Source organism: Thermobia domestica, chromosome 14 (assembly GCF_964235325.1).
Source record: "Thermobia domestica chromosome 14, izTheDome1.hap1.1, whole genome shotgun sequence".
Taxonomy (NCBI): domain Eukaryota; kingdom Metazoa; phylum Arthropoda; class Insecta; order Zygentoma; family Lepismatidae; genus Thermobia; species Thermobia domestica.
The window spans coordinates 137164523-137236611 of record NC_137467.1 but is presented as its reverse complement, the minus strand read 5'-3'; the positions used below and the strand labels follow the sequence as shown (position 1 = coordinate 137236611).

Sequence of the window (72089 nt, the reverse complement as noted above, 5' to 3'; positions counted from 1 at the left end):
CATTGACTTGCTGTAATTATTGGGCGCGGTGGTTCAGTGGCAGAGCGCTTCCTCTGGTGCGTGGAGTCTTTATTGTTTCGTTCTCCAGCTAAGTAAGTTTGCGGGGACAAGATCGTATCCGTAGGTTCTCTCAGGGTACTCCAGCTTCTTGCCCCTTTTCATTCCATCAATTTTTCTATTATCATTGACTTGCTGTAATCATTGGGCGCGGTGGTTCAGTGACAGAGCACTTGCTCTGGTGCGTGGGGTCCTTATTGTTTCGATCTCCGGCCAAGTAAGTTTGTGGTGAACAAGATCCTATCCGTGGGTTTTCGCAGGGTACTCCCGCTTGTTCCATCATTTCATTCCACCAATTCCTCCTTTATCATTGACTTGCTTTAATCATTTGGCGCGGCGGCTCAGTGGTAGAGCGCTTCCTTTCGTGTGTGGGGTCCTTATTGTTTCTATCCCCACCCAAGGAAATTTGTAGTGGACAAGATCGTATCCGTGGAGTTTTTCACGGTACTCCCGCTTCTTCCCCTTGTCGCTCCATCAATTTCTCTTTTATCATTGACTTGATTGAATCATTGGGCACGGTGGTTCAGTGGTAGAACGCTTCCTCTGGTGCGTGGGGTCCCTACTGTTTTGATCCCCTGCCTGATAAATTTGTGGTGGACAAGATCGTATCCGTGGCTTTTCTGAGGGTACTCCCGTTTCTTCCCACTTTTCATTCCACCATTTCTTCTATTATCATTGACTTGCTTTAATCATTGGACGCTGTGGCTCAGTGGTAAGCGCTTCGTCTGGTGTGCCAAGTAAGTTTGTAATGGACAAGATCATATCCGTGAGTTTTGTCAGGGTACTCCCGATTCTTCCCACTTTTCATTCCACGAATTCCTCTATTATCATTGACCTACCTTAATCATTGGGCGCGGTGGCTCAGTGGTAGAGCGTTTCCTTTGGTGGGCCAAGTAAGTCTGTAGTGTACAAGATCGTATCCGTAGGTTTTCTACGGTACTCCCGCTTCTTCCCACTTTTCATTCCACCAATTCCTCTATTATCATTGACTTGCTTCAATCATTGGGCACTGTGGCTCATTGGTAGAACGCTTCATCTGGTGCGTGGGGTCCTAACTGTTTCGATCCCTGGGCTAGTAAGTTTGTGGTGGACAAGGTCGTATCCGTGGGTTTTGTCAGAGTTCTCCCACTTCCTTTCACATTTCATTCCACATATTCTTCTATTATCATTAACTTGGTTCAATCATTGGGCCCAGTGGCTCAGTAATAGAGCGCTTCCTCTGTTGGGCCATAAACTCAGTAGGTAACGTAGGTCATATCTTGCATTGCAGACTACTAATGCAAACTGAACAAAAAAAGAAAGAAAAGAAAAGAATAAATTAAAAAATTAAATGAGCGCTATTTGCTGCTAAATTTCTATCAGAAACACTCTATATTAGAAGTCCAAACTGTATGATAGTAAAAAGTTACAAATGTTCAAAAGGAAAATTAGATGTTCCTTATACATGTAGAAGACCTTGCAGAGCTCCTTCGTGGCTAAGCGGTTAGCGTACACTCTTTTGGCGTGGGAGGTCTTTGTTCGATTCCCGGCGGGAGCTCATGTGGTTCGGATTTCACGTTAATCAGTAGGTCCCGTCTCATATAGCCTTGCTGCTGAAAGAGATTAAACTCAAAATAACTCAACTCAATAGATGTAGATGTTTTAAATTTCAAATCTGAATAAAACACATTGAATTATAGGATGGAACCAAATTTTGTGACAAACTAATATAAATAAAATACTGTTTTGAAATAACCAGAGAGAGGCCATTTTCTAGTCATCTCCGAAGATATATCTGTTCCGAACATCCAGTGTCGATTTCATCTATTGCGGATATAACGTTGTAATTCGCACAGATAGAATGAACACACTAGATCTCACACAGGTCATCGCGTCAGTCGGGTGATGTAGGTTAGCTTATGGACCACCTCTGGGTCAAGGATTCGAACTCGTAGGGACCCGGTGGTTCGATTGAGACTACGTAACACAGAGCATAAAAAGAGATTGTACTTATTCTCTTGTGTTTAAACAGTATTTCTTTGAGGTGACAAGGACTGGAGATGTTATACCCGGAGCACGAACAACACGGCATAGAAGTTTCCAGTTAATTAAATTTTTCCTGTGAAATGAAATTGAATGTTTGACCAATATTGTTTTTTCCTTGGTATGTCTAAGGTTAAATAAGTTCTCTTCGAGACTTTCTCGTGATATCAATTGCTCTGTAGATATAAACGGTGTCTTCTACCGGAACTTTTTTATTCGTTGCAGAGGTATGGATATTTTTAAATATTTGCCGTTTGCTACACTGACATCTTTCGAACAAACCAGAAGACTTTTAGAACGCCTTACTTAGTTGTCTAACGTTGAAGGATGTAAACAATTGGAAGTGTGAATGCACTTTTCCTTGTGTGATACAAACGACAATTCAAACTGTAGTAACGAATTCCCATCTTATCTCTCACCTTGGCCAATATCTACAATAGAAACATCTATTGTTTTTCTTAAATCTCTCCATAGCAGCAGTTTCAAGACAATCAGACGTGTATATTTATAGCTCAGGAATTCATAGTACTTCACACATTGCATGTAAATGATTACACAATTTTCGTAATTGATTCGCTATTTGCCAGACGTATCGACTATTATTACAATGTTTTGCTCTTGTTTCTTCCTCTACAAATTTTAAAAGCGTCTAGCGAATCGACAGAGTGCGTTGCTCGTTATATCCTTTCTACAAGGTATCATACTGCACGATGTCCGCAGTTTAGAATGGATGGGCGCAAGTCGAACTAAAATTCGACGTCTTGGCTCGAGTTTCGAGTCGAGTCAAAGGTAATTTTCTCGAGTCCAGTTAAGAGTCGAGTCGCTGTTTTCAGGTCAAGTTTCGAGTCGAGACAAGTTTGATGAATTGGTCGCTCGTTCAGCTCGTTTTAACTCGTTTTGAAATCATGGCCTGATTAGACTGGAAAGCGAAAGCCATTTGAAATGTAAGTAGTAATGTAGAATACTTTTAGTGTTGCTCACGACAGGGGCGCATCTCGTCTCATACTTGTAGTGCATCTTGTGAGGTACTTTTAATGTGTCTCGTCTCGTCCCGATAACGAGATGACAATAGATTTTTATAACGAGACAGCCTCAAATTCGAGAGCACCAATATAAGTAGAGACCTTATACCAATGTATGTAGTTCTTATCATCAAGGCTGAAACCTGCACGGTCGAATTTTTGAGCCCAAGCAGAAGCCCAACTTGGGTAGTGATGTTAACCGGCTCGGCTCTGTTCAACTGAGGTAACTGCTCGTGCCGGTTCGATTGGGATGATCCATCGGCTCGGTTGGTATAAGCCATCGACTCGGCTCAATTGAACCGATGGCTCGATACTGCTCGGTTGGGATGAGCCATCAGTTCGGCTCATGTGAGCCATCGGTTCGAGCCAGCTCCATTCAAACGAGTCCATCGGCTTGGTTCGACTCAGTTCAACTGAGTAGATGGGTCGAACTGGCTCGGCTGGGTGAACAATCAGCTGGGTTCGGTTCGGCTCGGATGAGCCACCGGTTCAAGCCAGCTCGGTCGGGTGAGCTATTGGTTCGAGTCACTTCTCGGTTGGGCGCGATAGTGAATGAGCTGTGAGCTGACCCGTTGACAACCCTAAACCCGGGCCGAGCAGTTTTGAACATGTTTGTCCGGCGCCCTATAGCTTTTAACAATTTTTGACTCGAACCCGAATACTTGCTCCTCCGAATCTCAAACCCAGAACCTCGTGACCGATGTCCTTGCCTCCTGAAGACTTCTCGACGACTGAAATCGACAGTCAACTAGTTTTCAGTATTTACATGCAACCCGTCTACCTTTCATGGTTATACACCATGTTATAATAATAATAATAATAATAATAATAATAATAATAATAATAATAATAATAATAATAATAATAATAATAATAATAAGTTGTAGTAGTAGTATCATTGGTAATTATATTGTCCATGTAGGATACTTGAAGATAGTACTTGGAACTACACACAGGGTTTAGCTCGAATTGGCTCGACTCGACTAGAAACTCGACCAGAATTCGAGTCGAGTTGGAGGAAATTTTTCGAGCCGAGTTCTCGAGTCGAGCTCAAAGATGTATGTTTCAAATCGAGTCGAGTTTCAAAGAACACCCGCTCAAACTCGCTTGTGGCCATTCCTACAGTTTTAGGGGGTGTTTATCCCCTTCATCCCCCACGTTGGCCAATATAAAAAGCACGTATGTCTTACTTTTGATTCCTTTATGCACTCCAGGAATTTGAAGAAAATTGGAGTGTGACAGTTGGAAAACCATGCTTGTTAGATACCAGGTAAGTAAATAGAAACAAATGAACAAGGAAGAAAAAACGAGGCCTTGAAAGTAAAATGTAGACAAAATGACCAATGTTCAGAAGATGCTGTCTACAATGTACTAAGTAGAGTGGGTCGGTGGGTCAGAGTGGGTCACGGTGGGTGGTGGGTCGCAGTGGATCACATCCTTTTGACCCACGACCCACTGACACACTCATCTCTGATTATCAACTACCTCAAACTGAGTGTTTATCATGTTACTTTGGAATATTAGGAAGATGACACTCAATATATAAACTACTCATTAGCGGACACGTTTCAAAGTTTTTGAAAATTTTCGTTTCAAGAGGGAAGGGAGGGGGCTATTTCAATATAAATAAAAATGAAATGTAAGAATGTTATATAGCCAACTCCTTGTAAACCGCTGCACCGAATTTGATGGTTTCTTGTACGTGATGACCTAACTTATGTTTTTATTACATTATCGAGAAGAGGTGAGAGGTAGAGGTAGGAAAGAATTGTCCATTAAAAATAATTGAAAACGACCGATACACTGTATTAGTGTGTAGACCATAGTTCTTGGGCTCGATGAAGTGAATAATGACATTTCCTATGCCTTTAAGGTCCAAATTCGTCCCTCATCAGTATAGGGGGTGAGGAATGGGCAAAAGGGCTGACGTAAAAATAATCGAAAACGACTAATATTAGTGTCCATTCAATAGTTTCTGGGGTCGCTGATACGACTAGTGACACTCTCGATGCCGTTTTTTAAGTCCAAATTCTCCCTCATCGGTATGAGGATAGGCTGGTAGGGGATGACACGTACAAATAATTGAAAGTGACCGAAATTAGAGTGCAATCAATAGTTTTTGGGGTCGCTAAGATGAATAGTGGCACTACCGATGCAGTTCAAGTACAAGCTCGGACTTACACATGCATGGAAGTGGAAAGGTATGAGAGATGAGGTGAGAAAGGATTACATTATAGATTTTTATCATTACACTTCCATTAAAATACGACCTTAAGGAGAAAACAGAGTCCTAATACTTTCCAAAAAAATCATCTTCCCTTTGCGAAGAACGGGTGGTTCAGCTAGTGAAAATATAAAATTGAAAAATACCTCAAATAATGTAAAGTGCGTGTTGGTCAACCAATTATAGTGCATAATTTACCAAACAGTTTTGACTTCGCACTCCCAATCGCCTTTCGTACGGGTTACGTCGAGAATTAAGTGATTGGCAAATGCTTGGCAATCAGGCCAGTTACAATGTAGGGCCAACCTTGACAGTTGGATAGCCTACCGTCTCCCACTGTTGGATATACGAGGGTGATTCAGAAAATAATGCCCCCAAGCCGACTACTTGGCCAATAGTACTGCAAACATTCTGAACGGTTTATCATTAATGCATTGATGTTTAAGCTATACAATGTCACTTGTTTCACCTTCCTATCTCTTCTCGTTCCAGAGTAATGAAGCAATCCATGGCATCCGGTTGAAACAGCGAGCTGTCATTGAATTTCTGACTGCGGAAGGTTGTGCGCCCAGGAACATTAATATCCAGCGACGAGTTGTGGATACAGCATTACGACTCAGAAGCGATGCGTAAGTCGACGGGGTACCGCCACACGTCCTCTCCTCCGCCAAAAAATTCAAAATTGTCCCACCTGCTCGCAAAGTGTTGTTGACATTCTGCCTTATCTGCCTATAGTCCAGATCTTGCGCCCTGCGACTTTTGACTCTTCCCCAAACTTTTGTATCACTACGCTAACTTAAGGGTCAGCGCTACAGTTGTGACGCGGAGGTTCGACAACGGAGGAAGAAGCGGCAGTTCGGCAATGGTGTTGCCAGCAGCTACCACAATTCTTCGCCAACGGGATGAAAAACCTTGTTTCGCGTTGGCGCAAATGTGTTGCCCGTAATGGGGACTATGTTGAAAAATAATGCCACCATTTGTAGCTGACATTCCAAGCTTTCCACTGATACCTGTATCGGTGCTATCTGTCAAACACAAATAAAGGTATCACCTTGGAGGCATTACTTTCTGAATCACCCTCGTACTATCTGTCCAGCAAATATTGAATACGGTTTGAAAGGGTCCGTGGTTCGATTCAGTGACGATATTAACGGGGTGCAAGTGGGTGGGTGTTCCCTTGGAGGTTAACCCTATCCCATAGTTACGTATTTATTTTAATGATGATCAAGTAATACCCGTATTAAACTGTTCTTTTTGGTGTACAAAAATATCTCCCTCACCCTAGAGACCTGCACGGGCCGACTCTGTTATTTCTTTAGGCCGGGCCGGGCTTGGGCTGACCGACACTGATTTCTCTTCAGGTCGGGCCGGGCTGGGGCCGATCAATTGCAATGCTTTAATAATTATTGACTTTCGTTAAACGATAATTGGAATAAAGCCAAACGTTGAAGTGTGTCCGTGAAAAATGTTACAAAGAATGCAATAGTTATTTAGAGTTTGTGTTGCTTAGCGGTTCCACTTTCACTATAGAGGATTGCAGGCATTATGCGGTAAATTAAGCTCTGACCTTGACCTTCACTGAACTCAAAATATAAAAAGAAGGGGTGGGAATGTTTTGCCTGTCGCTAAACAATATTGCCATCTTCACTTTATGCTAAAAATCAATTATTTAAGGGGGCCGCCCCCGCCAAGTGAACTTTGTGGTGGACAAACACCGTGTGCGTGGCTTTTCTCGGGTTCTCCCGTTTCCTCCCTCTTTCTTCATTCCACCATTTCATTCCTTACTCTTCACCGTCTCCTGTAGCCTAACCGGCGTAACCGTGGGACGTAAAACTCAAAGATTTCATTTATTTTCAATTAAGTTAGATTTTTGTTACAGGGAATGGAGTTTTTGTTCTCTCGGTGACAGACAAAGTTCTAGGAGGCAATGGTACAATTCGGGAGGCAAACGTCAGGTTGTGAACCAGAGTTTAGAAAATGTTTCTGAGGGTTAGGTCAAATTTAGTACTAAATTTTGAAAAAGATTCGGGCTCAAACTATTTTTTTAAAAAAAATTATCGGGCCGGGGTCGGGCCAAAAACTTTTAAAATTTATGGGGCCGGGCCGGGCTCGGGCCGAAAATCTCCAAAACTTTTCGGGCCCGGGCTGGGCCGGGCCTAGGTACGTTCGGGCTGGATTGGGCTCGGGCCGAAAAATTCGGCCCGTGCAGGTCTCTACCTCACCCCCAAAGAACTTAAAGGTGGAGTCGTCACTGGTTCGGTCACAGTAGATGTGAATTTATCGTGCACAACGTCGAGGTTTTCCTCCGACGTATTTATTTCACCAGTTGTTTTCATTATCAATGGTCTCTAACTATGGGATGTTAAAAAAAATAGGATGCAAGTTATTTAGAAAGTGATCAGTTCCTTTTTTGCATGGGATGGTAGATTTTTTTAGAAGAGTAAAAAAGCCTCTGTGCGATACATAAAAAAAAACAAACCATATTATCATATTGCATAACAGGATATATTTAGAGATACTCATCACAGCATAAATAAAATAACCTGATTATATTATACAGGAGATTAAAGTAGAAAATTTGTGGCTTGCATGATTCATTAAGAACCATATTTTAAATAAATTGATACTATTAGCCCAGTTGACATTATTTTCTTTATTTCTTTCTCCCCCCTTTCCGAACGATTGTGCAAGTAACTTTGTAAGCGCATAAGGCCCTGTTCCACGCACATTACATACACAAGACTGAAGGTCAAATCGATTCCGCCTGCCGTCGTAAAACGACAAAAAATTCTCTGTTTCTCATCTTGTGCTGTAGCTGTTGTGTGCAGAACTTCCGGAAACTAAACAAGCGACAGACAATAGCGTAATCGAGTTGCTGTCCGCAGGATTTAATAGCTTCGTCCCCGAGGCCGAGATTCCATGAGCACAGAACTCTTCATACAAATCCAAATTATTTCTTTCTTTCCCACTTCTCTTTCTCGTCTTTTTTTTAAGGTTTATTTATTTACGAAGCTTTAGTTCTCAAGAAGACAAATGTGAAGGAATTAGAAAGAACCACATCGTAATATCAAAAGTGGTTTGATCAAATATTTTGAGAAAGTCAAATTACTGGTAATAGTAATCTTCTTCAGTAACATAAGGTTGTGTTACCATAAAGTCAGTCTAGACCTAATACATACCAATAAATAAGTTGAAAAACAGAAAGAAAATAAAGATTATTTGTCTGTAAATATTAGGCATTCGTTACAGAGAGTTATATAAATTTAAATTACTCATAGCCCAAGCAGTAATTGTACGAGTATGCACTATACACTTAAATATATTAAGTGTAAATGCAAATATAGGCTGATATCGATGTAGACTGAATGACGTGTTGCAGGGGCGTAAATAAGGGCCCCGCAGACCCCGCAGACCCCGCATTGCGGGGGGGGGGGCTCGAGCCATCAAGGGGGCTGGGGGCTCCAAAGCGTGAAGTGGGATGTAGAGAAGGGGCCCTACTCCACGCTGTCTGCAGGGGGCCCCCAAGCCTTTAGTTACGCCACTGACGTGTTGGTACTGTAAAGAAACAAAGAACTACATGAAATCTTTCAGTTTAACGCCATGATTATGCCTTTTAGGCTCAGAGAGACTGATAATTAAGGCAAGCGAACCAAGAATCGGTAGAATGATAATGTGAGAGTAAACGATAGTACGCTGAGATAACCCACGGACATGATGTTGTCCAACACAAATTTACTTGCTCGGGGATAGAACCAGGGACTCCACGCACCAGAGGTGAGCACTCTACTACTGAGGCACCATGGCCACCAGTATATATATATATATATATATATATATATATATATATATATATATATATATATATATATTACTAATAAAACTCCAACTGACCAAAGCAGTATATATATTTTAAGATTATATATATATTATATAGATTAGATTTTCGGCTATGTAACATAGCCTTCCTCAGACACATTATGAAAGAAATATCCAATTTTGGCAGCTTATATACAATATCTTATAATGTTGCATAGCATAGTTGAAAAGACTTCTCTAAACTACAAGCAAGAAGTAATGAAAAGAGAGATAAACCTGAAGACTGTCCAAAGAAATATGGTTGCGTATGCCACTTAGTGTGACCTAATTCAAATATGTGCGATATGTCATGCGCTTCACAAATCAAACATATTTATATTGATATGAGAACGAATCTATATATTAAAATGCAGTTTGTCTTCAATCCTTTCGACAATGAGATCTCGAAAATCACAAGTGCTAGAAACGTACCGTTTTCGCTGTTCGATTAAAAATTTTGTGTAGATTGTCCAGTTTTAATTAAATATTGAAAAAAAAATGCGGCTGTTATTTCTTTATTACATTTTCAGGGGTACACTGGAAATGTTGAAATTTTAAAAGTAAAGCATCATATCGTATGAGTTATACATTCCAGCACAACATAGTTGTATACAGGGGTTGTATATCTCTCAGGCGTTTGTTTTATTGCCAAATGACAATGAAAAACGAAGGATAGCCATTTCTCCAGGCTAACAGTAAGATGAATCTTTATTGTTTAGAGTGTTTTGCCCAAAGAACACCATATATCACTGACATTATAATTAATTATGTATGTAATGTATTTGCTCATTACATACTGCATGCAAGAAGAAAGAAAACACTGATCATACATGAATTAGAAACTCCAATCGGAAGTAGGCTCAATCTTGCAAACGGCGCGAGTTATTGAAAAAATCTCCAGGGACATTTACAGATATTGTAAGGAATGACAGGGCGATTCATGCTCATATGTGTATGATGTGCTGTTTAGAGAGCGCAGGTTCAGCTAGTAATAGATAAAAATAATAAGGAAATGCAATAAAATTACTAATAGTGTAGATTCAATGAAACAGCATGCTTGGTGACGTTCTTAAACTTGAAGATATCATAGCATTTTTTTTTTCAAGTCTTCCGATTTCATATCTTTTATCAACTTCGTAAACGTTCAAGTGCACCTCGTCAAGCTATAGTTGTATAAATAAGTTGTTTCATGTTAGTTCACGCAAGAGCACCATTTAAACATTAAATAACATGTTATCTGAAATCAGGAGTCTCCCTCCTTAGATTTTAACTTGTCAATGTTCAGTTGTTGCAACAAGTTAAGAAACACTGTTGATTATGTTTTGTTTATACATTTATGATATTTAGTTGTAGTAACAAGCAAGAAACAACTTTGATTTGGGCTTATCTTAAAATTTAAAATAAGCTTACATGACTCTGCCAATTAACAACTAGTTTCCTTGAATCTATCTTGATACAAGATTATAGACTTGGCTAGACAGTCTTATGTCTTTATCGTGACAAGCACACATCACGCTTTTCATAAATATTTTCTGCTATCAGGGAACTAACATCTTTACAGAATTTAATTCTTGCCTTACAAGTTGAAATTATCTTAGTCCAGTAACTTGTGGAAAGTAAGCTGTTTTTTTCAACGCATCGGTGGTTCAGTGGTAGAATGCTCGCCTGCCACGCGGGCGGCCCGGGTTCGATTCCCGGCCGATGCAGTTGCTCTTTTCGCCCTGCATTTGAGTTAACAAGTTCATTTTATAATTTTTAAAATCATTTTAATGTTTTAAATTTAGAATTGAGTTGATTTTAAGTTTAATGGCTCTTTGAGCAGCGAGGCTATATGAGACGGAACCTACTGATTAACATGGAATCCAAACCACAAGAACTCCTGTCGATAATCGAACCCAGGTTTTCCTGATTTAAATTGAGAATGCCGAGAACGAAATTGCTGTTTAACTTCTGAGAGCGTTAGGAGAGCAGATTGCAGAGACAACGTTAGACGGTGGCAAATTGCGCGATCCTTTCCGATTAGTGTTGTAAAAAAAACGGTTTTTTTTTCTGTGAAGTTTTTTTTCAATAAAAAACATCGTTCTTTTTCATGTTTTTTTTTCAAATGTCTGTTTTTTTTCTGGGAGCTATTATTTATTGATGTAAATTGAAGATTATTGAAATAATCAATAGAACTTGAGTCGAAGCCTTCGTAACTTACAAATCGTTTGTTTCCTTGTACATATACGAGCAAAATCGTGTGATTATTCCTTTCGGACCCAGATCATTTTTGGCGTTTTCATACTTTGTCAGTTAGTGACGTATTCCTCAAAAACCATTTACCCTATTGATATGGTTAAGACCTTGTTTTTTAGAAAAGGAATGTGGCTATTTTTTGGTGTACGTTACATTGCAGTGTTGCGAGCGGGTGGGAAATTACTGAGGGAAATGTAGGGGTGAAAATTTACAAAAAATCCCTAACCGAAATTCAAGATTTTTTGTATCTAGCACCACTGTTGTCATATGGGTCTAACTCACCTAAAAAGATTCTTTGGTGCGTTGACAAGGTACAGTGAAAACCTGAAGTCGCTGGCTTCCATTCAAAGAGAGAAAGAAAAAAATCTGTTTCCATACACATGAAATTTTGACACTTTTTACGCCTCAAAAGCAAAAATCAACAGATATGCCGACGCTACAGCTTCTCTAATTATCCTATTTGAAACCTTTTATGGTGTGTTCTGTAGGCTAAAGAGAAGGCTTTCAGGTAGTGGTACATTTGTTCCAACGTAGCGAGCAAGAGGGAAATAATAGAGGGGAAAGGGAAATTTGCCGAATTTTTCACTTAAAATCGGGAATTAATTGTTTTGGCTGAAAACATTGCCATAAAACATACGTAAACTATCTGATTGTAAACCTTGGTACTCTAAGAATGTATCCTACAAGTATCATTGCGATATCTAACAAAGTAAACATGAAATTTAAAAAAAAAATCTCATTCTAATTCAGAAATGCACAATTTTCTTACCATTTACAGAACATGGTTTATTATAAGCCACAACTGTACTTCCCCTAATTATTCTACCGAAACTTTTTATGGTGCGCTGTGTCAGCTAAGAACGAGGCTTTCAGACAGTGGTACGTTTGTTCGAATGTAGCCAACAAGAGGGAAATAATAGAGACAAAAAGGGAATTTTTCCAAATTTCCTCCTAAAATCGGAAATTAAAATTTTCTGTAGCTGGCAACAGTGCTAGCAGACACACACAAACTATCTTAAAAGAAGCTTTGGTATCCCTATTATATACCCTACAAGTATTGTGACGATATCCAATAAAGTAAGCAGATCATTAAAAAATATTTCAGTCTACGTAAAAAAATCAATTATCTTTCCACTTAGAGAACAAGGTCTACTGTAAACCTCAACTGTACTTCCCCTAACTATCCTATTGAAACTTTCTATAGTGTGTTGTGAAGGGCAAAGACAAGACTTTCAGATACTGGTACTTTTGTTCCTATGTAGTCAACAAGAGGGATATAGTAGACAAAACAGTAATTTTCCCCTAACATCTTGAATTAAAATTTTCCGTAGCTGGCAACACTGCTACCAGACAGACGAAAACTATCTTAAAATAATCACTGGTACATTACTAATATATCCTACAAGTATCATGGCGATATTTAAGAAACAATGCTTTTAATTACCAAAAATATATTTCGATAAACAGAAAAGTAGGGAAAACCAAAAGTTAGAACCTAAATCCGAATTTTTCGTGCGTCCCCTAATTACTCCACTGTAACGATATGTACCCGAGTTTGTTCAGTAAGAACAAATGTTTGACTGGCGTAAGTTGACTTGCATTGGGACGTATAGGTAGGTTTATAACAAAAATTTCGAATTTTTTGCCCAAATTTAAGGAGATTTTAATTTCCGTAGTTGGCAACACTGCGCGCAAGCCCATCCAATTGATGTCAACAATTAGATATCCATCCGACGTATCTACCTGACAAGTCTTAAGGATTTCTCTATACAACGAATGAAGCTACAGGGGAAAAGTAATAAAGAAAATTCGAAAATTCTTGAATTTTTGACGAGTGAAATTTGAGAAGGAAATTCGACACACAGAAGAAGAAGAAACTAAAATGATAAACTATGGACCAACCATATTTGGCAAAACAATATATACCGATATCTTAATTAGTGACCACACAGGAGCGGATTAAAAAAGTGACACACGCGTATGTGCCACTTTGGCCATGTGTGTCCGAAAGGGTTACGAGTGTACATTTAATTACATTTTTTTGACTACTAACTTGTGTTGTTGTAGTAATTATAGTCTTGACTAATAATAATATCGTTGTTGTAAACAATCATAATCTCTCCTTTTTACATCTTAGTTCCAATACTGATGCTGAGAAATTCAGGGTGTTTCAAAATGAATATCGGGGAATTAAGTCTTCGCAGTACTTATTACATTTTACGCACAATTATAAATACATCAAATAAAAGAACACCTCAAACAGTTTTTGCTTCAAGTGTTCGATGTGAGCTTTATTCGTCACATGGCACACATTGAGTCAATAGGTGAGAAAGGCCCATAAACTTTCCGCCATATGGCACAAAACATTCAATTCATACAGACGGCTGCACTGTAACTACAGATTCAGTCTTTGCAAGGTTAAAACACACAAAGCTGTCTGGTCTCTAGTCTCCATCTTTGCTACTTGCTCTTTCTAATGGCAGACAGAGGAAACAATGCATGGCATGCGTGTGTACAAAACTGTTTGAGTTGCTCTTTTATTTGATAATACTTATAATTGTAAGTTAATTGTAATAGATACTATAAAGTTTCAAATTCCTAATATTCATTTTGAAACACCCTGCATTACTTCAAATTATGTTATCCTATATTCATGTCTTGTATGTACACTCATGTCCAAAATTATTGTTCCATGTCTATAAATATGTTCTAGGAATATAATTTGATAACGAATCCGCCTGGTATTTCTTATAATGTTAGTATGTGTATAATCGGAAAAGACATGTATGTGGAAAATTTCATGTCAAAACAGCAGTAAATAAGAACAATAAAACGAAAATGAAACTTTCTTGTCCATTTAGCAACATTTTCTTTTAGTCTTTCTCATTTTCGTATTTATAATTCTTTTCCTTTGAAATTTATCATAAATATACATTTTCAGATTATACACACAGCATCAGTATTAAAAGTACCCTGCAAAATCATTATCAAATTATATTCTTACAAGAAGACAGTTATAGATATGCGACAATCATTTTGGACATGATTGTACATATCATCGGGCCTGCCCTAGGCAATTTGTCGCCCGCGCAATGATGTGATTTGCCGCCTCCCTGTTTCTCCAGAAAGAACAAATCTTAAAAGTCACGATTTTAAGTATGCTACTCCAGCATGAACAACGAAAGGGAGGGAAACTACACCCGCACTCAGAAAGACTTATATACTTACTACAAATACAATATTGTTGTGTCTGTTTTTTTTTCTTTAAATATTAATCTATTATGTTAGTGAAAGATAAAGCAAATACATCTGAAAGATGGTAATCCATTTTATAGAATTCAATATCGAGTTTCAATCTCAACATATCAGTTTGCAATTATAGTGCAACTAGCTCTTTTACCTTTATTTCTTGATTTTCCTTCTACATCTGTTATTTTTTTTAAAAAAGTGTTTCCACCTTCAATGATAACGATCCTATTTGCGACAAAGACAAGACAAGCTCTGCTAACTAACCAAAGGGGGCAGGCATTCGAAAATTGAGTTCCTGTATTTGACAACAATCAAGCAGTTTATTCTGGGATTTATTTTACCATTTGCTTTAGCACTGATCATGAGACTTAAACTAATGAGACCTAAACATAATTTATGAATGTAGTATTCAAATAGAAGGTCATCTTAGTAAATTTAGCTACCATGATCATGAAGTCTGTCTCCAACAAGAAATATTTATTTTAAATAAAATACTTATGACAGATATTGCAGCCCCGTGGAAATGCACGTGTTGCACATATGATAGAGCCAGCAATGCATATCATATATCAAGTCGACAAATTATTTATATATGATATTCAGAAAAATATTAGCAGGCAAATTAGTTTTTGTTTTTACCTTTAGACAAGTTATTTGCGTTTTATACTGTTCGTTATATTATTTTCGTACTTATTAAAGGCCTACTTTCACGAAAAAAAAAAAAAAATGTTCATTTTTACTTTTATTTCTTCGTTGATATTGGTGAAACAGTACAGAAACCCGGATTCTTAGTAGGTACACTACTCATATAAATTGTAAAATATTTGTACCGTATCAGTTTCTAGTGTTTAATTTATGTTGCATTTTATGGTAATTACACCTACATAAAAAAACTTCAGACTTAAATGACGTAAGATACATTACAAATGACTATTTAAAAAAAACGAAATTTAGAAAGAAAACGAGAGGCAATGATTTTTCCGAAAAAAAAAAACGAACGTTTTTTTTTTCTATTTACAACACTATTTCCGATGGCTACCCCTTCCTCCCAGACTTGTTATCTTGTAATGTTGGTCAAGCAATATAATATTTTTGGTATTAAAAATAAATAAATAAATAAAAACTGCCCTATCAACAATTTGCCCCCTCCCAAAGACAAAGGAACTCCGTTCGTCACTGGTGGTTTGGCGTACAGAAAAGGGGGTTTCCAGGTTTTCACCTCTCCCTTGAACAAAATATAAAAGTAATATTTACCATATTAAAAAATTGATATACAAAATTTCTGAAACAATATGAACTTGGAAGCTTGAATGCTACTCTCCCTCCTTTCATGGAATCCTGCGTGTCTACTGCGCATGACACTGAATCAACTGTGTAACTGTTAAAAACAGCTGAGTAAGGGGTTGTAATGATATCAAATTAATAAGACAAATCTTCCTTGATATCAGCAGGGATACGTAACAAGTAAAAATAATAAGAAGAAAATACAATAGAATGAGTAAGAGGGCTGATTCAATGAATCATCATGCTTTATGACGTGTTGAATTTCAGAAAATAGTCACAGTTGGCTAATTTTTTCTACCGATTTTCGTTTCTTTTTCAACTCAGTGTACACTGTCCAACTCGCCTTTGACCCGACCGTAAAGTGATGAGTCAATATGTTTTTTTTTTCTTTTTTCATCAGTTCACTTTAAATATATAGCTAAACGTAAGCTATGCTGTAAAGTGAGAATCTTCAGAGAATTTTATTCTTGCAAGATTAAACTGAATTAGTCACGGAAATATTATTCAAACAAGACTTCATATCTAGCTCATCGGTGGTTCAGTGGTAGAATGCTCGCCTGCCACGCGGGCGGCCCGGGTTCGATTCCCGGCCGATGCACGTCTTTAGTTTTTATCGTTTTATTCCTGCGCACTTGTCAAATTTCCCAAGAATAGAAAGTTCATGAAAATGCGTTCTCGATAACAATTTAATTATTGAAAAATTACCAAACAAAGTAAGTACTTTGTTTGAGGTATTCGGTTGCCCCCTTTTCTTGCGAGAGATATATACGTGCCTCGAATACAAATTAGGAATAGTATATTTTTAAAAATAGATTTGAATGTCTGATTGATTTGCAAAATCTATATTTGGTTTCAAACTTAATGTTCTTTTGCGAAATATGTATTGCAAACCGTCCTTTTTTTTTACGAGTCAAGTAATATATAACTATTAATTTAAGTATGCAAAATAGTAAAAATGTTGATCGTCTGTTTCTGTTTGACTTACCCTCCCCTCCCCCATTCAAGAAATTAAAGCTAATGTCGCCACTAAGCACATAATCTTATACAAAAAAAAAAAAACTAATTACACTAAAATAAAGCACGAATAAAAGGAAATAAAACACGCTTAAAAATAAGCATAAACATACATATTAACGTGTAACATACTATCTTGCAATGTTATTTTCAGAATTTAAGCTTGTACGAAGGTACACATATCTTATAGCTAAGCCCAATAAAAATACAGAATCTTTCGAGTGTATACTGTGTGGTCATTCAATCTACGAGAAAGTTATCGTCTCGTCTCGATTCTCACCTAGAAAACGAGTTTGAGAACTGTATTGTTTTCCGACTCGCCTCGAATTTGAAATGTCACATCTCTTCTCATTTTCTAGGCAAGCCTAAAAATTCCTCTAGCCACGTGGGCAACTCTAGTTCACCCAAGTATTAGCCAAGGGTGCCGATCCTGGGGGCGGGGGGCCCGGGCCCCCACAAAGCTCATGTGGATCCCTAGTGTATTTATGAATATACAATATTTGGCATAATTTGAATGCAATTTGTCTTAACATCCTCATGTATACTGCGTCTGAGTTCCCCCCTCCCACATTTACAGAGAAATCGGGGCCCTTGGTCTTAGCTCTCAAACACTGTTTTAGTGTTACGTGATTCGTAGTATAAAAAAAGATATGAACTGATAAAGTAATTGTACGAACATAATAAAGAGCATGTATCAACGTTTAAACGCAAATCATTACACAGTATGCTTTAATAATAAATATGGTTTTCAACGTTGTTATATTGTACTCTTCGTGAACCTCTCATGAAGTGGAAGGCTCTGACAACTTCCCTAGTAGCAAGAAAGCTTACGGCCAGTTGGCGCGTGTTTGGCTTTTGGCTTTCTACGCTTGCACTTGAAATGCATGCTTTCATACAATCTGCCTCTTGTTGTACTTGCAAGCGATGCTTTAGATCCTTCACAGACTGTTATAGCATCACTGGCCATTCATTGGCATTTGACTTGCCTTGACTTGTAAAACGCTTGCGTCAAGCTTGAATGGAACTTAATGAAATGTTGTCCCCATGTAACTTCGTTACTGGAATCCAGCTTGCAGCACGCTCGCGCGTTTTACAATCAAGCTGGATGCAAGCTTGGCCGACTTGCAATTCAAGCTTACAGCAAGTGGTTTGCAAATTGTCTCTGCTATTAGGGTTGTAGATGGAATTAAGGAAAAAAAAAACAGCTAATAGATTTTGAAAATCAATTTACAAAACGAAACGAGAAAATCTTACTTTTCGTCACGTGAGCAAAATTCGTTTGGGCATTAAGGAGAATTAATGAAATTGCGTAGAAAATTAGTGTCAAATTCTTAATTGTTTACTTTGAAGGAATAAAATACATAATACATTCCCAAATACAGTACTAGAAAATTTTATTTTTTTCCGTTAGTACTAGATCTGGTGGTAATTTTAAGAACCATTTTCGGGATCCTAAGAAACTTTAATAACCGGAGCTTCATTCCATATTGGTCCTCTCCAAATTTTGCGGTTTGCAAAGAAATACGAATATTCCAATAAATAATTATAACTGCTATAACTATTACCACAAACTAAAATGCAAATCTTCCGTTGCGTTGACGCAAAACCATTACAGAACGAGGTCTCCGCTTCGGGCGAACCAACCAAATTACACAACTGTTTTTGCCTGATCTATATGGGCTATATCGGCGTGTTCTGTTTCAAAAGGAATAAATTATATTCTATGTATATATATTTTTCTTTCTAATTCACTTCGCTTTCTTTTCTATGGCCGCTACGTCGTTAACATTTCCTGTTGCTACTGTGCGTCACGGATAAACAAGTTTGTTTACGAAAAACGCGAGGCGTGAAATAACAGTGAATTGCTTGTTTACGTTTACAGTACTTGAAGCATTAACTATACAAGCAAGGCTATATTCCACTCGTTTTGATTCAGAATGCTGTTGTGTTCCCCACACACACACATTATGCGGAATTCCAATGACATTCAAAATAATGTGGTTCAAGATAGTCGACGTTTGAAAATCTAAGAATTCAGTTTAAAATACCTTACTGATACTGTTGAAAATTTTATGTTGAAAGATTTCTCAGGAAGTTCACGGGTTGTTTGAAAGAGGTGAATCTACTGGTATTTTTCAATTTCCCCAAGGAGGGGGACTTCTCAGGGGGCGAACGTTACGAAAATATGGTAGGCTACGTTGAGGAAAACCGATGTCTCGTGGAGCAAGCGCGCACCCGAAAATGTTCGGAGGTGTCGAAAGTTTTTTTCGGGGAAGGGGGGATCCAATATGGCTATGTAATATTGAACCTATGTAATATTGTGCACTCGAAAAGACGATAGGTAATTGTTAATTACTTCCACCTATATTTTTAGAAAAAAGTGATAGAACTAGATTATTTTTATAAGAAAAGAAAGAGTACAGATGAGGCGTAAAATCAAATCTTTAGACTACATCAATAATTTCTCTGTTAAACAAGTATAGTTCTGTTAAGAGTCTGCCTTACTAGAAATAGAGTAATACAAAATTTACCATTTTTCTTTTCCTTGTTTTTCATAAGTGAAAGGAGTTAAGAAATGCAATTTACGACAATCATAGATAATGTTATTCTGCTGAACCTGAAATAAGAACCTGAAGACTGTTTAATATTGCCATCCATAGAAATTACACTGTTGCCAGAATAACAACGCCTCTAAAATCTAAGTTAAGACAGCGAGTAAAGGAACGAACTCAACTGCATTTGGTAACGTATCATGGTTTGGTTTCCTGTGAACTACTTTTTAAATAATAGTTGCATTTAGTTTGTAATAAATTTTAGGTCGCTACTGCGCTGCGTGTATGACCCAACAGATGTCGCCACACTGCAGGCTATTTGGAGGGTGGAAAATTATTGTAACAATTATAATACTTGGTCGAAGGCTTTGATTAAGCAACTATTATGTATAAAAACTTAAATGGTAATGAAAATTTTCCAAAAATTAATATAACAACAAAATTATAAGTGTTAGTATGCAATTTGTTGTATTTTGTTTGGTCGATAGGTTTTATATACTAAACTTTAGGTCTCATTCTAAATAGTCTTGCTTCTGACAAAGAGGGTACAGTAAATACAAATCACTTAACTAAGAAGTCTGAGATTCGGCGAGTTTTTCGGAAGGAACGCTGAAGATTCCACTGCCATTTCTATTTTCTTTCTTTAAAAAAAAGAAAAAAAAACAGCGGGAGCTCATGTTGGTTCGCGTCCCACGTTAAGTTGTAAGTCCACGTCTCATTTAGCCTCGGTGCTGAACGAGACGATAAATTAAAAATCAAATCAATCTAATCTTTTTAATAAAGATGAAAGATACCACGCATCGTATGTTACGGTCCCCTCATCCCATCCTCTCATACTTTTTTTTTTTTTTGGTGACAACCGTAAATATAATTTTAAAAGAACTTTCACTTACCAAAAAAATGCTTTATGTATTTATTCTATCCGTGTTGTCCGTCCGGGAGAGGTAAAATCTACTTGATGGATTACAATTAATTTTGGTTAGGATATAGAGAGCCAAAATTAAGAATAGAATTAGTTGATGGAAGTGATCCACTCAGTTAATCCCAAGATATTGACAATCAAAAATCAGTTTCCCATGTATTCTTATGAGATTAATTAAGGGTATCATCCTACTTGATAGACTACTCTAAGTGTGGTTGCGGTTAGCGGGTTAGTATAATGCTCATGATACAAAGTACTAATCTGTCCGTGAAATATAACGCCAAAGTGAAACTAAATGACATTCTACTTAGTAAATCTAAAGGTTTAAATATTTTCTAATTTCAAATATTTATTCAGCTTAAAGCATACTTCTATAATTTGAGGTAAAAATCCTGTATTTATGCCTACACTTTGTAAAATTTATCTTGTTAAGGAGTTTGGTTTTCCCAAAACGAGACCAAATTCCTTCACGTGGTGTACAATACTACACTGTTACACGTGAAATAAAAGAATTGGAGTTGTTTCATCCTCCTTTCTACAGATGTTCGTGCAAAGGATGAATCACACACTCACTCATTTCAGGTTTAGAGCTCCTTCGTGGTTAAGCGTTTAGCGTACGCGCCTTTGGTATGGGAAACCCGGGATCGATTACGGGTGGGGCTCATGTGGTTCGGATTCCACGTTAATCAGTAGGTCCCGTCTGATATAGCCTCGCTGCTGAAAGGGGCGTTAAACTCAAAATCAACTCATTTTAGCCTTAGCAGGACGGACCTGACGAACTACGAGCAGAAACACCCGTAGTTCAAATGATGTTTCCTAACTACCACATATTATGGTTAGGCTGTGCCAGATATCTTGCACACACATTGGATCGTTCAAATAGCCCGTATATGTGTTCCCTAGCGCTTTTAGTTTAAAAAAAAGAAAACCCTCTGAACTCTCCGTGAATCCCCACTGGTTAGACGTATACCGGACTTAGAAATCCAGGGCCCCTAGGCAATTAACAGAGTCGGGGCCTCCTTTACGTTAATTTATAAAGCAAATTTTAGTTTTATTTCTTATTTATTTAAAGTACTTTGACTTTAGAAAATATACAAGCAGACTTAGATATGAAATAGACCAACTTAATCGGTTTGGACATTACCTACGTATCTACAGCGACGTATTTAGGGGGGATTCCGGGCTTATGCCCTCCCGAAATCTTACTTACTATAGTAAAGTATATGAAATATCTTGCAGAATTTTCACATTTTCAGGCAAAGCCCCCCCTCGAAAGTTAGCAAAGCCCCCCGAAACAAAATAGTAAATACGCCACTGCCTAGGTATTATTATTATTACATTTAGAATTACAAGATTATATTGCCACGCGACAAACTTCTTTCCCTGCAAAAGAACGAATGGTTTCATTGTACTCCATAAACTGAATTTTTCTTCAGTGTCTATAGCCGGAGTTGCCGTTTGAAGTTGAGTCAGCAGGAGCGCACCCAGATTTTTTTGTTGGAGGTCCAATCCTACAAGCCGTTATGTTTATGTAGTATTGACTGGGTATTATTCTGTACCCGATAAGTAATTGTAAAATACTTCCACCTACATTTTCGGGGGAAAATGATAGAACTAGATTGTTTTTGTAAGATAAAAAGTACAAATGAATTATAAAACTCAGTTCTTTATTAAACAAGTATAAGTTTTATTAAGAAAGTGTACAAGTGTATGTGAGTTAGGAAGTTTTTGCGGAAGACCCTCATCCTGTGAAACCCCCCTGGCTGCGCCTCTGGTCCTTAAATAGCTAGTTTGCTTAAGAGGCTGCATCATAGCGAAATTAAAATACCGCTAATTTTACAGTAATTATGTGATATCTTCAAATAGATAAAAGATAATCGAAAAGTGTAACAAGAGCTCCCTAGACAATATTATTTTACATGAGATATTGTTATCAAGACTCACTTATCTGCTTTCGATTTCCAGCCATTTAGAACATCGGCATTTATTTTCGAGTTTCTAAATGGCTGCAGACGGAAAGCTACAAGGTGACTCGTGATAACGATACCTCATGCAAAATAATATTATCTAGTGTGTCCTTGTTCCTCATTTTGATTATCTTTTATCTATTTGAAGATATCACGTAATTACTGTAAAGTTTCGTAGTATTTTATTTCGCGGTGATAGGGCCTCTTAAACAGAAATCCGCTAATGAGAAGTACAGTATTTCAGTAAAGGGTCAGAGTATTTGAACAACAGAGGCAATATTTCAGCATAGAAGCAGTTGAATGTTGCTGTAACAACCCGTTGAAATATAAATTTGCTAGTATGGCAGTTAAAAATGTTACAAAAGTCATGGAATATGAATCAACACAGTACACACATAAAATTAACAATTGCATCGGCCGGGAATCGAACCCGGGCCGCCCGCGTGGCAGGCGAGCATTGTATTGTGCTGCCAAAATATCTTGAGCCGTGGCAAAAATGCGAACTAAAGCTCACACCCTCACACACCCACGCGCTGAGCCAATAAGGGTTCAGCTGTTGCTAAGCGAGAGAAAGCGAGTAGAATTCCTTCAGCCGATAGCAGCGCTTGCAACGGAAGACTAGGGATCAAGTCAATATGGCATATCTTTACCACTGAACCACCGATGCCGTGAAAACTAGAGTATCTTGATACTAGTATCATATGGACTTGTGTGACCACTCTTGCATGACATCCTTGCCAAGTTACAGTAGAACGCCTTTTCCTTTAATGAATATATAGAAAGAGCCTTTCACTCTGCTCTTTTCTTGAATGTACTGCTTAACGGTGCCAAATCTTGTGGTATCTTTGTTATTATTATTATTATTATTATTATTATTATTATTATTATTATTATTATTATTATTATTATTATTATTATTATTATTATTATTATTATCCTATTAATTTGTATGTAGAATTATTTTAGCTGTCCTGTTTGATATGAATTCTGATTTTAAAGGTTTATTTTTACTGATTTATGTTTCAAATCTATTGAAATGTTTCTTATTTGGTTAAAGTTATATTTTGTTAAATGAAATTTTAGTCGACTATCAAAAACTGCAGCGAATCATTTTAATCTTCCTCCCTTTTGTTCTCTCTATCTGTGCATGTCCCCTTTACAGACAAGCCAAGAACTGGAGGATTCGCAAAACAAATAAGCATATAAACGTACGTAGTAGTTTAATATATGTCGGGGTGAGTTTGTGGTACACTTGGAGAAATGATTGATAATGTCAGTTGAGAATATCTTTTTTATTTTTATATACCGGTAATTCGATATCGAGGTACTCTTCATTTTGGCTCTGGAGACCTTTTGAAGTTTTTACTATGCAATAGGTCTTGCAATTAAGATTAAAACAAACCGCCTGAAATGTCCGTCAACCCGCTAAACGTATATCTTGCCCTGGTTGCGTAACACTATTATATCAATCATAGCTAAAATGCCATAGCGACAATGTTAATCTTATGTCCTCTAACAAGGAGAAGGCAGACTTTGGTAAGTGAACTTCGGGGCCATTTTTTCTGATGTGGTAGTGCACATTTACAGAGTTAATATTATAAACTGGGAGAGCGCAATGGCCAAAAATAACCGAGAAAAAACGTCTTAAAGTGTTCTACTCGCCGCATATATCGTAAGACGCGCTAACTTATCAAGTGACCGCTTGACAGAGTGAGAAAAATCTGAGACTCAAGTGCAAAGGGTCCTGGGTTCGATTCTCATTCGAGTCAAAGTTTTATTTTCGTTTTTTGCTTCAATCAATAAAGTAGCATTTGTAACTATAAGTAAAATATTAATTCACCTTATGTTTATAATGTATTAAAACAATAGAAATTTTCAATCACATGTAAAATCTTTCAATGCTCCATGTTAACTAGCAAGAAAATTTAATCTACTCACTTTCGAAAGCATTGGCCACAAACATATAAATGTCCACAAAAGTATAAACGTTCACAAACATATAAACTTTTCTTGACCACAAATATATAAACCTAGCATTTTAACCCTTTGACTATCAACGGGATACATGTGTCCCATGCTAATAATTCAAACATGGTTGGGAATTTGTTTCTTAAAAATTATTTTTAAAAAATACATGTTGTTGTCCCATCGGGTCAGATGTGATCAGGAGACTGTGTTTATTTTCCAAAACTGTGTACAGATGTCAAGAAACTCCCACATTAAAGGAGTCGTACATATAAAATAATGTTCACATTAAAAAAAAAAAAATGGTTTTCAAAGTATTAATATCTAGACAGATAACCAATTTTAAATAATATTAAATTTATATTGTAGCCATTTAGAACATCGGCATTTATTTTCGCGTTTCTAAATTGCTGCAGACGGAAAACTACTAGGTGACTCGTTATAACGGTACCTCATGCAAAATAATATTATCTAGTGTGACCTTGTTCCTCATTTTGATTATCTTTTATCTATTTGAAGATATCACGTAATTACTGTAAAGTTTCGTAGTATTTTAATTTCGCAGTGGTAGGGCCTCTTAAACAGAAATCCGCTGATGAGAAGTACAGTATTTCAGTAAAGGGACAGAATATTTGAACAACAGAGGCAATATTTCAGCATGGAAGCAGTTGAATGTTGCTGTAACAACCCGTTGAAATATAAATTTGCTAGTATGGCAGTTAAAAATGTTACGAAAGTCATGGAATATGAATCAACACAGTACACACATGATATAAATAATTGCATCGGCCGGGAATCGAACCCGGGCCGCCCGCGTGGCAGGCGAGCATTCTACCACTGAACCACCGATGCTCTCTTCTGACACCCTTTTTTATAATATTTAGTGAATAATCAGTGATGTGTGATAAAGGAGCTTTCGTAAGTTTATTCTACCATAAACTTTCCCAGTCTGTGCCTTTTATGTTATCACTAAGGTGAGAAAAGAAGATTATGCTGCTGCTTCCCAACGTTTCTTTGGCCGACAACACGTTTTATTGAATACCTAGGAGAAGTCCTCTGTAATTGGCCTACCCCCCTGTTCCATTCCAACTTAAACATACCTGCCCTAGACCGACCGACCTCTTCTACGCAGGAGACTCGAAATTAATTCCAAGTGGGAGCTCATGTGGTTCAGATCCAACTTTCCAAAATTTATGTGGGAGCATATCAATCGCGGGTCGTGTTATATATTTTCAGGGAAGTCACGGTATTTTTTGATTGATTCCTTTCAGTTAGAATCTCCACAATATATATATATTTGTGGAAACTGCCTTTAACTAGGCCAGAGACAGGCAAGAAGGGGCGGAGTGTCTTGCCTTTGCACTTGGTTGCCTTTGCACAAACACATTTGAAACAATTATGTTTTAGAGATTAGAAATTTTAACTACCATCTCAATGTTTTAATTGCTTATTAGTTTTTGATAATGGCAAGTGAGAAATAATTATTCTGTTTCTATCAAACCAAAAATCTTGTGGGTGCTGGAGCCCCGGAGCACCCCTGTAGCCCCGGGGCACCCCTGTAGTCGGCGCGCATATTCAGATCCCACATTCGATAGTTTCTGTACTGAAAGGGGCGTTAAACTCTCAAATCAAATTAACCAACCTAGACTTAACTGGCTTGTGTATAGCGTAGGAACACAATATGAGAATCAGAGAAATCACAAAATGTGTGAGGAAAAAGGAGAGGAGAGAAGAGGGAAAGGATACAATCGAATGAATAAGTGTTGGAAATGTACGAGTTGTGTATCTGCAAAAGCTTTGACCACGCTATCGAGTTTGTTTACCTGACACCATTGTTATCCTCAGTACCAGGTTTCTTGTATATTCTCTGTGCTCTGTGTGGTGTACCGAGAGAAACGGGACTTAAAACTATTATGTTACAGAGCATCTAGTTACAAATCGCTGTCCCGGATTCTGGGTAAGACAGAGGTTTGTGAAATTTATTCCTTTTTACGCTTCACGTTTTCTGAAGAATTTGATGGACCAAAACTCTTTTTGTACAGTGTATACCCCATCTGTTCATCTGTACGAATACAAAAATCTAAAGAACTACTTTTTAATAGTTCACCACCAATTTTGACCAGGATGTAGAGGGGTGAAAACAGGGTTGCCAACCGTCCCGATTCTGTCGAGACTGTACCGATTTCTGACTTATTTGTCCCGCGTACCAACCGGACACTTGTCGGGACGCATATTGTCCCGATTTATCGATTTTCAAAGTTAATACTTTACTGGGCTACTTTTTACAAAAGTATAACTTATTCTTTCACACGCACAGTTTAATGTGTAGAATCAATTTAACACATTTCTCTTAATTTGACTCATGAAAAAACAGTTAGCAGCTCGTCTTTACTTTATAGTTATTCCCTAATTGTTTTGAGTTGATTATTCAGCCGATTATGATGATAGTATATTCCATGCAGGAAAATAAAAAGATGCCGCATTCATTCAGGTTCGTGTTATTCAGCTGATTATTTACATTGTTTTCAACGACGCGCCGTATTGGTAGTCGTCGAGAGGGGGGGGGGGACTCCAACACCGATTGTTCTGTCAGGATTTTTCCTTGAGAAAAGTTGGCAACCCTTGGTGAAAATTTAGGAACCGAGTTTGTTGATGGAGGTAAGATTCACAACGGAAGTGGTTCTGTACAAATCAACCATTTCCGGTTTTAATATTGATCACGATAAAGTAAAAACGGTAATAGAAAGCAAGAAATGGTTTCCTGCAGTCAACTAAGCGTCCCAAGAATACATTTCTTGTCTTTCATCATTAAATCTCTTATCAAACCGCAACTGATAGAAATCCGCTATAAATTTCGGTTTCAATATTGATCTACATACAGCAAAACCAAGAAGAGATACCGAGAAGCATTTTCTTTGGAATCGATTTTGTGCTCAAAGAATAGGTACTGTCTTGTCTCTTAAGAGTCTTCATCCCGGCGAAATTAAAATACCGCTAACTTTACATTAATTATGTGATATCTTCAAATAGATAAAAGATAATCGAAATGTGGAACAAGAGCGCCCTAGACAATATTATTTTACATGAGAAACCGTTATCACGACTCACTTATCTGCTTTCGATTTCGAGCCATTTTGAAAATCGGCATTTATTTTCGCGTTTCTAAATAGCTGAAAACGTAAAGCCACTAGGTGACTTGTGATAACGGTACCTCACGCAAAATAATATTGTCTAGGGCGCTCTTGTTCCATATTTCAATTATCTTTTATCTATTTGAAGATATCACATAATTACTGTAAAATTAGCGGTATTTTAATTTCGCCGGGATGAAGACTCTTAACCCTCTGTTCAAACTGGAAGTGACAAAAATTATCCAGTTACAATTTTAACGTTGATCGCTATAGAGAGAAGAAGTTTCCTGTAAATCAATTAAGCGTCTCTAGAATATATTCTCCACTCTAATGTCTAATAAAACCTTAAAGCACAGGCCCGTTAGGAATGCGCATGAGACGAGTCGAGACAGGATTTTCCTGACAAAATTCGAGTCGAGACACGGCTCTTCCAATAGAGAAATATACATTTTTCGAGTCGAGACATCACTTTTACAGCACATTTTCGAGACGAGACAGCCACAAATCTTGTCTCGTGCTCATCCCTAAGGCCCGTATTTAGGTAAGTGCTATTCTGTACTCGAGCACAGGGCGGCAGAATTTAGGGGCGGCAAAATTTTGGATTTTTTAAAAGATTTACAATAAAGTAATATTTAAAACTAACAACCGAGCAGAGTCCTGCGCAAGCGAGAGAAAATATGTGAATGTGTTTAATTCGCTCTAATTACAGTAGTTACTAATTAACAAGCTTATTTGATTATTTTTAAAAAGGCATCCTCTCCTACACTTTTCCCCAAAGGGTGAGGATGAACTTGAATATCATGAAAACCGATACTGTTAAACACAGCGACCTCAAAAACTATGAATTCAACACTAATATCTGTTGAATACTATCGTTTTCTATTACTTTTAAAATCTCGCTACCTCCCCTGGGGAGTGAAATATGACCTTGAAGTTGAATTGGATTAAAAACTCTCACTATTCATCTCAGCGACCCTAAAAACTATGAATTCAGTCTAATATCAATCGTTTTCGATTATTTTGAAAATGTCCCCATGTGCCATGTTATTCTTATGGGCAGTGGCGGCGGTTGGACGTTAAAAGTGGGGGGGGGGGGGGCAAAGTATGATCTGAATATTTGTATATCAGTGTTAGTTTTTCTGGTTACTTGTAACACTTTGTTTGACGAAAGGTTGTATAACTATTAGGATACTGTATTTTTCAGTTAAAATACCGTAGATCTTCTTTCATATTTTATTAAGTAAATTGACAAGAGCAACGCAAGTAGTTACTAGCCCTCTGTAGTCTTAAACAACGAATGTGTAAGAAGAGATTTGATTCCTTGCTCATGAACATTTTAAAATTCGGTCTCGAAAATTGTGTGATCAGATTAAGGGCTTATTTAATAACAAATGTCCAAAACAAATAAATAGAAAGGATAATATTAATCAAATAATAATATTAATGAATAATGAGGCTTGTTTTGCAAAAGTTATAGTGAAATTGGGAGTTTTAATGAACAACTTATATTTTTAATTCCACGCATGCTATTTACTCTTTGAAAGCCAGTGAGCACTACAAACATATGCTACGACGTTTAAATAAATACTTTTGAAGCTTCCCGAAACATGTTCGTTCCCATTAGGTGCAGTTTTCACTTTCTTGGAATACGTCATAACTCAACAATACTTAGAGTCACTCCATATTCCAGTTATACAAAATAATCCTAAAACCTAGAATTATGTTGAATTCACTAAATTTAATTGTATATAAAAATGTATATGTACATCCCTAAACTCGTATATTACACTGCAAAAAAATGGAGAAGTAGAAGTTGTTTCTTATTACTTTCTTTTTAATTAATATTTCTTACTGAGCTCCTTCGTGGCTAAATGGTTAGCGTACATGACTTTCACGTGGAAGACTCGGATCTGATTCCCGGCGGGAGCTCATATGGTTCGGATTGCACGTTAATCATTAGGTCCCGTCTCATATAGCCTCGCTGCTGAACGGGATGTTAAACTAAAAAATAAAATCAAAATATTCCTTGCTATTAGAAAGAAGAAAAGCCATTTTAGGAACTGTCGATTTCTGTGCAATTAAAGAATAACTTGTAAAGGACTTTTTTTTTTTTTTTTTTTTGCGAAATGTTATTTCAATTAATTCCAAAGCGGCTGACTAACATATCGAACCCTTGTAAGAAAAAATGAAAGTACGCTCGAATTGTGCAGCTCCAATAGGTTAATTTTGGGGTCATTTTCCGTGGTAATTAAACGCAATTCCTGTAGCTTTCTTAACTCCATGGGAAGACAACCAATACGTACGCACGAAACGGCAAATATTTTATGGCACAATTATTATTCTATAAACCAATAATACATACAAAACTTAATATTTTCAAGTGAAACTATATACATTAATGAGTCACTTCAAAAAAGTGGGGGGCAACTGCCCCCTTTGCCCCCCCTAATCGCCGCCCATGCTTATGGGGAATTTGCATCCGCATATCTCAGCTCCTTTAAAACATTACAATTTAATGTTTTTATATATTATGGTTCTTGAGTTGAAAAGCACTAGAGACAGGCAGACAGCTTATTGTATTATTAATATAGATGCTATTAACCGTTACTAACGGTGAATAATGTAAACAATTTCCTCAATGAATGAGTGATTAAGCTTGTTGCTTTCTAATTAAGGGGTCCCGGGTTCGATTCCCGGTGGGAACACAAGTGGTTCGGATCCCAAGTTAAGCTATAGATTCCGTCCTTAGTACGTCATCATCATCCTATGGAAGGCAATGGCGAACTACGATGGGTTCAACCTTGCCCAGGGACCTTCGGGTCAAACACCTACCTTCGAGCAGAATACCACATATAATCATCATTGAGAGAATTATAAATATACCACATTGACTTGACACCTAGTCTTCCGTTTCATGCGCTGCTATCGGCTGAAGGAATTCCACTCTCTTTCGCTAAGGCTCTCTCGCTTAGCAGCTGTTGAACCCTTATTGGCTCAACGCGTGGGTGTGTTGCGGTGTGAGCTTTTGTTCGCATTTTTGCCATGGCTCAAGAAATTTTAGCAGCACAATAGACTATTTAAAATTACGCTGCAACCGTTGTAGCGTTGTAGCTGCTACTCAACGAGAGCTGGTTCTTTGCAAATTTACTGCTTGTTTCCTTGTTAGAGACATGATGTGCGAGGAAGGGGCGGTAAATTATTTAGAGCACAGGGCCGCACACTATATAAATACGGGGCTGATAAAGTGTAGAAATCTAATACCACTACAACATACAATAAATGAAATCACAAGGAGTTTTTAGTAGAGTAAAGAAGGGGGCAAAGGGAAAGAGATACAAGTGTTGACAGTATACGACTAACGTATCTTCAAAACCATCGACCACACTATCGATAGATCGAAGCGTCGCAAGAATACATTTCATTTTCTTTTTTAACTCTCTACTAAAATTGGGTGGCTCAGTGATAGATCGCTTACTTCCGGTGTGTGGGGCTCTTGGTTCGATCCCCGGCCAACTAAGCTTGTGGTGGACAACATCATGTCCATCGATTTTCTCAGGGTGCTCCCGTTTCCTCCCACTTTATCATTCCACGAATTATTCTGCTATCATTCACTTACTTTAATCATCGTCTTCCTTAGGCTAAATGGCATAATCGTGGGGCGTTAAACCAAGGGTTTCATTTCATTTTTTCTCTACTAAAACCGGAAGTGATACAAATACAGTATAACTTCCGGTTTCAATATTGATGTACATATAGGAAAAAGAACATAAGAGATGGCAAGAAGTGACTATTTGGAATCGGTTTAGCATGACTTTCAACTTCGATTCAAACCGGAAGTGAAATAAATCAAGCAGTTCCGGTTTTAATGTTCATCGCTATAGCGAGAAGCAGTTTCCTACAATCAATTAAGCGTCCCAACAATTATTCCCACTGCACTGTAACTTAAGAGGAAGTGATAAATTTCTACTACTTCCGGTTTCAATATTAATTGATAAAATACCACTCCCTAGAAACCAAACTCCTTCAGGGAGTGCACATCGCTACTTGTTTATGTTACTAAATGACTTGAAGAAAATAAAGATAACAAAAATGTAATGAATAAAAAGCTACTTCCAGATCTTTTTTATACGCCAGCACGTGAGTGTACGCGTCCATTCAACTGCTGTTGTCGTGTAACATCATTTGATGATAAGCCAAACAAACTTTCTCCTATTGTTTGGTGAGAAGTACCAAAGCTTACCCACCGTCTTTCAGGCTTATATTACCCGCTTCGCTAGGCTAAAATAAATAATTTAAATGTACACTGATATTGCTAATTTTCGATCAGTTTAATGTATGTCACCCCTGCTCATCGCCCAAGTGTCGATATATGGCATCGGGGCTGAAAATGGATTTAAACAGCATCAGAAGTATCACTGTTTATCTCGACGACCACAAGAACTATAGATTCAACACTAATGTCGGTCATTTTTGACCATTTATATATATATATATATGGCATCGGAAGTGTCACCGTTCATCTCAGCGAGAATGGTCGGGCAGTTCAGGAGATTTAGTCACAAACAGAGATTTTCAGTTTTATATACATTAGATAGTGGTAATTTGTTCATAACAAGAAACTTATTATTATTATTATTATTATTATTATTATTATTATTATTATTATTATTATTATTATTATTATTATTATTATTAACTTACTGCTTATTATCTACGTGTGGAGAAGGATGGAGAGAAATAGCTGGGTCGAGTTGAAAACGAAGGAGAGGGTGTTAGAAATGGAAAAGAACAATTTTAGATATTATTAAGAAGAGGAAGACACATTTGTTGAGACATTTTCTAAGAAGGAACTTATCATGAGGGACGTTTTAGAGGGTATGGTAGCAGGAAAGAGAGGGAGGGGATGAAGGAGACTACAATTAATGAACGATATCAAAACAGAGAAATCGTACGTGGAGACGAAGAGGTTAGCGGAAGACCGTGGAAGCTTCTCAGTTGCAGGAAGTGAGCTGCCAATAATGGCAGAATACCTATGATGATTATTATGATGATGACTGCTTATTACACTAGTTAACAAATTTAAACTTTTTGTTTGCTACATGAGAAAAATCACCTGATCTTAAAGGAACTTTTTGCGCTGAATTCGAATATGCACTCGGTTTCTCTCCATCACGTACAGTTTTCCCGTAACAGAGGGATTTTCGGGAAATTCCCTCAAAAATTTCCCTTTTTCAGATATTTTATTCCCCTAGCTCCTGTCCCCTTACATATAGTAACATAGAAATTATACCTAAGTATACCTTGATTTATATTTAATAAACCCTAAAAGTTTCGTAATAATCGCTTTATTCTTTCTAGAGAAATAAATATGTTTGTATGTATACTGTGTGTGCTGTTTATTGCCCCTGATAGTAATGCTTTCAGATCTCCTGAGTTGGGGTAAAAACGATTTGCTTTATTACTACAAACACAGACATAAAAATGAATATTTACAATAGTCAACAACACACTTGTATTGCTGTAGTCAACAACATATCAGTGTACAGGAAAAGGCATGTTCAATTTTCAAGCTATTTCTCAATGCAAGATAATGTGTACGTATGTACGGATATAAATGGGTTGATGGCGGAGCTAGGAATTCCTTACGTTCCAGAAGAATGGAGGTTATTTATCGACGCGTCAAAGGTCAGCCTTAAAGCTGTCCTTTTACATAATGGAAATAAAAAACCTTCTATACCACTTGCGCACTCAGTGAAGATTAAGGAATCCTATGACACCATGTCAACTTTGCTAAATCTTATAAATTACAAGGACCATTGTTGGCAAATATGTTGTGATCTCAAGGTAGTTGGTATTTTATTAGGACTGCAGTGAGGTTACACGAAGTACCAATATTTTTTATGTTTATGGGATAGCCGAGCTGATGACAAACATTATGAAGTGAAGAAATGGGAACCTAGAGTGAATTACGTACCTGGAGAATGCAACGTCAAGTACGCTCCTTTGGTAGATCCTAATAAGATATTACTACCGCCACTTCATATCAAGTTAGGACTTATGAAAAACTTTGTCAAAGCCGTGGACACATCTGGTGAAGGTTTCAAGTATTTGCGAGATAAGTTCCCTAACCTGAGTGATGCTAAGATTTCAGCGGGAGTGTTTATTGGTCCCCAAATTAGGAAATTAATGCTTGATGATAGCTTTGACAGCAAGTTAAACAGTGCTGAGCTAGCTGCCTGGACAGCATTTAAGTGTGTTGTGCGCAACTTTCTGGGCAATAACAAAGCTGAGAGTTACACAGAAATCGTACAGGACATGATACAGAAATACAAAGAGTTGGGTTGTAGGATGTCTTTAAAAATCCACTTTTTGCACTCCCACCTCAGCTTCTTTCCTGCTAACCTAGGTGCTCTCAGCGACGAACAGGGGGAAAGATTCCACCAAGATATAATGGCAATGGAGAAAAGGTACCAGAGACGATGGGATCCTTCAATGATGGGGGACTATTGTTGGGGTCTTGTTAGAGAATGCAACATTTCTTACAAAAGAAGGAAGTAGTGTACGTTTTTGTAACCCAATGGAAATTTCATATATTGTGATAGTTTTGATTGTCTTTTCATGACCTTTTGGTACATTTGTATTATTGTTTATTGTAAATTGTCACACTTGTAAATTATATTGTATTATATTTTATATGTGTGTTTGTGGTAATAAAGCAAAACGTTTTACCTCAACTTAAGAGATCTGAAAGCATTACTATAAGGTGCAATAAACAGTACACACAGTATACATACAAACATAATTATTTCTCTAGAAAGAATAAAGCGATTATTACGAAACTTGGAGGGTTTGTTAAATATGAATCAAAGTATACTTAGGTATAATTTCTATGTTAGTACATGCAAGGGGACAAGATCTTGGGGTGTAAAATAAACGAAAAGGGAAATTTTTGAGGGAATTTCCCGAAAATCCCTCTGTTACGGGAAAATCGTACGTGATGGAGAAAAACCGAGTGCATATTCGAATTCAGCGCAAAAAGTTCCTTTAAGAACAGGTATTTCCTTTATGTAACAAAACCTTTGTTAACTAGTGTATTAACATTTTCTTTTCGAGAAAATCGTCTTGAAAGTTTTTGCACCGATCGATATTTTAACAGTCTGACGATATTCTATGAGGCAAAACTAATTCTTTCAGCAACTTGGCTATCCATTGTTTCATCAGAGCTTTAAGCTTTAAACCCTCTCCTCTCCCCCTCCCCCAAAAATGTTCAGGAATAAAAACAACTCAAAATAATTTATTTTAATTGAAAACAAGTTAATAAAAAACAACTTATATAATAAGCAGTATTGATATTTAAATACTGAATAAAGCTATTCCAAGAAGAAGAAGAAGAAGAAGAAGAAACTGATCAAAGTAAAATGTAAATTTGCACCATGTACTGTACAATGGATAAAAAAGCAAAATCGCAAAGATATCCTCGTTTGTGATACCATTTCTTAAGCACATCGAATTCCAAAAAATCATTATTTCAACATGTAGCTTTCATAAATGCGTCTTGAAATAATGCACGGAACTGTGGCGGGCAAAATTGATTGATTACAATTGAGAGAAGTTTTGCTTTGGTTGTTTTGAGCGCTGATTCGGATGTCTGTTGATTTCAACCTGATATGCGAGTGTATCATCACCTTTATATATGCTTGGATAAGCCTTGTGGCATAAACATCCCAAGGCTGACAGTATTTTGTATATAACTTTAAGATTTTGAGACTTTTATAGTGTATTGATTGCACCTGTAATAGTAAGGAAGGTCAAGGGCGCCGATTTCTCTGTAAATTTGGGGAGGGGCATTCAGATGCAGAAGGCATATATATGCGGATTTTAAGACAAATCACATTCAAATAATGCCAAATATTGTATATTCATAAAAACAATGAGGGAGCCCATATGACCTTTGGCGGGCCCGGTCCCCCAGGATCGGCGCCCTTGAGGAAGGGGACGGGGTGGCTCAGTGGTAGAGGGCTTACCTTTGGTGCATGAGGGCCAATTCCCGGCCAAGAAAGTTTGTGGTAGACAATATCGTATCCATGGGTTTTGTCAGGTACTTCCGTTTCCTCCTACTTTCTCATTTTATCAATTCTTCCATTATCATTCACTTGCCTTGATCATCCGTCTCATAAAGGCATACTCGTGGGACGTTAAGCTGAAAGACTTCATATTTTTTATAGTAGGTCTAAGGAGGTTATTGCACGCCATATAATATCATAATTGCTCTGTTGATTCATTGATTGATTGATATGTGTTATGTATCCCTTTGTCTGCAACGACTATACAGAACAGGGCATACAGTTTAAAGTGGAATATCAACCATTTCAGTGTCTTAGATATTTTCCCATTGGGGGATGAACCCGCGACCTTGTGCATCAAAGGCAGACAAAATTAGCACTAGACCAAGAATGAGGGTGTCAGTTCGCAAGAAATGGACTATATAGAGTATCCGTGAAGCTTCTGTACTTCTAGATTTGAGTACCACAGATCACAGAGAACAATGTCAATGTACAGTAATTTTAGTTGTAACACTGCTTCCATAGTAACGGGCAACACTGACTGGTATCCTTGGTTGCGTTTAAGGTCTTTTGGAGCATTTCAGCTGTAATAGCTAAGTTTTGTGTTTAGGTTGAGAAGAAAGTTGATACGTCTTAGCTGATACAGAAAGTGAACAAACTAGTTGCCATAGATAGATACGCCTCTATATTCAAGATCAGCATTATCACACGTATATTGATTAATTTGAAATAACGGCAGCAGTCATTTCCAACTGGTCGATGTCGTAAAAAGACACATTTACAATCCGAGAAGCGACAGAGAGAAACAGGCAGAACAAAGGAGGGGGGAAGGGACGACTTAGGAGAATGGAATAAATGGAGAATGGATGTTTGTAGTGTAAGAGTACTCATGAAAATTATCGATGTTCTTGTTTGGGTGCCACCACTGTCTTTATGAACGCTAGAGGTTTCCCCTCTGTTCCTTGCTCTCCAGGAGAACGAAAGTATCAAACTGTGACGTCTAGTGATGGAACAGATGATAAATCACCAGATCACTTGGGTCACGACTTCTGTCCGGGTTATCCGGATTAGAGTTTCGTTTCTCAGACCGGAGATTAAGTGACTCGAATAGACTCGACGACCCGGAAGAATCCGAAATATCACCATTTCAGAATTACTCAGGCCACAGGGTCACTTGGGTCATGACTTTTGTCCGGGTTATCCGGGTTTTGATCTTGTTTCTCAGACCGGAGACACGGGGAGACTGGTGACTTGAATAGACTCGACGATCCGGAAGCAGCCGAAATGTCACCATTGAAGCATTACTGAGGCCATCGGATCACTTGGATCATGACTTTTGTGCGGGTTATCCAGGTTTGGGTCTCGTTTCTCAGACTGGAGACCCAGACAGACCCAGTGACTCGATTAAACTCAGCGACCCGGAAGCAGTCGAAATATTAGCATTGCGGCAAAATTTTATAGTTGACTAGATGAATATACCCATTCTTTGCATGGGGATTGTATTTGGAAGTCAACGCTTGTGGGAGTATTACCATTCATTTCAGTGACCGCGAAAACTATGGATTTGACACTAATATCTGTCATTTTGGATTACTTTTACATGTCTTGGTATCCACCCCCCACCGGTGACCCCCGGCCCGAAGCCGAATAGGGTGAATTTGGAAGTTAATGCGATCGGAGTTTCACCATTGATCTCAGCGACCACGAAAACTATGAATTCGACTCTAACATCGGTCATTTTCCCCTACTTTTACATGTCCCGGTAAACGCCTCCCTGAGGCTCCCCTGGTTCGAATTATGACATAAACGCTTCGCGTTGGTCTGGAGCGTGGATCAAGGTATTCGTGACCAAAATTTGGTAACACTCGGTTAACTTGTCTGGTCCCCAGGCCGGTCCCGGTAAACGCCCCCCTGAGACCCCCCTGGTTCTAAATTTTAAAAAAGCGCTTCGTCTTGATCTGAGGCCTGGACCAAGGTACCTGTGACCAAGTTTTGGTAACTCTCGGTCTACTCGTCTGATCCTCAGGGTGCACACAGATACACAGACAGACAAACTCTTTATTTTATTTATATCAGAAGATTAATGATGTTGTCTATTCGAGCTCGAACACTCAGTTGTTTGAATAAAAGCATAAAGTTTCCTAATCAAGATACCATGTTTTAAATCTTTCAACTATACTTATTTCAACTTTCAACTTTCATATTTATTCATCTTCCCATACTGAAATATTATACAGTGTCTCTTGAACATAGACTATACAAAAAAAGATTTAACAAAACAAAGTTTGGGCTCAAAGGCATATTTCATATTCTAAACAAGTTTCACAGGTTCATTCGATTAAGCGAGCCTGTCTCTTCTGTGATTTTCAGACATCTATATACTAATAAGATTTGTAGTTATATTCCAGTGCAATGCTTGGGCACACATACGTAAACAGCTAGGAATAAACAAAAGACAGATAGAAGAATGAGATAATTGTGTTTGTTAGAATTACATTAGCAGGCAACATATAGTAAGACTATTCATGGCTTTGGATTGATTATTTTAACAAAAGAGACACTGACCAAAGCTTAAAACCCACTTTATTTTAAATTATAATTTGTAACTGTTTCGGATATCTAGCATATCCTTCTTCAGACACTATCGAAAATAAATGAAAATACAGACATATATATATAATTATTGTTATGACAAAGTTTAAATTATTTAACCGTCATATATATAATCATTATTATGAAAAAGTTTAAATTCTTTTAACAGACATATGTATAGTTATTGTTGTACTTTTTTATTTTTATTTATTTATTTATATTTTTTATTTTTATTATTATTATTATTATTTTTCTTTCTATTTACTGAGGCCTTCAGCCAATCCCATAAGTCTTCGTTTTTACTTTCCAACTAATCACGTTCCTTCATTTTTGGTTCTTGTAAGGGTCTTTTTTTAATTATTTTCATTTTCTCTATGCTATTCAAACTTCCTTGCCAGAATTCATTAATAGGTATCCCTAAGAACAAATGGGAAGAAAAGGTGAAAGAAGAAGGGGGTAAGAAGTTGATCATGTTTTGTAGGTATGTGGATGGCTGTCTAGGCTTGTGGAAAGGGACTAGGAGACAATTAGAGAACTTCAAAGATAGTGTAGAAGATAAAGAAAAAGGCATAAGCTTGGACATGGAGTTGGAATAAAATGCAAGAATAAATTTTTTAGACATGACCTAATAAAACAAGGAGAAGGGCTAGTTACAGGTGGTACCAGAAAGAGTGCTCAGTGGGAGTGTACTGCCATGAGAGGAGCGACGTGGATAGGAGTACAAAGAGAAATTTCATAACAAATATGATAAGAAGAATAGAAATGCTGGAGGACGAAGAGGAAGGAAGGAAGGAGAGCATACAGAAATTCTACAGACAGTTAGAGAAGAACGGTTACAGCAAAAAAGTTAGAGAAGGAAGAAGAACGCAGGAAGAGGAAGAGAGGAAGAAAGAAGAATGAAGAGGATGAGAGTGGAAAATGGCATGGCATAGAAAGTATGGGAAAAGAAACGGAGAAACTGAAGAATTTATTGAAGAAAGGAGGGGTCAGAACTTATAGAAAGAGTGGAGAAACTTTATTAAGATCAATAAAGAAGAAAAATAGAAACGGAACTAAAATATTAATGAAGAGGAAGAAGGAGTCATCTATAGGGTATGGTGTGAGGACTGCGATATGCCATATATAGGAGAGACAGGAAAGAGAATGAAAGAAAGGATAAAACAACATGAAGATGATGTTAGGAGGAAGAAAGATACCAATGCCATATACAAACATGTTAAGGAGACGAATCACGGAATTAATTGGGATAAGACGGAAGTATTGGAGATGAAGAAAAGAATGATAATAAGGAAGTGGAAAGAAGCAGATTGGATAAAGAAGGTAGGAAGAGATAAACTGATGAACTGGACAGGGGGCTTACCTATTAATGAATTATGGCAAGGAAGTTTGAATAGCATAGAGAAAAAGAAAATAAATAAAAAAAAGACCCTTATAAGAACCAAAAATGAAGGAACGTGATTAGTTGGAAAGTGAAAACGAAGACTTATGGGATTGGCTGAAGGCCTCAGTAAATAGAAAGAAAATAATAATAATAATAATAATAATAATAATAATAATAATAATAATAATAAATAAAAATAAAAAAGTACAACAATAACTATACATATGTCTGTTAAAAGAATTTAAACTTTTTCATAATAATGACTATATATATGTGACGGTTAAATAATTTAAACTTTGTCATAACAATAATTATCTGTATTTTCATTTATTTTCGATAGTGTCTGAAGAAGCATATGCTAGATATCCGAAACAGTTACAAATTATAATTTAAAATAAAGTGGGTTTTAAGTTTTGGTCAGTGTCTCTTTTGTTAAAAAAAAAAAAAAGGCAACATATATGTAACATATACTCTCCAAGTATATAACGATGTATTGTCGTCTCCTGTTCAGAGGTCTGTCCGCTTTTGAGCTCTTCAGGTCATGGGTCACGAAATTTGTGATGCTTTTCACCATTGCAGTGACGTCACATAGTATCCAATTGAAAATGACTGTTGCTACTAAACTGAATGTATAAAAATATAAAGTAAATTTACATTAAAAATTCATGTGCATCGGCCGGGAATCGAACCCGGGCCGCCCGCGTGGCAGGCGAGCATTCTACCACTGAACCACCGATGCCACATTAATAAATTTTTTTAAGGTTTCCGTGTTATCGTTTGCAGAAGGCTCATTCGTGCATCATAAAAAATGTATTTGGTTATCTACATAGAACGGAAATCCGAATACGTATATCTTTTGAATTCCAGGAAAAGAAAATAAATTAATAAATTGAAATGCAAATCAGTGTTGCTAAGGTAAAGCAATTCTATCATCACAATACGTACAATCACGAAAGAAAATATTCTTCAGTTGGCAAAATTTCTTTTCCTAATAACTCAACAAAAAATAACCTATTAGCAGTGGTGCCCCCCTTATGTCCATGACGCACCCCCCCTTATATCCATGACGCACCCCCCGCAATTGTCTATCCATAGGTCTTCCATGAAAAAAAAATTCGATTAATTTTTACACCCCCTCAAATATATTTATATAGATTTTTACACCCCCCAAATATTTCAATGACGCAATTTGCGTCATAGCCCCCCTTGTGGGCACCCCTGCTATTAGAGTATCGATTTTGGCAAGTTATCAAGGCTCTATCAACTATTCTAAAGGTAGCAACAAAAAGATCCAAATTAATTCATTTTTTCCCAAGTTATTGACAAAAGAAAATTTGTCAATTGTCAAATACAGAGTGCGGCACGTAAAACCGGCCCGTCGTAATATTCTGGTATATTGTGTTTTTGGCAACACTTCTACCTTCCTACCAAGAGATGGCGTGTCGAGGTCGGGTCGACTTGCGTGACCTGCAGCAGTCACGTGCAGCCGCAGCCAGTGAAACTTGTCGAAACCAGTTGAGAAAAAGGCCTCGTTGTGTTAAGCCGGGTGAGTGTCAGTGTGTGATAATGCCGTATTCGATACCCGAGCGTGTTGCCATTGTTGAAGGGTTCATTCTCACTGGATCTTTTGTGAAAACAAAGAATTTGTTTCGGGAGAAATTTCCAGGACGTTCTGTGCCAGCAAAAAGCACCATTCAGGAATTGATTGAAAAATGGCGGCGTACAGGATCGGTTCAAAATGCTCCCAGGAACAGACGACCATCTGTATGCACACCTGAATTAAAGATGCAGGTGGAGGAGATAATGACAAGAAGTCCTCGAAAGTCAACCAGGAGATTGAGTCAACAGATTCATGCGAGTGAGAGAAGTTGCAGACGTGTTTTAAGGGGACTGAAGTTAAACCGTACCGGATAAGTGTTGTGCAAGAACTGAAGGAGCCTGACCTGCAGAAGAGGGTGCATTTCTGTTCATGGCTGTTGAGCAATGTTGCCAGTGGTTTCTTGGATCCACTAATGCTCATCATGAGTGACGAGGCGTGGTTCCACCTGTCTGGGTACGTAAATTCCCAAAACAACCGGTATTGGTCGACAGAAAATCCACACGCAATCCACCAGGTACCCTTGCATGATGAGAAGATTGGTGTTTGGTGTCCCATTTCCGCCACACGCGTTATTGGGCCCATATTCTTTGAGACGACAGTGAACAGTGACGTGTATATGGGAATTCTGGAGGAGTTTTATACACACTTGACCGAAGAGGAGCGTTAGTTATGTTACTTTCAGCAGGACGGTGCAACATGCCACACATCAGCTGCATCATTGTCCCTTGTGCATGAGATGTTTACACCAGAGAGGACAATCAGCAAAGGTTGTGGCCTCCTCGGTCACCAGACTTGTCCCCGTGTGACTTTTACTTATGGGGACTGTTGTATACGAAACTATGTACGTACGAAACTATACTGTATACGAAACTATGTTGTATACGAAACTGTATACGTATACTATGTATACGAAACAAATCCACACACAATTGAAGAACTCAAGACCAGGATCCAGGATGTCACCAATAGCATTACAACACAAGAACTGACAAGGGTATATATGAATCTCCTCAATCGTGCTCACATGTGTGTTGAAGTGGGCGGAGGACACTTTCAGCACCTGCTGTGAAGGTGAGTAGTCATATTCAATACATTACATTTCATTTATGTGTTGTAGTTTAACCATATTCAATACATTACATTTCATTTTATGTGTTCACTTTACGGGACGGTTTTACGTGCCGCTCCCTGTACTTTCTTTCCCGTGTGTACAAATCCTATAGCACAGACAATATTTGAATTATTTGATTTAAATTAAAAACTGAAATGAAGTCTATCACTTTAACGTTCCATGCTTATGCCCTTTAGGCTAAGGTAGACGGATGATTAAGGTAAGTGAACCATGATGGAATAATTGGTGGAATTAGAATGTGGGAGGGAAACGGGAGTACCCCGAGAAAACTCATGGACACAATATTGTGCACCACAAACTTATGGTCTACTTGGCCGGGAATACACCAGTGGTAAGCGCTCTACCATTTTAATAAAACTTCCTGTCTTATTTTCTCTTTTTAAAACTGTTCAAGAACACGAACACGAAAACGTCGATTTCATTTCATTTTCATTTCATGATGCTTAGCAAACAAAATGGACTACCGTAGAAGTCCGACCTACATGTTGAAAAAAAATTAAAAGAAATCTTTAAGTTTTACGTCCCACGGTTATGCCGGCTAGGCTAAAGGAGACGGTGATGATAAGAAATGAGTAAATTAGTGGAATGAAGAAAGTGGGAGAACCCCGAGAAAACCCACGCACACGGGGTTTGTCCACCACAAGGCTCACTTGGCTTGAGCAGAAATCGAACCAGGGACCTCACGCACCAGAGGTGAACCACGCACCAGATCACTGAGCCACCGCGGCCTACATAATTCAGTTAAGACCGAGATGCCATTGTACGTATGTTATACTGATGATGTTTCCGGTTCCGAGATCATGTTCCATGATGATGTTCCGAGATTAACGGTAAATAAGTATGACAATCGGTAGAGTAAAAAACTTCTGCAGGCCCCAATCAAAAATCAAGACAAGGGGTTCATTTACTGAGTAATAATAAACCAAATTCTGTTTTTAGCATTTTAATCTGAAATTCAAAATAATAACCATAATAAACATGGTATACACTGTATAACACTAAGTGACCGTATATTTTATTTTTAATAGAGAGGAATAAAATTCACCCTTTCATCTTTGATAGGCATTAACCCGAAGAAGTGTGGAAACCATTGGGAAACATTAAAAAATACAAGCACTTTTGCATCAAAATTCGAATATATTTGGTGAAAGTTATCGAGGAAGGTTAGTGCCATACCGTATTATCAAAATAGGGAACTTACCCCTTTTTACCGACTTATCCTTGATCGATTTCAAAAAAAGGCAATGGGGATCAGGCACTCAATCAGAGGAGGGCTAGGGGGCCTAGCACCCCCTAAACTTTTCGTGGTTCCTTCAGACTTCAATACAAAAAACACAATTTAGATATTTGTAAGGGAATTTTTGATGACTTGGTCCCCCCCTAACATATTCATGGCCCCTCCAAACCTCTGTGGCTGTTTACGGCCCTGATGGAGGTAACTGAGATATTCTAAAAATATACATTGTGTTTTATCAAAATCGAACAATTTGTACGTATTTTATACTGAAAAATAGCTTTGTATGTATGAGTGCAAATTTCCAACGTGAGGTGGATCCTTTTACCCTCCTTATTCTTGATGGATAGCAAACCCAGTCAATCGGGTTATTGTTGCATGTTGAAGAAGGCACATACTAAGATTCATAGGGACCCCACCTCTGGTGCGTGGGGCCCCTGACTCGATTTCAGCTCGCACCAAGGAGTTTTCGTGGTAGACAAATATCGTATGCGGGAGTTCTCTCAAGGTTCCCCTGTTTACCCTCATTTTCTACCTTTTTACTCAATGTAATCATCACGGCACTTTTCGTCAGCATTGAAGCATAATCGTGGAATCTTATATTAATAAACAACTAAATAAATAAAATTGAGCAAGTTTTTACGCGAATTATGGTGAAAGAGACGAACGAACAGATATACAAATGCCGATCGAGTCGAAGCTTTGTTACTCGCGCCAATTGAACTTTTTTGGTGGACAAACACCGTATGCTTGGATTTTCTCGGGGTTCTCCCGTTTCCTCTCACTTTCTTCATTCCACCATTTCATTCATTTCTCATGATCACCGTCTCCTTTGGTCTAGCCGGCATTTCATTGTATTTCATTTCGAGGCTTTCCTACGGTCTTAGTCGTTAGCTGGGTCTTAACTTATCGGAGAAAACGAAAGTGTAAAACGACTTTGAGATGTCACGAGTCGCGGAAACCAGCTTTGAACCGAAGAACACGTTTATGCATTGGCATTACTCAGTAGTTAGCTTCTTGTACTCTATGCCTGTTGACTTGAGTGATATATCTTATGAATTGTCACGTGCCCACTTCAGAAATAGATAACAAATACCAGTCATTCGCGACGAGGAAAAATGGGGACAGGAAACTTCGAGTCAAGTGCTTCTACGTTCTTATTTTGCAGTCCTAGTTTATACGTATGCTTTCAGTAGTGATTCGAAGGTTGAGGTTTTTTTTCTGTTCGCAGGATGATTAAACTGTTTTCTATACTCAGTATCTTCGGAGTAAAAGCAAAACTCTTATTCAACTATCTAGACTCCATACTTCTAGAAAAGTTACCAGCGCTATGCACAGTATAACAGAATTATAAGAAACTGATTAATTTTAATAAAGGATTAGCAACAACCCATCCTTGAGACGAAACTACATTTTTTTTTTAATCAAGGTTTCTTCGGTAAGTATCTTTAAAGGTTTCCCTTTTTCTTTTAGTTCCCTTGTAACTCAAGAGCGTCATTTGGCGAGGGCAGAGAACAATTGCCCTTCTGTGAGTTTGAGAAACACCTGCTTTTATGTAAATTATATGCTAATATAAAAAGTGAAATTCTTATGTCTGTGGACAACTTTGCTCTCCCTCCCCCCTGCTGGTAAAATCGTAACTGGCGCTACTGTTATAATGGTGATGAGTATCTACACTATCTTTGTTTCTTAGCCCATTTATCAGTGGCGGATCTAGAAGTTAAAAACTGGGTGGCGGGAATCAGGCAGAACTCAGAAATTATAGGTATACCGTGAGTTTACTATAACTTTCAAAATATATATAAATAATAGCTTAAATTATTTTTGTCACTCAAAAAACTGGAGACCGTAGGCCCCCGGCCCCGGGCTAGATCTGCCACTGCCATTGATTTATATGGGGTATTGTTTCTGTTTTCTTAGAAATCAACTACAATTTCAATTATGAAATTTTATACTGACCTTATTCAATCCAATAATATTCCTTGCTATTTCGAAGTGAATTTTCAATAAAGATAAATTTAATATTATTTAAAATTGATTATCTGTCTAGATATTAATACTTTGAAAACCATTTTTTTTTAAATGTGAACATTCTTTTATATGTACGACTCCTTTAATGTGGGAGGTTCTTGACATCTGTGCACAGTTTTGGAAACTAAACACAGTCTCCTGGTCACATCTGACCCGATGGGAGAACAACATGTATTTTTTTAAAGAATTTTTTTAAGAAACAAATTCCCAACCATGTTTGAATTATTAGCATGGGACACATGTATCCCGTTGATAGTCAAAGGGTTAAAATGCTAGGTTTATATATTTGTGGTCAAGAAAAGTTTATATGTTTGTGAACGTTTATACTTTTGTGGGCATTTATATGTTTGTGGCCAATCCTTTCGACAGTGAGTTCTCGGGAACCCTAGGCTTGAGAAAGATGCTGTTTTCACTGATCGATTGCAAAATTTGTGTAGATTGTTCAGTTCTAAATGAATGTTTTTTTTTTTTAAAAAAAAACATGACTGTTATTTCTTTATTACATTTTTTAAAGGTAGAGTAGAAGTGTAGAAATTTTAAAAAAACATCATATGCTACAAGTTATACATTCCAACATCACATATTTGTATATAGGGCTTGTTTATCTCTCAGACGTTTGTTTCATGGCAAAATGATAATGAAAAACGAAGAATAACCATTTCTCCAGTCTAAGATGAATCTTTATTATTTGGAGTGTTTTGCCCAATGAACACCATATATCACTAACATTATAATTAATTGTGAGTGTAATGTATTTGCTTATTACATATTACATTCAAGGAGAAAGAAAACACTGATCATACATGAATTAGGAACTCCAATCGGAAGTAGGCTCAAATCTTGCCAATAGTGCGAGATATTGAAAAAAATAAACGAAAAAAATTCCCCTTTATGGTACCCCTTGACGATTTTTTTTTTACCAAGACGTCGTTCACTTGTGTCCAGGCCGGTAGCCAGCCCAAAAATGTAGAGGAGGGGGGGGGGGCGATCCAACCATATTATAGTTTATGACCATATTATAGTTCATTTGCAAGCCTACCGTGAACATATTAGGGTGGCAGTAAAAATTTAGAGGGGGCAGCCTCCTAGCCGCCTTGGATATGGGATTTGCTTGTGTGGGTAAAGGGACATACACATATGTTGTGAGAAATGACAAGAAGATTCATGCTCATATGTGAATGATGCGTTGTGTACAGAGCACAAGTTCAGCTAGTTTATACAGGGTGGCGCAAATAAAAGTAACCCATGTAAGAATAAAGGAAATGCAGTGAAATTAGTGAAAGAAGAACTGAAATGGACTTACCATTTATTTACAATGAAAAATAGAGTGAAAAATAGAGAAAATACAATGAAAAGTGCATTATAGAAGATGTTGAAAGTGGTGCCCTTCGCCATCAATGCACAGCTCTACACGTGTAAGCATACTCAGATACACCCGGCCTAAAGTTCGGATATGGATGGCGGCAATTTCATGGTTAATGTTGTCTTTCAGTTCATGTATTGTGTGTGGATTAGTTTCGTAGACCTTGTTCTTCAAGTGTCTCCACAGTAAGAAATCACATGTTGTTGGATCCGGCGAACGTGGTGGCCACAAACCTTTGCTGGCAGTCCGTTCCTCAGAGAAGATATTATGGACTCGTTCCAGGGGTACTTTAGAAGTGTGTCACGTTGCCCCATCTAGCAGGAAGAAGCATTATTGTCTTTTATATTCAGTAAGTTGAGCATAAAATGCATCAAAAATTTCCATATATGCAACCGTGCTGAGGGTAGTGTCAAAAAGATATCGGTCCAATGATGCGCGTTCTTGTTGTACCGCACCAAACACCGATTTTTTCATCATGGAGTAGTTGCTGACAAACAATGTTAGGTTTCTCCTTTCCTCGTACCTCGTGTTCTATGAATTCACATGACCGGAAAGATGAAACCGTGCTTCATCACTCATGATGTAATGGGAAGAGTCTAACAAACCATCCTTGATGTTATTAAAAAAACATATCCAGTAATATGCACCTTGATTGCAGTCGTATATTATCGATTGTTGAAGAAATAACAATCGATAATTGCATAAACTGTCCATTGTTCTATAGTTTAATATAGTATAATATAGTTTAATATAGTATAGTATAGTATAGTATAGTAAAGTTTAGCTAGTATAGTTAGTATAGTATAGTTTAGTATAATATATTATAGTTTATAACTCAATCTCAGAAGTTAAAATATTGCAATCGCATTCAAAGGGGATGCGGGCTACTTTTAATTGCGCCACCCTGCATATTAAAAATCTAAGTTTATGTGGTAAATTCCTTTCGACATCTCGCAAACTACAAGCTCTGGAAACATGATTTCCTCTCTGATTGATTTCAAATTTTGTGTAGATATTCCATTTTCAACGAATTAAAAATAAAAGTGCAGTTAATTTTTCTATTCAACGTTTCAGGGATCACTTACCGGCCATAAGATTAACATTGTCGCTAGAGCATTGTAGCTATGGTTGATATCCTAGTGTTAAGCAACCAGAACAAGAGATACGTTTAGCGGGTTGACGGACATTTCAGGCGCTTTGTTTTAATCTTAATTGCAAGACCTATTGCATAGTGAAAACTTCAAAAGGTCTACAGAGCCACAATGAAGCGTACGTCGATATCGAATTATATATAAAAATAAAAAAGGTATTCTCATCTGATATTATCAATCACTTCTCCCAGTGTACCACAAACTCACCCCGACATATATTAAACTACTATGTTTATATGCTTATTTGCTTTGCGAATCCTCCAGTACTTGGCTTGTCTGTAAAGGGGACATGCACAGATAGAGTGAACAAAAGGGAGGAAGATTAACGTTCATATTAAAATGATTCGCTGTAGTTTTTGATAGTCGACTAAAATTTCATTTAACAAAATATAACTTTAATCAAATAAGAAACATTTCAATAGATTTGAAAAACAAATCAGTAAAAATAAACCTTTGAAATCAGAATTCATTTCAAACAAAACAGCAAAAATAATCCTACATACAAATTAATAGGATAATAATAATAATAATAATAATAATAATAATAATAATAATAATAATAATAATAATAATAATAATAATAATAATAATAATAATAAACTAACTCTATGGCCTATGGAACCCGGAGGTTCAGTGCCGCGTTCACAAAAGCTCTCCACTGACTTCTATCCTTAGCTAATTGCATCCAGTTTCTACTTTGTATTCTTATCTCTGCGAGATCCATCTTAATATTGTCCTCCCATCTGCGCCTAGGTCTTCCTAATGGTCGTTTTCCTATGGGTCTACCAGTCAAGACTTTGAAAGCGTTTCTACTTTCTTCCATTCTAGCTACATGACCTGCCCACCTAAGCCTCCTAGACTTGACGACCCTAACAATGTTGGGTAAACCGTATAATCTATGTAGTTCCTCGTTATGAAGCTTCCGCCATTCCCCATTCTCGTTCCTCTTGGGTCCGAATATTCTTCTCAGGATCCTGTTCTCAAATACTTTCAGTCTATGTTCTTCCCTCAGAGTAAGCGACCATGTTTCACAACCATACAGAACAACAGGCATGATTATCGTTTTATATATTTTAAGCTTCAAATTCCTCGACAGAATTCCGACGACAAGAGATTTTGAACCGATATTGACAAGATATTGACAATAATAATACCGTCAAATGGGGTGAATAGAAACACATTTTTGGCTATATGAGAACATAAGTCTGGTAATGTTAAAGATTTCGCGTATCAGATTATTCCAAAAGAAAGGTCTTAATATGCTAATGAATTTCAGTAAACGTCATATTAATTTATCAACTCCACTTTTCTTCACCTTGATTTTTCTTAATGTTTCTATTCACCCCTACCCATGGGGTGAATAGAAACAATTACTTTATTTTCATTGTTGTTTCTTTTATACTATTGGAAAGGTAAAAAAAGAAACAGCGTATTTGTTGAAACGAACGATTTATTTGATACCTGCAAGATATTAGTTCAATAAGACCAGTATTACATAAGTTACAAACTTATAAAACAATACAATGCACAATATAGGTATAAACGACCATATAGTTTTGATGATATTTGAATAAGATTTAAATCACTGAAATCATCAAGGAAACTTATCATGAGTTGAGTTGACTTTGAGGTTTACGTCCCGTTCAGCAGCGAGGCTATATGAGACGTGGACCTACTGATGAACGTAGAATCAGAACTACATGAGCTCCCGCCGAGAATCGAACCCGGGTCTCTCACGCCAAAGGCGCGTACGCTAACCGCTTAGCCACGAACGGGCCCGAAAGTTATCATATACTTAAAGTGTGCTGACGAACTCCTAATAAAACCCAACAGTTTCGTTCTGAAAATTTCATTGTTTATGTGCTCTCTTATAAAACACTCCCACATATGCATCATGTTCCCATTTTTGCACTTAGGTGCTGAATAGTCTCATCGAGTTTTAGCTTCTCGTTTTACCACAGCAAAATCACCAGCTTTAGAAAACCATCATCTAGTTCGTGATCGTCTGGAATGTTGTCTTCTGGAGTGTTGTCTTTCTCCTCTTCCGACAATACAAAGGTAGGTTGAGTTTCGTTGTGATTTGATGAAAATGTATCATTTTCAGAAAACAAACCAAAAATCTTACCAGAAACATCTATTCGTACTCTCTTCTTCCCTTATTTAATTTTTTCATCTTCTCTCATGCTCCTGAGAAGATCCATAAGGGAACGGTTTACAGTCTGAGATGACTTTTGCTGTTCTGTTTCTTCTCGTTCATTGTCTTTTTTTGGCAACATCCTCAGTTTTTGGTCTCGACAAAGGGGAAAAATTCCACACTTTTCAAATCCAGCCCTGATATTTTCCTCCTTCAGTTTCACACTTTTTTTTTCAGAAGACTTGGAAATTTGTTCTTAGAGATGGTTGATACATTCCTATCAGGTCCTTTTTTCTGCTCCTCAAGAATTTTCCACTCCTTGAGGAATTTCAAGAATTTCCCAAGAAGTGTTTCTATTCACCCCACTAATTAAAAATCATAACAATAACCCAGTAAAGTTAAATTTTGATTAAAAATAATTTACAAAAGGAAAACTTTTACTATGAACGTCAGTAAATGAAACAACAAACTACAAAATAGGCATATGCTCAAATGCAACAAATATGAAAATGTCATACTTACCAAGAAAGTTTAAGGAGCGCTAAAATACCGTGTAAGATTTCAGTAACACATTAATGCTACTGCCGTCTACCTCAGTGTTCCCAACTCAGTAAAACATTTTGTCTCTGCCCTGGACACTTTAGCCGTATAAGACTATGTTAAGAAATTTCAGTTTTCTTGATTAATTTATCGTCCAGATAAATCCAAAACTAATCTGGGAGTTTTGTTTCTATTCACCCCCATGTTTCTATTCACCCCATTTGACGGTAATAATAATAATAATAATAATAATAATAATAATAATAATAATAATAATAATAATAATAATAATAATAATAATAATAATAATAATAAAGATACCACAAGATTTGACAACGTTAAGCAATACATTCAAGAAAAGAACAAAGTGAAAGGCTCTTTCTATGTATTCATTAAAGGAAAAGGCGTTCTACTGTAACTTGACAAGAATGTCATGCAAGAGTGGTCACACAAGTCAATATGATACTAATATCAAGATACTTCTGTTATTACAGCATCGGTGGTTCAGTGGTAGAATGCTCGCCTGCCACGCGGGCGGCCCGGGTTCGATTCCCGGCCGATGCAACAGCGTTTCTGATTGATTCAGTATGCGACTTTCCCTACATGAATAGCTTTTATAAATCTCTGCTTTCACTTAGGAGGCCTAATCACTGCGAAATTCAAATACCGCTAGTTTTACAGTAATTATGTGATATCTTCAAGTAGATAAAAGATAATCAAAATGTGGAACAAGAGCACCCTTGACAATATTATTTTGCATGAGATACCGTTATCACGACTCACCTACTAGCTTTCCGTTTGTGGCCATTTAGAAACGCGAAGATAAATGTCGGTTTTCTAAATGGCTGGAAATCGAAAACAGATAAGTGAGTTGTGATAACGGTATCTCGTAAAATAACATTGTCTAGGGAGCTCTTGTTACACTTTTCGATTATCTTTTATCTATTTGAAGATATCACATAATTACTGTAAAATTAGCGATTTTTTAATTTCGCCATAATGGGGCCTCTTAAGAGTAAAATTTGTTAATACAGTGCAATCACCAACTATTCATGTATGAATCATTGGCAAAATGGTAAAAGGTAGAAATTAAGACATCTGAGGGGCGTGTAACAGACCGCTTATATTGAAAATTCATGGTACTAGATGTAAGCACCTAGTACTAATTGCTCAATTGGAAATCTTGTAGAGCAGGTACCTATAAGTAGCCTAGAACAAGAGATATGGAAGATAATATAAAACAGTACCTTGAAGAAGTGAGGAGTAGCAGTCGGACAGTATTTTTTTTTTTTTTTTTTTCATTCGCTCAGCCGCGTTACTGTCAGCCGGTGCCTTGAGCATTCAAAACCGGCGAAGTATCATCATTGCGAATGATTTCTCTTTTGGGTTTATTTATTTCATAATTTTGAAGAAGGAAAGGGAAGGGGAAAAGGACGTGAAACCTAAACAAGGGATTGGACAAAAAAAAAGATGAAACGAACAAAAAACAAAAAACAAAAAAAAAAAAAAAACAAAATAACTAAACTTAATATTTGCTTAACTCTACTCTCATTTCTAGTCTTGTGAGATTTTGTGTGTTTTTTTGTTTTATTGAGTTTAAGTTTGAGTTTAAGTTTGTTACGTGTGTGTTGTTTTGAATGTCGTATGTTTTGTGTTTTCGTGTTTACCTATTGGTCATCTTCTTCTTTCTTCTTTTCTTCAGGTTTTCACTCTGTATGTTTGGTTTCTCTGGTTTCTGCCTGCATTTCTCTCCTGTGTGTTCTATTTCACATTTGCACTATTTACACTGGCTTTTCACCTTTATATTTTACCTCTTTTCACTATCCTGCATCAACACTACACTACACTCACTATTGACACTGACTGCTTTTGATGAAATCACTAACCTTCACCAACTAGTACTTACACTATGAAACACACACGCTACACTTACTTTTATCTAAATTTTCACATTTTCAAAACTTTTAATTTTCTGATGCTTCTATATAAGCGTTTCCTGTTACTTTTGCTTTGATGCTTTAGTGTTCTCAGTTGCGTATCAATGCCAGTTTCCACCCATTTGTGCTGGCTTGAGGTCCAGGGCCCACTCAGAGCACTTAGTGCAGGCCCTGGTCCGTTTTATCCTTCGGCCGGCACGCCCGGGATGGGCCGTCCTATTGGCGAGAGTTGCTCTATTATTTATCTCTGAGACACTATCCTCGCTTCACCTCTACTCATGCACTCACGCAACATTCACTCTTGCACCGGAGTTCCTTTCCAAACCGAGAGGCTGGAGGTGCAGCACGCATTCTGGTCCTCGGCGAAAGCACGGTGATCCAGTGCTTGGATTCCAGGAGTCTTTTCTCCGGTCCGAGGACTTCTTCACACATTCTTCCACTTGCACTCATCCTTCTATTCTTCTTCTGTAAGTTTTTCGTCTTAGTTCGGAGTATTCATTTGTCAAATTTTCCAATTTCTTGCAGTCTTCCTCTACTTCTATTATTTCTTTCAGTGATTTTTCTCTTATTTGAGTTCTTAGTTCTAAAATTTCTTCTAATAATGGACACCACATAACATGGTGCTCAGGAGTTCCTTCTTCTCCGCATTCACACGTTGGGCTGGGTCTTAACTTGATTCTGTGGAGGTGTTGTTCGTATGGTCCATGGCCTGATAGATAATGAACCAATCCATATGTTGGATTTAAGTGGTTTATTTTTAGTCTATCGACGATGCTAGGAAAAATTCTATGTAATCGTTGCGCTCCACTGTATTCCTGCCATTCTTTATCCCATAGTTGTATTATGTTGTCGTTAATTTCTTTCTCATCTTTTAGATCCCTGTTAAAAATTTCTCTAATTTTCCTTTTCTCTTCTTTCCTTAACCAGTAATTAATTGCCCTTTGCAATAACACATAGTTCATTGGTTGGATACCAAGGATTATACAGAGTGCGCTATGCGAAGTAGTGTTAAAAGCTCCAGACATTCTGATTAATAGGTTTCTTTGTGGTCTATTGATTTGATTTCTGTAAGTCTTATTTCTTAATAGTCTATCAATCCAAACGCTGGATGCGTACGCCATGGTAGCTGACAAAATAGTTTCTTGGTATAGTCTTAGTATTTTTAATGGTAGCCTGTATCTGTTTCTTGCAATAGTAGTCAATTTATTCGCTACACTGTTTCCCCTTTTTACTATATATTTCAAATGTTCATCAAATTTTAGTCTATCGTCTAGCATTATGCCAAGGTATTTTATGCTTTGCGCTCGTTCTACTCCTACTCCATTTAATTTTATAGTCGGGTTTCTTTGTAGTTTTGTGCCGAAAATTAGATATTTGGTTTTCTTTGATGATATCCTTAATTTACTCTCCATACTCCATTCTTCAAGTGTTTCTGTTATCTTTTTAACTTTTTCTTCTAATTCCCTTCGGCTGTTTCCTGATGTTGTTATTACGACGTAATCGGCGAATGCCACTATTTTATCGACTTCTTGCTTTTTGTTTATTTTTTCCAAGCAAGGTTGTAATTCTATGTCCCATAGTAGGGGTCCTAATATTGATCCTTGCGGGCATCCTTTCTCTGTTTTAATTATTATGTCGCCCTCTTCATTGGGTATTATTATTTTTCTGTTTTCTAGATAGTTTCTTATCAAATTCAGTAAGTATGCTGGCATTTCCAGTTTTTTTACATTTTCAATTAAGGATGGAAACCATAAATTATCAAATGCTCCTTCGATGTCAATGAAGAGCGCTAATACATATTTCTTTTCGTATATCTTTTCTTTGATATCATCTAGAAGAGTATTTATGGCGTCTTCTGTTGATTTTCCTACTCTGAATCCAAATTGTAGTTTGTCTTCAGTTACGTTTCTGTATTTTTGAATTCTGTTTAATATTACTCTCTCAAAAATTTTTGATATATTTTTTAATAAGCATATAGGTCTATATGAGTTTACTTCTGATGGATCCTTTTCTGGTCCTTTTGAGAGAATAATTAATTTTGATGCTTTCCACGGCTCTGGAATTTCTTGTTTCTTTATTAGTAAATTGAAAAGCTTCGTTAGGTAGGGGACCCATAAATCTTTAGTCTTCTTGTATATTTCGTTTTTGATGCCATCTATACCCGGAGATTTCTTGTTTTTAAGTTTTCTAAAGATCTTTTCTATTTCTTCGTTAGTGACTTTGTCCGATTCTGGTACAGTTCCTGTATGTTGTTCACCCATTTTGTTTCTTAGTACTGTGTTTCTTTCTGTGTCGTTATTGTTTTCATCTCTGGGAAAAAATTTGTTCGCTAAAACTTTTAGAGTTTCTTCTCTGTTTGAGGTGTATGATCCATCTAATTTCTTGACTGTATTTAATACTAATGGGTTTATTTTTTGTGTTATGAGTTTGTATGGAACACCCCATGGATCTATTTCAATATTTTTCTTGAGGTAAAGATCCCAACTTCTTTTCTTAGCCTCTAATATCGCTTCCTTATATTTATTCTTTGCATTTCTATATTTTTCTAATCTTCTTTCCTTTAGTATTGGGTTATAAGTTGCTTGATAACTTTTCCGGGCTGACGTTGCAAGTCTTTTTAATCTTTGTAGTTTAGGTGTCCAAAAGTCTTCATATACTCTTCTTTCTTGACTTTCCGGAGTAGCCTCTTTGAAAGCTTTTTTTGTTGCTTGTTCAATTTCGTTGATTATTTCGGTCAAGTTTTCATCTTCATTTATTTGGGGTAGATTTAATTTGTTCTTGAAAGTAATCCAATTTGTCTTAGCTATATTAAATTTTTTTTGCTCTTTTCCATTTTTCTCAATTTTCATATCAAATAGTATTATTTCGTGGTCGCTGAGAGTGAGTTTATCTCCAATCTGCCAATTTTCAATCCTACTTGTTATTTCAAATGTTCCGCATGTCACATCAATATGAGAGCTGCCTCTATTCCCTACAAAAGTTGGTCTGTTTCCTATGTTTGAGATTACAAGTCCGTTTTGCATTACAAAATCTTCAACTATTTCTCCTCTATCATCTGTTTCCGGGGCACCCCATAAGATTGATTTTGCATTTGTATCGGCAAGGATTAATATTTCCGTATTATTCCTCTGCCATATTATCTCTTGAATTTTGTCTATGAAGTCACGCGTTTCTAAGCTGTATTGGAAATACGCATTTATTAGACAGAATTTCATGTTTCCACACTTAACTTCAGCTGTTGTTATCCAATTGTTACTATATTGGGTTAGTTTAAGTACTTCAATTTCTCTATTCATGAAAACTATAGCTGTTTTAGATTCCTGTCCTCCGTACATTATTTTTGAGCTTGCTGGAAAGGTTGTTAATTTCCCTTTTAGTAAATATGGTTCTTGTATTGCTACGATATCAATCTTTTGGATTTCTATTAGTCTTCTAAGTTCCATTGTGGCTATTTTACTTCCTTGTGCGTTATTCTGCATAATTTTCAAATACTTCTGATTTTTATCCATATCTCGTATATATGTAGGCATCCGTTCCTGATTTCGTTGGGTCGAAGTATACTCTACCATGCGCACGCACCAGTTGTTTGTAAACATTTTCTAGCGTCCAGTATATCCCTCGTCTCTCAAAAACCTCATCCACTAGATCAAGTAATTCCCATCCGTTTGCTGGGAGATCATAAATTCGCAGTTCAATTCTATCGGCTTCCTCCAAGGTTGGAAATGTTATAGTTCTTCCATTTATATGAATATCTCTTACTATCTGTCTTAGTGCAGTCATTAGGATTTGTTTTTCTTCCAATTTTGCTAACCTATACATATGGTTTATATTTTCGTATAATTGTACATTATTTATTAAAATTTCTTCATTTGATGTTTTTACTGGAGTATTTTCTGTACTTGAAACTTCCGGATCTTGGATTTGTTGTATATGTTCTTCTTGAATTGGGAAAAGATATTTTTCTTCACCGTGGACAAATGATTCATTAATGTTAGGAGTCTGTTGCATACATTTATAATTCTCTTCGTTAAATTTCTTTTTCCTATTCTTTTTTCTATTTTCTAGAAGTGTTTCTAATTCTCCTTTTTCCTTGTCGTTTTTTGTTAACTTCCCCATTTCGTTTTCTTCAGTTTTTATTTTCGATTTTTCATTTTCTTTTGTATCATATGTTTGTGTTTCTTTATCTCTCTTTTCTTTAAGTAGTTGTCTTTTTCTTTCTAGAAAATTTTCCAATCTTTGTTTGTCCCTACGTTTCTTACTTGGGCTTTTTCTCTTTATATTTACTAATTCTTTCTTTTTACTCTCCATAGTTTATTTTAGAAATTATCCTTTCTCTGGCTACTTTGTATGAGACACATTCTTCCGTTTGTGGGTTTTGACATAATTTGTGTCTTAGTTTACATGGTATACATATCTTTTTTCCTTTGTCTTCACATTCATCGCTTTTATGTTGCAATGAGCCACAATATCTGCATCTCACTTTTTCCTTATTGTCGCAATATTTCGTAACGTGACCGAATTCTTGGCAAATAAAACATTGAGGAACGACCAGGAAATCTTTTATTCTATGTGCCTCATAATCGATGTAGACTTTTTCTTTTTCCACTAACAGTTTCCTTATCTTCGGTTCAACTTCTATCACCAAGTGGCATCGTTTTTCTTGTTTCTTTCCTGCTCGAAACCTTGCTTTACTCTTTTTGGCCTCTTCCATCTCGTTTTCATCGAAATTCTGTTCGATAAAAGCTTGGAGTAGTTCTTCATCCTTTAATTCAGACGGTACCCCATATATGATCATCAGCGGGTTTTTCTTCTTAGTTTCTTCGCACTTGAAGTTTTTCCTTATTTCTTCTTTAGCCATTATTTTCCTAATGTCTTCTTTCGTTGCGGTTTCAAGTACTACCATATCTCTGGTAGTTCTTAAACCAGTTATCTTTAATTTCTCTTTTCGTGGATCAATAGACAGTATTGTTCCATCGAACCATGTTTTCTTTTAAAGTCGTCAAAGGAGTGCATACATCCCTTCTCTCCAAAGAGAAAGAAGTTTAACGTGATGCCATCTGCCGGGAAGGTGATGGCCATAGTGTTTAAGGACAGTGCCGATATCATACTCGCGGAGGTTTTGGGAAGGGGCGCACAGTGAGCGCTGACCCATACTGTGAGATCTTGAAACGATTGTGCGAAATAATCAGGTCTAAACGGCCAACACTTCTCACCGAGACCGTCATCTTCCTTCATGACAACGCGCGAACTCGTACAGCCCAGAAGACTACCACACTGTTGAATCAGTTTCGCTGGGACATCACCGACCACCTTCCCTACAGCCCGGACTTCGCTCCAAGCGACTTTCACTTGTTCCCGCACTTGAAGGAGCACCTAGGTGGCGTTGCTTCGCTTCAGACGAAAAAGTGAAACACTTCGTGACAACGTGGCTGAACACGCAAGGACAGGATTTTTACCAGGGAACCCTGAAATTCACCCGTGATGAGACAATTGCTTTAAGCAATATGGAGACTATGTCGAAAAACTGTCTAATGTATGTACTATTTGTTGGCTGTATTGGTTGTATGAAATAATATATACACGTTTCACTGCAGGCCTTGTAACCTTACTTTCTGATCACACCTCGTAAATAAAATATTTTGGCACAGGAATTGTCGACTCTAGCTTTGCAAGGAAGTGAGCCAATGCACCCAAATTATACAGAGAAAAGAAAAGTTCAAGAATGACGTTCAATATCAACATCGATGGGTCAGTGGTAGAATGCTCGCTTTGATACACGATCGATACAGAAAAAGGTTTTGATCGACTTAGTATGCAATATGCAGAGCTTTTATGAACTCCACTTTAATATAGAATTAGTTTTAGTAATGTCACTGTAATTACCAAATACTCATAAAGCAGCCTTTCCCAACCTGGGGTGCGCAAGACTATATCAGAGGATCCGCAATCGAATCTGAGAAAGGCACACACAGTGGTGAGAAATACACCATTTTAAGTTAAATGATAGAATTAATAATAATAAGTTAATTTGCGTGAGAAGTAATATTCGACGTACAAGAAAATGTCTTCAAACGAAAATCTTCTTTGACACAATAGATGACTCAAAAAGGAAAGAGGGAATGAGAAATTCTTCCTCGGTATTCTTTCATTTATCAAAATCCCTTGACCCAAGCTATTTTCTGTAATATATACACTCTTCCTCCTTCCCCCTCCCGTACCCCTTCCATAGCTTTTGTTGTTACGAGTGCGAAAAGTGCTGTTTCCTCTAGATTATTTATTTACAAATGATTTTACTGAATTGCCGAATGAGGTAAGCGGTAAGGGAAAATCTGGCGACTGAGATGCGGCTGGTACAACCCCGCCCATATATATTTTTGTAACAAACTGGGTGCATTGAACTTATGTTGCGGTTCTTGAGCATCGGGGCGGACTCGGCGGAGAAGCTTGCATCTGACTATTTCTATATCTAGTTCCGAATGCTAGTCTTGAAGGGGTTGGAAAGAAATACCCTGAATCCTATTCCTGTACACAGCTATACTTGTTAGTTGGTGTTAATGGACAGTAGTGTACTTTTGAAGCTAGGGCATCGTGTTTATGTGTATGTGTATGAAGTGTATGTGTATGTGCGTGTGAATTTCATATAATGGATCGGTGGCAAAAATCAGGTTCGCTAAAACGCGGAAGAAGCGAAACTAAACGGCGTGACAAACATCTTGGCATTTGAATGCGGCTCTCCAAGTTTCCTTTAAATGCTGCTAGCAAATGAGAGGCTAGCGATATTGCCACGTTTATCTTGTACACATCCACGTCTACCCTCTGCCATATGATCGCGCTGTAGTTCTCTGCTTAGCCATAACCACACCCCTTAGTACTCGGCAACATCGAGTCAGAGCTTGCGTTTTATTCGCTTAGCTGAAATGCCAAGATGTTTGTCACAAGCTTTAGTGACAGTATAGAAGGAGAAAACAAACTATTTGAGTTCAAAACAAATTACGCAAATATTGTGATAAATATGTAGAGATGGAATTTACTGTACTGAGGCAAACGGTGTTCAAAAACCGCAGTGTGTTGTTTATGGCGAAGTGTTATCGGGAATGAGTGTATGAAACCATCGAAACTGCAAAAACGTATCGAAAGTAAACATTCTTAGCTTAATAAAACGGTTGAGTATTTTAGAAACAAGCTAACAGAACTTAGTGCTTCTAAAAAGATACTTAATGACATTTCCTATGGACAAAATAACGAAAGGGCAGTGTTAGCTTCTTATAAGTAGCTTTATTAATTGCGGAAAAGGACTACCTCACACAGTTGGTGAAGAGTTTGTTCTTCCAGCTGCCAAAGTAATGACACGCCTAATGTTTGGGGAAAAATTATCAAACGAGTTATCTTCAAGTTCATTATCTAACAATACCATCAAAAAAAGAAGAAACGGCTGGAAATGTACAGGACATGTTAATAACACAAGTGATGGACACGGAATACTTCACTTTGCAACTGGACGAAAGTACCGACGTTTCTGATAAACCAAATTTATTAGATTTGTCAGATATGAACACGACAGTACCATACAAGAAGACCTGTTGTTCTGTAAACAGCTCCCGCTTCACACAACGGCAGAAGCTATGTTCGAAATTCTAAATTCTTTTTATGGTGGAGAATCATATAGAATAGTAACGTTGTGTTGGCATTAGCACAGACGGTGCTCGAGCAATAACTGGTAAACATAAAGGACTGATAGTACGCATTCAATCGGTTGCTCCGTTAGCGAAATGAACCCACTGTAGTATCCACAGAGAAGCATTAGCTTCACGTGATATGCCATATAAAATGTAAAGTGTTCTCGAAGATGCAGTGAAAATTGTGAATTATATCAAGTCCCGTCCTCTTAATTCTTCATTATTCAATGCACTGTGCAATGAAATAGGGAGTGACCAACAACTCTTTCTACATTCCGAAATTCGATGGTATCTCGTGGAAGAGTCTTGACCCGTCTTTTCGACCTCCGCGATGAAGTGAGGTTATTTCTTTAAGAATCCAAATTTGAATTGAGTTGTCGTCTGAACGATTTCACTTGGCTCTCAATTGTAACATACATGTCAGATATTTTCAGCTTTTTAAAACTCCCTAAATGCAAGCCTTCAAGGCAAAAGTGTTACCATATTTATGGTTCAAGACAAGATTGAAGCAGCATTCAAGAAACTAAATGTTTGGTCCCGCCGCCTAGACAAAAAAGAATATGATTCTTTCTCTTCCCTTGTCAACAACTGAAGAAGATCATCCTTCTGATGTTGCTCGGAACATGAAGAAACATTTATAAACCATGTCCTTAAAATTCAGGGAATATTTCCCAATAAACAAAAGAAAAACTGGAGTGGGTAAAAAATCCTTTCCTAGAGACGGAAAATGAGTTGCCAAACAACGTAGAAGATTAGTTGTTGGAACTTCTGTGTGACTCCGTTATGAAAATGAAGTATTCATCCTCCATACTGACTGATTTCTGGTTCTATGTGCGATCAGTGTATCCCGAAATCTCGATAAGGGCGCTACAATGCTTAATGCCATTTGTCACGACATACCTTTCTGAATCAACGTTTTCTGCTCTTTCTTATCTGAAGAATAAGTACTGGAATAGACTTGATGCTGAGGCGGATCTTCGCTTAAAAGTTTCTTCGTTTGATCCTGACATTTCCAAGTTAGTGGCTGAAAAACAACACCAACCATCATATTGACTGAAGTTGTGTACCTCGGTGAGTCATACACTTATTATCATGTTAACTTGTTAAATTTAATACATTTTATTTTATTTGTCCAGGAAAGTTTTTTTTTTCTATACCTGATGGATAGGCTATTGTGGTTTAGTTTAGTTTTGTTTACGTACTGAATTTATTTATATATTTGCAACATCTTAGTCAAGGTGTCCGGCCTTTGGTTTGAAACCCAAGACCACCCGATTGCGGAGTAGGCATCATACTCTAACATGATTATACCACTGCAAAGAAAAACAAAAACTATATATATATATATATATATATATATATATAAACATTCTGACCGCCCAAAGTGATGATCACGTTTATTTCGGATCAGCATGCGGTATTACTACTTCTTTCGAAGCAAAGGGTACCACAATTACCAGGATATACTATGCCTCACTGGTGTGTGCGTTGAGGGATTCAATGAAATCCCAGAGTGTGGCATGCTGACAAAAGGTGTCCACCTCCTAGAAAACAACGCATCCGTTCACTGCTTGAAAACGTTGGCCAGACAGATGCACGACTCTGGGTATGAAATCCGCCATAGTTCGCGTTTTCTTTTGATCACACACCATATTCATCCCACCTCTTCCCAACCATGCAGTCATTTCCTAGGGGCAAATACTTCTTCGATATTACCACTCTGCTTTCTGAGGTACAGTAATAGATTGTGAACCACTATACCTTACTTCACGTTCGGACTTATAACACAGCAATGGTGCAGAGTTACGAGCTGTACATTACCACATGACCTACATAGGTATGCAGGATTACGCGTGCAAAATTTCATCGCTCTACGATATTTGGAAGTGGGTCAGAGTAAATCTTTCTCGCGCACCTCTCGTTAGCCGGCAAATTTCAAAGAAATTGTACGTGTGCAAATTACTCAAAAACTATTGATTTTCGACCCCGGTTCATATAAGTGAAAATGTTTCAAAATACTTGTAGAATATCTCCTTGGAAGGAGTGCATAGAATTACCAGCCACTCTGTATATACACTGACATGGGAAAAATATAAACACTAACCATACATATTGCAAGTGATCCTTCACATGTATTGTAGACTCTATAAAGGGGGACCGTAGTGTGGAAAAGGTTGGGAAAGGCTAAGGTAAATGATAGAAATGAACTCATCAGGTTGTTTGTATCGAAAATTTGCATCAGATGTAAGTAGTAAGTAGTAAGATTTGCATCAGATTCTAATTCGAAATCCCATGAATGACCTAGAATAAAGCAGAAAGACTGATACAAAACAGAATCCTGGTTGAAGCAGGAAGTAGCTATCGGAATGTATTGGTCTATCACTGGTTAAGCTGAAATTATGTTTGTTTCCATACAAAGAACTTAGGTTTCTTAAGACTTAAAAAGAATTAATGAGCTCGCTAGATATATTAATAATAGTAGTAGGTAGCCTGCAGTACAAAGTTGAATGAAAGCTAGGATAGTAATATGAAAAGAAACGTTTGTGAACAGCGTATTTTGAACAAGCCACTGAATATTTTGAGGTCCTACGTAAATGAATTGGCAGCATGGTTGGGAATTGCAAAAAAGCAGTTGAAAAATCCGTCGATCCAACGAGGTTCAGAACGTAAGTTGGTCAAATACAATTTGACAACATTTATAGAACGTTTTGGGTCCCTGCTGCAAATTGCAGTTTCCTCAATCGTACAATAACTTGGCTTAGCATAAATAACAATAACTTACAATAACAAGTTTGTTGGCAAATAATCTTATGTTAGAAAATGAATTGATTGGTTAATGCTTTTCAAAGCAGCTATTTACAATATATGGACAACGTTAAAATAGTTGGTTAGCCTACCTTTTTCTAATAGTGACCCGAGTGTCTGTGCCGTCAGAGTAGGACATAACTGACTAATTTTGTACAAGCAATCTCTTACAGAAGTATTCACCTCTTTCGTTTGTCTATAAGATTTCTGTATTTCTTCTATTTTTTATCCTTTTGATATTTTAACATTATTTTTCTTCTGTAATCTGGTTTCCAAACACAATATGGAGCAGAGTAATTAACTTTCACATACCCGTAAACTGAAAAAAAAAAAATTAAATGAAATCTTTGAGTTTTACGCGCCACGCTTATGCCGGTTAGGCTAAAGGAGACGGTGGTGAGAGATGGGTGAAATAGTGGAATGAAGATAGTGGAAGGAAACGGGAGAACCCCGAGAAAACCCATGCATACGGTGTTTGTCCACCACCAAGTTCACTTGGCTTGAGCGGGAATCGAACGAGGGACCCCCACACACCAGAAGTGAACGCTCTACCACTGAGCTACAGCGACCGAAAATCCGTAAATTGAGTTGATGAGTTGATTTAAAGTTTAACGTCCCTTTCAGCAGCGAGGCTATATCAGACGTGGACCTAATGATTAACGTGAAATCCGAACCACATGAGCTCTCGCTGGAAATCGAACCCGGGTCTCCCAAACCCCTAAATGGAAGCTGGGGCATATTTCACCCTGTGGGAATATCCCATCGAGCCCAATTTCTTCTAAAAAGTGCATTGAAGAAAATAGTGGCATAAAAATTTTATGAATTTAACGTCAACTAATATGTAAAAACATAGAAATTCTCGGCTCTAGCTTGACAAGGGAGTAAGACAGTGCTGTTACATAACAGTGAGAAATGATAAGCACAAGGGAAGTTAACCACGTTAGCATCGGTGGTTCAGTGGTAGAATGCTCGCCTGCCACGCGGGCGGCCCGGGTTCGATTCCCGGCCGATGCAGGGAACTTTTTGATTTGCTTAGTATCCAATATGCAGGACTTTTATTAAGAATACTGCTTTAATAAAGAACTCTGTTCTAATTAAGCAGAAGCTTCATTGATGTCATTGTAAATACCAAATACTCATGTGTGAATCGTTTGCAAAAGGATAAAGGGTAGGAATCAACACATCTGAGATTTCTGTATCAGGTCATTTGTATCGAAAATTTGCAGCAGATATAAGTAGATGTGGATGGCCTAGAATAAAGCAGAAGGGCTGATATAAAAGAGGATCCTTGTTGAAGCAGGAAATAGCTATCGGAATGTGTTGGACGTTTGTTTGTTTCGATGCGAAGAAGTCCGGTTTCTTAAGACTTAGAAAGAGTTAAGTAGCTGGCTAGATGTATTAATAGTAGTAGATAGCCCGAAGTACGACGTTGAATGGAGGACTTCCACGAAACAATAACTGATCTGTGAGAGAAATTGAAAGAAAAAGAATATGAAATATGAAAGTAATGAAGATGCTACTCAAGAGAAAGACAGAACCTTATTCGATGGAGAGTAAATTGAAGTAAAGATATTTAGATAATATGATGTTGTTGGGTGCAAGAAGAAGAAAGTACAAGGAAATTAGGGAAGCACAGAAAAGCAGTCATTCTATAAAAAGGAAATATAATTGAAAGCGAAGAACGATCTATAGCAGGAAGAAGGATGGAACAGGGGAGTTACGTCCATGGAAGTTGTGAAAGCATCATTTCTTTTGATTTTACAGAATGATGCATTAAAGTAAATGATTATGGAACAAAATGATGCAGTCTTCCTATTTGCTGTCGTTTTAATTTTCTTTTTTTTTTAATTTGTGGTTGTCAAACACCGTGTGCGTGGGTTTTCTCGGGGTTATCCCGTTTCCCTCACTTTCTTCATTCCACCATTTCATTCATTACTCATCATCACTGTCTCCTTTAGCCTAACCGGCATAACCGTGGGACGTAAAACTCAAATATTTCATTTAATTTTTTCTTTCTTTTTTAATGTTTTTTCCGTAAGCTGAAGAACTCCTAATGTAAGAGGGTGGGGAGTAGTCATTGCAGTGTTGCAATGTGTTGCAGTGTTCTTCCAGAAACCCTACCATTTAAGGTGAGCTATATTTTCCCTTGAGGGAATTTTCCCATTCAGTCCAGTTCCAGTTTAGACAATGAATCCAATGAAAAAGTGGAATGAAAATTTATGGATTTGGCATCGAGCAAATGTACGAAAGCATGTCGCTGTTCCTTCTCTGCATTCAGGCAACAGCTAAAACATAGGTGCCTGAATAGAATTTGACGGTTCCGACAATATTTATTTAATTTTTGATTTCATGGATATTGCTAAGGTCCGCCTGGCTGCAGTTCCCAAAGTAGCAGCTATATACCCTACAATTTTGTCTCGCTAAGTTGATTTTGAATTTAACGTCCCTTTCAGCAGCGAGGCTATATGAGACTTGGACCTACTGATTAACGTGGAATCCGAACCACATGAACTCCCGTCGGGAATCGAAGTCGGGTCTCCCACGCCAAAGGCGCGTACGCTAACCGCTTAGCCACGTAGGAGCTCCAATTGAGTCTCGTATGTACTATGACTATTGTATATGGTATGTGTATCTGTTCAGTTTGAATGTAAGTTATTAGTGCATAAATAAATAATTAAGCGAGTAGCGTTAGCTACGGTTCAACCACTGCGGAGAAAGACTCAATATCATATACTGTGTCACAGTTGTAAGATTACTGTAGCTGAATAGTATCAACATATCAATAATCAACTAGGGGTCTCGGGTTCAAACCCTGCTCCCGCCAAGTAAACTTTGTGGTGGACAAACACCGTGTGCGTGGGTTTCCTCGGGGTTCTCCCGTTTCCTCCCACTTTCTTCATTTCACCAATTCACTCATCTCTCTTCATCACCGTCTCCTTTAGCCTAACCGGCATAACCGTGGGACGTAAAACTCAAAATTTCATTTCATTTTCAATAATCAACTAATTGTCTATCAAGCATTATTTAATTAAATTAAATTGAGTATCATAACTCTTATCTTGAATACATCAAAATATATTATCAGTAGATTTTATTACTTACTGTGTTAGTACAATACAAATCAATTTGACATATCATAAAGCAGGTTCCTATACTGATGCTATACTTTCATACAACATCCACTTGTGACATAAAATTAATCAGAATGATAAATAGAAAACAGATGATTTCAACGTATCTGAATTTAGTCCTCAACATTCATAGAATTTAATTAAAATTTGCAGGTAGTTAATACATCGTTAGTACACATTAGTGCACATAACACTAACGTTCGTAAATTTCAAGTTACTATTAAAGCACTAACATTTAGTGTTAGAGCACTAATGTGCACTAGCAAAATGACAACCCATGTTTGGCGGACAATTAGTGCACATAACTAAGAGTGTAAGAATTATTACCAATTAGTAGTGGGGTCCTATTTCAGATTTACCAACTTTTACACTAATTGTCCCCAAACATGCGGCAAGCGTCTTTTTTAGTGCACATTAGTGCTTTAATAGTGCAAGAGTTATTAGCGATTATTAGTAGGGGGCTAACATGAAATTTACGAACTTTTACACTAATTGTCCCACAAACATGGGCCAAATGTCGTTCATTAGTGCATCATTAGTACACATTACTGCGCTAATAGTATAAGAGTTATTAGTGGTGGCATTACCCCGTCAATTCTCACACTGGTGAGAGATGCTGTACCAATTTCAGACATCTTGACTAGTGATGAGCAAATGCAAGACCAAGACCAAGACCGGGGTGGTCTTGGTCTTGGTCTTGGTCTTGCACATCGAGTCTTGGTCTTGGTCTTGCACTGGAACCCATGGTCTTGGTCTTGGTCTTGGTCTTGCACACCCAGTCTTGGTCTTGGTCTTGGTCTTGGTCTTGCATGCAAGAGTCTTGCAAGTCTTGCATTTAAGAAATCTCAAGCTTTTCATAGGTAAATTTTACTATGAATATAAGGGATAATAAACTCTACAATGCACCAGTAGTAACGGAAATACAATATATGTTTCTAAATGTATTATAATTTAATGTCGTGTAAGTATGATGATAGTGTACAACATAGCTGATGACCTTTATTTTTTAATGGGTGCCCACGCTTCACTACTTATAAGATATCACTAAATCACAACGTTTCGTAATCTGTTTATATTTTTTTACGAGATCCAACACTCCACTGGTTCCCAAACTGGGGAGGGTACCCCGGAGACGCATGAAAGAAAATCAGACAGCACACATTATTGAAATACCATGAATTGCAAAATTATTTTTACACTCTAAAGCAGCGTTTCCCAACCTTTTTCAACTTGCGGCACACTACAGGTGTAACTTGAATTCTCGCGGCACACTCATATATTATTATTATTATTATTATTATTATTATTATTATTATTATTATTATTATTATTATTATTATTGTTATTATTATTATTATTATTATTTGTAAATATAAAATACCGTGGTAATTTTTTTCTGTGATTACTGATATTCTTTTCACAGAGAAGAAAGCTGGATCGCTTGTTTTCCTCCGTGGTAAACCATTATGCTTATTTTTCATTCTAATTTAAAAATAGAAAACAATTACAATGAAGTATAGCCCTCAGGTTTTTAAAAATACGCTTTCTTTTTCGAAAACTGTATCCAAACTTTCATTAAGAAGGAAGATCATTAAAGAACAAAGAAACAAATCTCTTGTACTTTTAAAACACAAATCTAGGTCATTTGTATCCATGTTTGTTTTGTCGAAAGGATTGAATAATATTTCAAAATTTCAAGTTACGAAATAATCTGCAACAATAAAAATATACAGAATATTAACAGAATATGAAACTTAAAATTGTAGATTCATAGTAATGTGAAACACAGACATACATTTTTCCTCATAAATATAATGTGAGACTCAATATCTTGCAATTTGATTGTAATAGAATTAGTCTAATAATTTTGTTTCGATTTCCTCGCGGCACACCAGCGGTCCATTCGCGGCACACCAGTGTGCCGCGGCACACCGGTTGGGAAACGCTGCTCTAAAGGCATCAGATTTTTCTTTTCAACCACTATTAGCTAATCCTTGTATTAAACAAACTTCCAATTAAATATTGAAACTTTGCTTTACTGATTCCAATATGTACTCTATGGGGCAGAAACATTCCTATTACTCAAAAGAAATGAAAAAATTGCAGACTTTTGAAACATGGGCATGGAGAAAAAAGGAGAGAATTAGCTGTGTTGAACGAAAACGAATGAGATGTTAGAAATATTAGCAGTAGGAACAAAAAAGAATTTTAGATATTGTTAAGAGGAGGAAGAGGAACTGGTTAGGATATTGACTGAGGAGGAACTGTATTATGAGGGACATGCTAGAGAGTATTGTGGAAGGAAAGAGAGGGAGAGAGCGAAGCAGACTGGTTGAAGAAAGGTATTTAAAAAAAAAAGAAAATGGCTACGTCAAGACGAAGAGACTAGCTGAGGACCACCGAACGTCGAACCTTGTCTGTTGAAGCAAATAACCTGCCAATAATGGCGGAATAACTATAATGATGATATATGTTTAGCAATATTGACCAAAAAAGAGGGATAGAAAATTAAAATAATAATTATTATAATCAAACCTCTTAATATTTTAGAATAATTTGAGTGAAAACTGAAAACGACTCAATTGTCTATGTCTTTTGTATAAACTCAATTTATATAAATACTGTTGACCTGTATTAGAAATACAAAATAACGGCAACAAACATTAAGTTATTTGAAGTCTCGCTTGTGAATATGGATTACTAGCATCAAGTGCCCACTTCGTTGGGTTAAACTATAATAATAATAATAATAATAATAATAATAATAATAATAATAATAATAATAATAATAATAATAATAATAATAATAATAATAATAATAATAATAATTCTCTCTCCTCCTCCTCCACCCCAAATTGCGGGGCTGAATTTGGATTTAAACGGCATCACAAGTGTCACTGTTCGTGTCAGAGAACCCCGAAAACTATGGATTTGTCACTAATATTTGGTCATTTTTGATCATTTTATTCCACATTGAGATGTATGTATCTCCCTCTCCCCCAAGTTACGAGGCTGAATTTAGTCGTAAACGTTATAGAAAGTCTCAGTATCCAACTCAGCGACCTCGAAAACTATGGATTCGACACTAATATTCGTCATTTTCGATCATTTTTATATATCTCCCCTCCCCTCCCCTCCGCCAAGCTACGGGGCTGAATTTTGATTTAAACAGCACCGGAAGTATCATTGTTTATCTCAGCGATCCCCAAAACTATAGATTCCATGCTTTCCTCTCCCCTAAACTGCACCGTGAAAGTGATATGGCAGAAACCATCTCAGGTCCGATCCTCATGTATGTTGAAAATAAGATCGAGTTCGGTCGGGTGGTTCAAGAGTTATTAAGTTTTATTATATATTATTTATTATTTATTATATTATATATTATTATATTATATATTATTATATTATATATATTCCCTTCCCCTCCTCCATCCCTAGGTTCTACCACCAAAGTGAAACAAACTCGAAAAAACTTTCCAGGAAAGAACCTCATACATGTTAAACATTTGATTGAGATTGGTTCAAGAGTTATTGAGTCACAAACTTATTTTTTTATTCATATTGATTTTTGTACATCTCCCCCTCCCCTACGTTGCTCCGTCAAAGTGAACTGACATATAACATTCCAGGTTTGAACCTCATCTATGTTAAAAATTTGTTCGAGATTGCTCGTTTGGTTGGAGTTATTAAGTTTATTTATTATTTTATAACTCCCCCTTCTCCACTCCCTTAAGTTTTACCATCAAAATGAAATGATGAAAACACTCCCAGGCCCAAACTCCATCTATGTTGAAAATTTGATCGAGATCGACCGGGTGGTTCAAGAGATTAAAAGTCACAAACATAGTCACTTTCAATTTTATAATATGGATTTATTGTTGTAGTATAATGTTATATCGCTCAATCCTCGATGTGTCGTATACCTAAGGAGACTAAAGGTTATGTTGATAAACAATTATTCAACGTATAAGCATCCACCCATGAAATCAAACTTGCAGTCACATATACTAAGCTTTTATCAATGAAAATGTTATTTTGATATTAATTTTATGAGCAGACTTTAAAAATTTCCAGCGGATGCTTGAGTCTCGGAGCCAAGGCCATACCCATGTAGTCGACACCTATGGTGTACGGAATTACCAATGTTCAATACTACATTTCTCTTTAGTTTTGAAAGAAAAACACCACTAATATGTTTTGAAACGAAACGAAATATCTAGTTTAACGACTAACGATTATGTATCGAGGCTAAGGGAGACGGTAATGATGAGAAATGAATGAAATGGTGGAATGAAGAAAGTAGGAGGAAACATCAAAATCTCGAGAAAACCCACGCACACGGTGTTTGCCCACCAGAAAGTTCCCATGGTGCAAGCTAGAATCCAACCAGGGACCCATATAACCACATGTGACTGCTCTACCACCGAGCCGGTACTTGTGCAAGGCTCTTGCGCAAGAGTCTTGGTCTTGGTCTTGGTCTTGCACCCCTTGGTCTTGGTCTTGGTCTTGCATCGGGATTCCTGGTCTTGGTCTTGGTCTTGGTCTTGGTCTTGCATGCAAGACTCTTGCAAAAACTGCAAGACCAAGACTCTTGCGCTCATCACTAATCTTGACTTCTAATACACATTTTCACATTATTATTTGCACTGGGATTCAGCCGATTCACAAACTTAATCTTTAATAGAAACATAGATTTATAGACTTACAAGGCAGGGTACCCCGGTGTAACACGCCGATTATTATCTGTGCAATCTTATCGTAGACAGAGAACATTGAAAACGAAGCAACACGTATTTTTTAAATACCGGCCAACTGTAATGTACCATTACAGTTGAAAGTAATGGCAATTTTTTTTTACGCACCCTGTACCTAGTATTTTTTTTTTTATTCAATTTCGGTTTAGCTACACAATTTATTTACTCCCTTTACTTCGAATTAAATATAATGAATCGAAAGGTTTCATTAATAACCATATTTCCCACTGTATAATATATTTATTTATATTTTGATTAAGTGTAAATCCCATTTTCTGATATATAAGTTGAAAAGTTTCCAGGTTTACCATTCTGACGTCATACCGAAACATAGTTCTGTCATTGGATATAAATTTTCTTAATTTCAGACCAATGTAGAATTTAGTCAGGTACCTAACCTTTTCCCTCACCCCCTCTCAGTAGTCCATAGTCACTTTCAGATCCGGTTATATCTGGATTTACCAAATTTCCATTCGCTTTGTAATTTCCGCGGCTAAAGTTTTCTTTCTGATTGGAGGAATTCTCCTACCTCTGGCTTTTTCGGCGCAATGTTATCAGAATAATCAAGAACGACTCTACGAGCACAGCCGTGGAAATCAACTACGCTATACTGGCTGGTAAAGACGTGGATTTCGAGTGTAAAACAGGTAAAATTTAGACTAAATGTCATCGTAAACGTCGTGTGATTAATCGGGAGCCAGGAAACCCATATTTTTGTTGAAAGAACTGCAAAACCAGGGGAAAATATCTGATTCAGGATTTCGGTTTGCAGGAAGCCATGTTTGCTGCCCAGCTATAACAGCAAAAGTGAAAGAGTGACTTTACTTTTTTTTCTTGTTATTCCAAATTCAATTAGGGATTAGGGAAATTACGACCTGATTAGTGCATGTTGGTCGTGTATTAAGTAAATGTGATTTATTATTATTTATTTCGTAATTGCATGTATGTAGTAGGTTTGATAGTACTGTAAATAATCATAATGGCAGCTTAAGTTAGTTCAAAAGGGCTCCTATCCCCTTTTCTGAATTGAACCGGTTCTAGCGGGGGAATGGGTTAGTTATTGTTC

General features: G+C 37.2%; 6 non-coding genes across 6 annotated transcripts; 4 read left to right on the top strand and 2 right to left on the bottom strand.

The window, feature by feature from the left end:
* Positions 1-10815: 10815 nt before the first annotated feature.
* On the top strand, positions 10816-10886 carry TRNAG-GCC (transfer RNA glycine (anticodon GCC)). Its single transcript has one exon. It is a non-coding gene; the product is annotated as a tRNA-Gly (tRNA).
* Positions 10887-16475: 5589 nt separating this feature from the next.
* Positions 16476-16546, top strand: TRNAG-GCC (transfer RNA glycine (anticodon GCC)). Its single transcript has one exon. It is a non-coding gene; the product is annotated as a tRNA-Gly (tRNA).
* An 8603-nt stretch (positions 16547-25149) lies between these two features.
* On the bottom strand, positions 25150-25220 carry TRNAG-GCC (transfer RNA glycine (anticodon GCC)). Its single transcript has one exon. It is a non-coding gene; the product is annotated as a tRNA-Gly (tRNA).
* A 14983-nt stretch (positions 25221-40203) lies between these two features.
* Positions 40204-40274, bottom strand: TRNAG-GCC (transfer RNA glycine (anticodon GCC)). The gene has a single exon. It is a non-coding gene; the product is annotated as a tRNA-Gly (tRNA).
* Positions 40275-51213: 10939 nt separating this feature from the next.
* Positions 51214-51284, top strand: TRNAG-GCC (transfer RNA glycine (anticodon GCC)). The gene has a single exon. It is a non-coding gene; the product is annotated as a tRNA-Gly (tRNA).
* Positions 51285-64081: 12797 nt separating this feature from the next.
* TRNAG-GCC (transfer RNA glycine (anticodon GCC)) lies at positions 64082-64152 on the top strand. Its single transcript has one exon. It is a non-coding gene; the product is annotated as a tRNA-Gly (tRNA).
* The last annotated feature ends 7937 nt before the right edge of the window (positions 64153-72089 follow it).